Raw genomic sequence first — 72,089 nt, forward strand, 5'->3', positions numbered from 1 at the left:
CGCGGGACTGTGGGTGCCCATACCCGGCAGGCGTCCTGGTTGGGACCTCAAGTCTTAGATGTTAGGTTTGGCTGCGAGGTCCGTTTGGTATTAGGCTCATACTTTCTGCGCCCCTACATCAACTGGATAGGGATAGCGACAGATGTTGCTTAGTTGGTGGCCTTAGTCTTACTGTTGTATGAATCTGTAAGGTCTTGTGTTAATAATTAATAAAATGGCCGTATGCATCGTCCAGATGCAGAGGCCGGGGTCGTCCTCCCTTTCTAAAAAAACACATGGAAAGTACAAAAAAAGAATATCGTTGAAACTTTGAAACCTTCATAAAAGAAGAGAAGTTTGTTCGCATCATTCTTTGGCTTGGGAAGCAGAAGCGAAACGAACCACAAAAAGAATATCGTTGAAACTTTGAAACCTTCACAAAAGAAGGGAAGTTTGTTCGCATCATTCTTTGGCTTGGGAAGCAGAAGCGAAACGAACCACTGTGCCTCCTTGAAAAATTAAGTAGATTTTACCATATCGAAACATGAAAGAGTACCCAACTTTCTAGATTTTCCGCATTTTTTGTGAGATCCAAAAAATATCGTGAACAAATTTAAAACATATCTCGTCCACTGGCGCCGGATGTGGGTTGCTCTCCCATTCGGCGACAGGTGGGGAGGACTTTGGTGCACAGGACGGTGGTATTTTCCATAAGCATGCTCGGCTCTAGTCCCATCTCAACAACACTGATGGCGGCACGCGGAAGATAGGGGTATACCTGGCCATACCTCGGACCGGGCCGGGCTTCGGGCCGGGCCTAGCCAAGCCCGACGCAAAAAAACCAGGCCCAGGCCCGGCCCGGCCCGACCAACGGGCCTGTTTTTTGGGCCCGAGCCCGGCCCGAACACCTAAAAGCCCGCCGGGCTTCGGGCCGGCCCGGCCCGACCTTCAGGAAAGCGCAAAAATGACGGGCCCGGGCCCGGTTCGGCCCGACCTTCGGGCTCAAAATCTAGGCCCGAGCCCGGCCCGGGGGCAGCGTCGGGCCGGGCCGGGTCGGGCTGGGCCGGCCGGGCCGGGCTTCCCATGGCCAGGTATAGATAGGGGGTTGTGTCTCCCGTTGCCCCTTCATGTCGGCAGTCTTAGGATTGTGGGGTGATGCCAGTGAAGCGATAATGACGACATTGCTTGGTTATTTGGTTTCCATCATTGGCTTTGTTGCTATAGCAGGCGCTCCTACACCATCGGCGAGTTTGGGACGAACATTTCCGTCTTCTCCAAAAGTGTCGACGATAGTTGTCGGTGTCAAAACCAGCGGATCTCGGGTAGGGGGTCCCGATCTGTGCGTCTAAGGCCAATGGTAACAGAAGGCAAGGGACACAATGTTTTACCCAGGTTCGGGCCCTTTGATGGAGGTAAAACCCTACTTCCTGCTTGATTGATCTTGATGATATGAGTATTACAAGAGTTGATCTACCACGAGATCGTAGAGGCTAAACCCTAGAAGCTAGCCTACGATGATTATGATTGTTGTGATCGTCCTTATTCGGACCAAACCCTCCGGTTTATATAGACACCAAAGGGGGCTAGGGTTTACACAGAGTCGGTTACAAAGAAGGAAATCTAATATCCGGATCGCCAAGCTTGTCTTCCATCCAAAAGAGAGTCCCATCCGGACACGGGACGAAGTCTTGAGTCTTGTATCTTCACGGTCCATCAGTCCGGCCAAAGTATATAGTCCGGCTGTCCGGATACCCCCTAATCCAAGACTCCCTCAGTAGCCCCTGAACCAGGCTTCAATGACGATGAGTCCGGCACGTAGTTTGTCTTCGGCATTGCAAGGCGGGTTCCATCTCTGAATATTCCAAAGTAACTATCGAACACCTAAATCGTGTCCGGATCCGCAAGATGATCTTCACATACCACCGTAGAGAGAACGATATTCCACAAATGTAATCTGTTGACAACTTCAAACAACGTGATATGACACTATGGTCGAGTCACTATTCAAACCGTTTTCCCACAACCAGCCACAACGTATATTGCGAGGCGGTTTCCTCGGCACGTCTTGTCGAAGTAGAGATCATGTCCCCTTATCATGGGATTCCCATCAATATGGGTACGGGTAACCCAACCGCACCATCAATCGCGGCGCTTGGGAAATGAGCGATCTTCAATGGGCAAGTGGGGAGGCGCACCGTTTTCGTCGCCTCTATAAAGGGATAAGGATTTCCCCATTTTTACCCACGCCTTCTTCCTCCTCTGCTTATCCATTCTCGTACCCTCGAGCTCCAGCGCCCTAGTTCACACCTTCTCCGCACAGACAAACATGTCCGGAGCAGCGGGCAAGTGGGTGGCCTCCACCGTGAAGGAGGAGCATATCACGAAGCTCCGGGCGGCCGGATACTTGGCCGCAGATATTGCGCACCGGCTGCCGGACGCAGGGCAGATCATTCCGACTCCGGGACCCCACGAGAGGGTCGTGTTCCTTGCCCACTTCATCCGTGGACTGGGATTTCCACTTCATCCCTTCGTCCGCGGGCTTATGTTTTACTATGGGCTGGACTTCCATGATCTAGCCCCAAACTTCGTCCTCAACATCTCGGCGTTCATCGTCGTGTGCGAGGCCTTCCTCCGTATCAAGCCTCACTTCGGCTTGTGGCTACGAATCTTCTGCGTGAAGCCGAAGATCGTGAGCGGCCAGCAAGCGGAGTGCGGAGGCGCCATGGTGGGCAAGATGCCCAACGTCACCTGGCTTGACGGCTCCTTCGCGGAGACCGTGAAAGGGTGGCAATCGGGGTGGTTCTACATCACCGAGCCGCGCGACGCCAACTGGGCGGCGGCCCCCGAATTCCGATCCGGAATCCCATGCGGCTCACCTCCTGGGAAAAGAAGGGCCTGGCCTGGGGCGAGCCTGCGGAGCTGACCGGACTTCAGAACTGCATCAAGAATATGATTGACAAGAAAATCAAGCTTGTCAACGTGGTCCAGGTCATGCTCGTCTGCCGAATCCTTCTGTGCCAAAGACGGGCTTTTAATCTGTGGGAGTTCGTCCCGCCGAACACCGGACACTTCAAGAGCTCTACGGCACGACACACAAGGACGCATGGAAGGTGCTGTTCAAGGCCTCCGAAATACCTCCTCCCCACATCCGAGGACCGCGGACTCCACGCCGCGTGGCCCCCCTGTCCGGTGAGTTTTCTAACCATCACCAGATGTAGTTTTCCCAGCATACTCATGGGAGGATTTTAAGTCATCGTGTGTACTTAATCAGGAGTACATGGAGACTGCGGAGCGGATCGACTGTCTGGCTCCACTGCCAGAAGGTCCAACGACCGCTCTCCTGACGGAGATGCTAGTCCCGGTGCCCTACAAGGCGCCGGAAAAGAAGGCCGAAAAGAAGGCCCCGGGGACCAGGAAGGGTCTCCGGCGTAAGGTCGTACCGGACGCCTCGTTCGAAGATGACGAGACACACTCCTCTCACGAAGGGGAGGAGGAGAAGGAAAGGGCCGCCCCATCCGGGGAGGCCGAAGGGCCTAAGAGGGCGGCCCAGGGGACCAGGAAAGGTCCCTAGCGCAAGGCCGTCATAGGCTTGTCGTCCGAGGACGACGAGGCAGATTCCTCCCGCGGAGGCGGGGGGATCACGAAGAAATTCCACCTCCCCGCGCTGGGGAGGAGAAGAAAAGGAAAGCCGCCCCGGAGGGGGAGGCTAGGACGCCCAAGAAGGGAAAGGCGTCCCTCCCGGATTACTCCACCACGGCCGGCTACAGCGAGGAGGAGTGGCTGCCCAGGGGGAAGCCTCTAGTAAGATCGTAAGTATCCGCACTTCCGTTGTACTTTAGTGCGACTTCGCTTCATAGTCTGTTATAACGCCGAACACGCATATGCAGTCCGGCCAGGGCCCATCCCGAGGTATCCTCTTCGGATGGGTCTTTGAGCGATTCGGCGATGAATTCGCTCCCAACGGCCACTTCCCCTCGGCCTGCGGATGACACGGAGGTGTTGTCCCAAAGGCTCCCTGAGCAAGGGGAGGCGACTCTGGAGACGCCCCAAGGCGAAATTCCAGACGCCGGGCACACGGGGCGCAAGATCCCCGCAGATTGTGCCGACGGGAGCCGCAGCAAGTCGGGCTCCCAGCCGGACACTGTACCGGAACCTCCAAAGGTTCCGGATTCGGGCAGGCAGCCCCTCGCTAAGGAGGGCGGGCCGTCCGTGCCGATGACTTCCATTACGCCAGAGGCGTCGGATAGTCTGCTGGAAGCGCTTCGCAGCGCTTCCATGGGTGAAGAGCACCGTACTCTTATGAGTGCGGTGATTCAGAAGGTTCGGTCCGCCAAAAGCGGATTGACCGAAGCCTGCACCAGCCTCCTGACAGGCTTTGAGGTAAGTAATCAAAAGTGTGTGAAATTATCACCCGATAGACAGTAGCCCCTGACACTCTGTTTGGTGTTCGGAAAGAAAAGCCAAACGGAGGGTCAATTTTAATCCGCAGGAGTCTAATATTAGGTGTCTATGTGAATAAGCAGGCGGTGCTGCTTGCCGCTGCTTCCCGCACGGCGGAGGTCTCCGGACTCAAGCGGGACCTGGAGCAGACCCAGGGAGAGCTCAGCCTCACGAAGAGGCAGCTCGAAGAGAACAAAGGTGAGTGATACCCCGTTCACATATCACAAAGAATAAAAATTGGTGACGCTAAAAAAATGTCATGATTTTGCAATAGGGGCCACGACCGAAGTGGCGTCCCTGAAGAAAGCGCTATCCGAGGCCGAAAACAAGGCGGCCATGGAGCGCATTGAGTGTGAAAAGCAAAATGCTAGGGTGGGCGAGGTACAGCAAGAGCTCCAGGAGCTCGGCAAGAAGTTTGAGTCCTTGGAGCGTGACTTCAAGACGAAGGAGTCTGAACTTGCGAAGGCCCTTCTGAGCATGAAAGATGCCAAGGCCGAAGCCGAAAAGGCCCAGCAGGAAATCCAGGCGGCCAAGAAGATAGCGGCGGGTAAGACATTCTTTATGCAAAGAAAGCATGTGGAGGAGGCGTTTCTTTTACTTACCCGAATTCGGAGCTCCCCAGGGGCATACACAAATCTACCACGCAGCATATCGAATGCCGCGGAGTTCTACTGTGCCGAAGAGGGGAGCTCAACGGAGAAGTTGTTCTGGTTCCAGTATGCTGGAGCCGAACACCCGACGCCTCTGAGTGACCAATTAAAGCAACTGGTTGAACTCCACAGGGCGGCCGAAGTGGCTATGAAGGATTTCATAGTCCGGATGTGGCCTGGTGATCCCCTGCCCGCCAGCTACTTCGGCTTGATAAAGCGGATGGTAAATGCCTGTCCGCGGCTGGAAGTGATCAAGCGATCCGTTTGCATTGAGGGTGCCCGCCGAGCCTTTGCCCGTGCGAAGGTGCATTGGGGCAAGCTGGATGCGGAGAAGCTAGTGAAGGATGGACCGTCGGAGGGCAAGGCGCATCGTTATCCCGAGAAATATTATGATGGTGTTATGAAAGGCGCTCGCCTTGTGGCCGATGAATGTACAAAGGACACAATCTTTGAGTGAATGTACTCCTGTCGTTTTTGTAATATAAAGACGAAGTTATTTGCGCTATATAGCGCTTTTTTGATTTAAAATATTACCTTCTGTGCGGCTGTTTATAAAATTCTGAAAGTAGGCCAGTCGTCGGCTTCCGCCCCCACGTAACTAGTACTGGGGTGTTCGTGGAAAACCTAGACACTCTTTATTCAAATATTTGGTCCCTGAAGGAGGTGTTTGGCGCACCGAACAAGGCAATCGGACTATGCGGTTTTATAACTTTCACTTAGCCATAGAAGTCTGTAATTTTAAATTTCGGCGAAGCCCCTAGAATTCGGAAAGCCGAATTGGGGCACTATATACGCCTAAATCGGACGAGGCCGATTCCTCGCCTAAAGCGGAAAAATCTTTAAGCATTTTAAGACCTCTCGAACAACCACCAGCTCTCGCCGCATCATGCCGGTCAGTTTTTAGCTTTCTCTACTGAGGTGCTCGTCCGGAAGAACCGGGACACAATCGCAGTAGTTCTCCCTGCGCTACCTTAGCCGATATAACGGAACGTAAGGTACCAAAACAAGGGAGCTGGGCTAACCCAACTATTGACCCAAGACATGATTCAGAGTTGATGCATATAATGCTATAAGTTCGAGGTGCCGCACTGTCAAAAGTGTTCGGGCTTATCTTGCCGTATTAAGGGGCGTCGTAAGAAGCCCCTGGTAAACTGAACGTACCAGGGTATACGGATGCAATAGTAAATAAACATTTACATGAAAAATGTGCAGATAGGAATAATAAGCTGACGCTATATATAATCTCCCATTGATGAATAATACGTCTAAGCGTTATGTTTACAATTAATGAATGCGTTAAGCAGAGGTAAATAGGACTATTTGACATGTCCTATCCAAGGGCGGGCCGCATGTAGGTACATGAAACAGGTATAACGATTGTGAATAGATTCCACCTGGGTATTCCTTGGATTTCTCTCCTGTGGAAGTCCGATAATCCGGCTCTTCTGAAGAGGCTGCCCGGAAGCAGGGTCCTGAAAGATAAAGGGGGTTATTAAAGTATGTTGCGGCTGAACCGCACTGTCGACTGCGTCACTATTGCGCCTCCGCCTATGCCCATGGTATGTTGAGTGCGTAATTGTGTACGTGCGGCACGAATGCTGCCTTAATGGGGCTGGAGCGGAGGCCGGACTGCTAGTCGCGCTCTTGGCGTGCCTGGCGATCCTGTTGCGGGGTACTTCGGACTCGCTTGACGGTGTTCGGAGTTGTTGTCAGCCGGATTGGTGGTTTGCCGGAGAAAGCTGCTTTGTACTTCTGCCGCGAGGGCTGCAGTATGCTCTTCTGTACGGAAAGAGCGGTCCATGTTTCCGTTGACTGTTATGACCCCGCGAGGTCCTGGCATCTTGAGCTTAAGGTATGCATAGTGTGGTACCGCATTGAATCGAGCGAATGCGGTTCGTCCAAGCAGTGCATGATAGCCGCTACGGAAAGGGACGATGTCGAAGATTAACTCCTCGCTTTGGAAGTTATCCGGAGATCTGAAGACCACCTTCAGTGTTATGGAGCCCGTGCAATGGGCCTCTACCCCTGGAATTACACCTTTAAAGGTAGTTTTGGTGGGCTTGATCCTTGAAGGGTCGATGCCCATTTTGCGCACTGTGTCCTGATAAAGCAGGTTCAGGCTACTGCCGCCATCCATAAGGACTCGTGTGAGGTGAAATCCGTCAATGATTGGGTCTAGGACCAATGCGGCTGAACCGTCGTGACGGATGCTGGTAGGGTGATCCCTATGATCAAAGGTGATCGGACAGGCTGACCATGGGTTGAACTTTGGGGCGACTAGCTCCATCGCATAGACGTCCCTTAGTGCTCGCTTTCGTTCCCGTTTGGGAATGTGGGTGGCGTAGATCATGTTGACCGTTTTCACCTGGGGAGGAAATTTCTTCTGTCCCCCCGTGTTCGGACGCCGGGGCTCTTCGTCATCATCGATATGCAGCCCCTTGTCCTTGTTTTCGGCATTTATCTTACTGGCCTGTTTGAACACCCAGCAGTCTCTATTAGTGTGGTTTGCTGGCTTATCCGGAGTACCGTGAATTTGGCATGAGCAATCAAGTATGCGGTCCAGACTGGACGGTCCCTAATTGTTTCTTTTGAACGGCTTTTTCCGCTGACCGGATTTTGAGCCACTAAATCCGGTGTTGAATGCCGTGTCTTCAGTGGTGTCGTCATTGTTCCGATGCTTATGTCTGTTGCGCCATGGCTTGCCGTTATTGTCGCGGACACCTGAAGTGCCGGAGTTTATTGGCGTGGTGCTACTGCGAGCCAACCAGCTGTCCTCTCCTGCGCAAAAGTGTGTCATGAGTGTCGTGAGGGCCGTCATGGATTTTGGTTTTTCCTGGCCGAGGTGTCGGGCGAGCCACTCGTCGCTGATATTATGCTTAAAGGCCGCCAGGGCTTCGGCGTCCGGACAATCGACAAGTTGGTTCTTTTTAGTTAGGAACTGAGTCCAGAATTTTATGGCTGACTCTTCGGGCTGTTGGGTGATGTGGCTCAAGTCATCAGCATCCAGTGGTCGCACGTATGTGCCCTGGAAGTTGTCGAGGAAAGCGTCCTCCAGGTTTTCCCAACTGCCAATGGAATTTGCGGGAGGCTATTTAGCCAGTGTTGGGCTGGTCCTTTGAGCTTAAGGGGAAGATACTTTATGGCGTGTAGATCGTCACCGCGGGCCATGTGAATGTGGAGAAGGAAATCTTCGATCCATACTGCGGGGTCTGTTGTGCCATCGTATGATTCAATGTTTACGGGTTTAAACCCTTCTGGGAATTCATGACCCATCACTTCGTCAGTGAAGCAGAGGGGGTGTGCGGCGCCTCTATGCCGGGCTATGTGGTTACGCAGTTCGAATGAGTCTGGTTGGCTGTGTTCGGCCTGGCCGGACTTGTTCATAGTGTATCCGGCATGATGATCATTGTCACGTGTTGGGGCGCACCCCCGCGATCCGTAGATCGATCTTGGCTGTCCTGCCTTGTTTTCCAGTATGTCTTGCAGGTCCTGCCTATTGCCCCGGGCCGTAGTGTATTGGCGTAGGGGTGCAGGCTGGTATTCTGGCTGATACGTCGTTTTATCCCGGCCACGAGGTGGCCGGTCAGCCGTGTGGCGCTCGAGTCCATATTCCTCGGCTGCCAGGACTTCCGTCCATCTGTCTGTGAGCAGGTCTTGATCAGCTTGGAGCTGCTGCTGCTTCTTTTTCAGGCTCCTCGCAGTGGCCATAAGCCGGCGCTTGAAGCGCTCCTGCTCTACGGGGTCCTCAGGCACGCCGAACTCGTCATCGTCGAGGCTAATCTCGTCTTCAGAGGGGGGCATGTAGTTGTCCTCCTCCAGGTATCCGTCCGTCACCTGTTCGTCTGGGCTGACCTGCCCGTCTTTCTGTTCGTCCTGCTTGAAGGCAGGCTGATCGGGGTTGTATTCATCTTCGGCACCATCCGGATTGTTTTCGTCTCATGTGCCGGTATTGCTGTGGCGGGGCTTGGAGCGGCGCTGACGACGCCCATGCTTTGCTTTCTTCCTTGAGGGGTTATCCTCCATTGCCTCATCGCTTTTGGTTTCTTTTGGAGTGTCCACCATATATATATATCATATGAGGAGGTGGCTGTCCACCACCCCGTGGGTGGTGGTTCCTGTTCTTCTCCTACATCTCGTCCATGCCGTCGATGTCTTCAGAGTTGAAATCAAGCACGTTGGTCAAATCATCGACCGTGGCTATGAAGTGGGTGGTGGGTGGGCAACGAATTCCTTCGTCGCCCGCTTCCCACTCGAGCCGGACATAGTTCGGCCAAGAGTCTTCTAACAAAGAGAGAGACCTTAACGAGTTTAGCTTATCGCCAAAGGGCGAGTGCTGGAAGATATCCGCAGCGGTGAACTCCATTACCGGAGCCCAACCAGATTCGGCGGGCTCGGGGGCGCGTGGACTGGAGCCTATAGCCGGACACGAGTCCGGGGGTCCGGTATCACCGGCTTCCTTTGGGGTGAAGCTGGTGCTCGGCTCTATCGCCGATGAGTGTGCGGCCTCCGGGGCGGGGTCCATCCACCCGTCCTCGGCCGGTGCGATCTGCCCTGGATTTAGGTCCGGAGTTCCTGCAGGTGCGATACCCCGAGTATTGTCAGACAGCAGGTCTAAGCCGTACTCGTCGTGACTGTTCGACGCTCCTGACGTAGGCCCGAATCCGTCGAAGATCAAGTCTCCATGGATATCGGCCGTGTAGTTCAAGTTTCCAAACCTGACCTGATGGCCGGGGGTGTAGCTGTCGATCTGCTCCAGATGGCCAAGCGAATTGGCCCGCAGTGCGAAGCCGCTGAACATGAAGACCTGTCCTTGGGAAAAAATTCTCACCCTGGACCGCGTTGTTGTTGAGGATTGAAGGGGCCATCGAGCCTTGCAGCGACGACACAGAGGAACTCTCAATGAAAGCATCAATGTCGGTGTCAAAACCGGCGGATCTCGGATAGGGGGTCCCGATCTGTGCGTCTAAGGCTAATGGTAACAGGAGGCAAGGGACACAATGTTTTACCCAGGTTCGGGCCCTCTCGATGGAGGTAAAACCCTACTTCCTGCTTGATTGATCTTGATGATGAGTATTACAAGAGTTGATCTACCACGAGATCGTAGAGGCTAAACCCTAGAAGCTAGCCTATGATGATTATGATTGTTGTGGTCCTCCCTATTCGGACCAAACCCTCCGGTTTATATAGACACCGGAGGGGGCTAGGGTTTACACAGAGTCGGTTACAAAGAAGAAAATCTAATATCCGGATCGCCAAGGTTTTCTTCCACGCAAAGGAGAGTCCCATCCGGACACGGGACAAAGTCTTGAGTCTTGTATCTTCACGGTCCATCAGTCCGGCCAAAGTATATAGTCCGGCTATCCGGATACCCCCTAATTCAGGACTCCCTCAATGGTGCTCGGACGACGGGTGCTTCAGAGCAAGGTATGTTGTTGGAGACTTGGAGGCACGCGAATTCAATCTTCTCCCTCAAATTGTCAGACAGAGTCTCACGCTCCAGCAAGCATGGGGATAGAATCTCATTGACATGCCACAATGGTCTCGTACTCGCCGCTCACAAGGGTCGCTTAATCAGCTCATGTAGGACCACATGAATCAACCAGAGGGTGAATGGAAGATTTTAACAATTTCTTCGAAAACATCAGTTCTTTGAAGAAAATAGTGTAAAAGAACTACGGCAGAACAATAATGAATAAAACTGAAGCTAGACAATAGCCAACTCAGAGGGAAGCGATGAAAAATGGCTAATTTAAATAAAATGAGCAAACTAGATAGATAGATAGATAGATAGATAGATAGATAGATAGATAACTGTGAAGTGCTAAGATGGTTAGGTTCCTTGTTATGGAACCGGCCCACTAGGGTTCAAGTCTAGGACTTGGCAGTGGTGCTTGAATTTTTCTGTTCAGTATTTCCGATGATGTCCGTTCAATGGAAGGAGACGTTCCTGTCTACTACGAGGAGTCTGTGGTGACTTCGACGGGGCACACCCACCAACATGTTGTTGCCAGCTATCATAACGATCGAAAATTTGGACTCTCATTCATCGGGTTCCTCGGAACCTAGGAGAACCTTGACGATAGGTTTTCTAACAACTCCGTAAATAATTCTAACTCAGATATTTCTAAGAATCACCTTCAATACGAGAGCTAGAAATCTTGTCTAAAAGAAGATTTCTAGTCCTTCACTGACAAGTCTAGATAGGTTCGACTGAGCACACATGAAGACTTTCTGTCCTGCTTCACTTTGAGGCCCCTTAATAGTACATTTTGCATATGACTCCAAAAAGAATAAAGGATAGTGACAAAGAATTACACTTCTTCAAATTTCTCTGCAAAGGGAAAATCAGATTCTTGAATGTTACCACAACCTTTTTAGGGGTCATAGCCAAATTCCTAGTGACTTTCACTTGTGTATACTCACAAACACATTTGTCCTTTAACCATTCTGCCATTAATCATTCAAACCCCGTAAGAGGGCACTAGATGCACTTACAACTCATAAAGCAGTTCATGCGATGGTGTTGTGGCAAATCTAGCTAGTCGTGGCAGGTGTTTGTCTTTCGTACTTCCTCGTGTTGCTTCGAAGTTGGCGACAAGGTGAAGTGTACCCATGGTGTCGTGTGTGGGGATTTCTAAGGGTTCTTTTGCAATTTTACATTTTTCAGATCATTTTATACTTTCTTGGAAAAGGCATCTTATATCTGATAAAATCAAAGGAAACAATGGCGAGTGCAAAAGAAAAATAACAAGACACAAAACGACTAGCAAAAAAGGTTGCATCAAAAGATCATATTGGCCATCATCCTTCTTCATTTGTACGCCGTCCTTTATTTTTATTTTTTTGAATCAGCAGTAGGAGAAAGGGGCACATGCAAACTCCCTCAAACCAAGCTTTTGAAGACCGTAGTAGTCATTCATCATTAGAAACAAAATCTAATAACTGCTAAAGGAACATCAGTTGAGGCCTCACTCTATGCAGCTTTCAAGGTTGAAAAAGCCGGATCATGCCACACAACAAAACGAAAGAAGAGCTCGAAGTCGTTGCACCACCAAGAGCCAATCAACTCCTTCCATTAACTGATACACCAATTATCAAGATCCAAAGAGAACCAATAGATCTAGCAACCCCCTCACAGGCCCCTTGTCAACTCTGAATCAGACATCGTCAAAGGTGGAGAGAAGTCATCAAAGAGACTTTACTCCAACACGCCATCATCGCCGCCACCTCACCGATGGCCCCAAAAATTCTAATGGAAACAAAGATCTACAAGAAGTAAGAAAAACAAAAGGGCGTGTTCCACTCCTCTGACCGTCAGACGGAAGAGAGGAGGGGGGCCAAGGCGGTGGTGTGGAGGGTACCATGGGTGGCATGGCAGCTAGGGCTACGAGTCTTGTATACCCTTGCTCTCTAACGCATTAGTGCATCAAAAATGCTACATCAACGTAAAACTCTACGAAGCCTTACATAATCTCTCTATAACTTATCTCTCCGGCCCCCCTATTTCAACTGGGTGGGCCCCCCTCCCTAATCTCCTCCAAACAACAATTGTTATCTCAGCTCCTACGTTAATTACGTAACAGCACTTACGTAGATGTAGCATTGCTGTTAGTGCATTATGATGTTTTTTACATTCCTTGGAAAAGAAAATTACTTTCTCTGTCCATAATGTAAAACATTTTTTGTAGTGTCAAAAAACGTCTTACGTTATGAGACAGAGGAAGTAAAACTTATGTCCCATGACCTAGACAGAAAGCTCTGAATTTGCACCGGACATTGTCGTTCTAAAATCGCATGTCCTGCTGCTCTGAATTTGCACACGACATTATTGCCAATCCGCACAGTAGCCAGAATAGGCTTCAGGCTTGGGAAATCGCCAGCCCCTCGTACGTAACCGCCCTCCTGCCCCAAATTTAGGCTCGGCGAACCCTCTTCCCTCATAAAGCACCGCCCCCTTGCACATGCGACCGTCGTCCGTCCGCACGTCGTCCCTCCCGCGTTCCGACCTCCGTCCGCGCGCCCCCGAGAGGCGTCCTCTTCGCCGAGAAATGCCGGCGAGGAGGGTGGCCATCGACCTGCTCCGGAACGCCTCCCGCGAGGCCTTCCAGGCGGCCGTCTCCACCATGCTGAAGCCGGCCACCAACAAGCCCCTCCACCACGACCACCGGTGAAGAGGCAGGCAACCAGCGCGGCGATCGGGCTCGCTCTCGGAACAACACACCCGCTTCGCCTCGCAGCAAGCAACCCAGCAACCGCGTACGTGCGCACGCACGCACGGGGCGGCATGCAACGCGACGTGTCTCCACCCACTACGTACTTTCCTCCTGCGATCGATCCATGGCTCCGGATTGGACGGGCGCCGTGTCTTCGGTAGACGAAGCTCCTTCGTCGTCATATTCTATGTGTGTGCGTTTGGCTCCACTGTACGTCACTCCCGTGTACTACAATGTAAAACGTGAAGACGTACGTAGTGTACCATACATATACATGGATAATATATCTCCAATGGCAAGGAGGAGCCATACACCTCGTCAGCAATGTGTAGCCTCTGAGCCCGGTCAAGGTCGCCGGCCCTCGCCGGTATCGTCTCGCTGTCACTTCCAAATATACAATGCGCGCCGAGCGAACGACCGCAGTTGGGAACGTGGGAGTGGGATCGATAAGAATCGGCGATGCGCCGCGGGTCAATGGCAGGGCCGAACGAGCCAACGAGCGTAGCGCCATTTGCAGCCGGCTAGCTCTGGACGTACCGGAGGCCGGAAGCCGGTCGCCGGAGCGAGCGATGATGTCGGATCAGAGAGGGGAGTGGGAGGACTACCGGACGCCGCACGGGCTGCTGATGGCGGTGGTGATGGGGGCGGTGGTGGCGGGGCCGCTGTTCGTCCTGGACGGCGGCGAGGCGGTGCGCGAGGCCCTGTCGGAGCTCCTCGGGCCCGTGGGGCTCCCGCTGCTCCCCCTCGGCCTCGTCCTCGTCATCCGCGTCCTCTCCTCCGGCCTCCGGCTCGTCGACGTCTTCGGCTTCGCCCTGGGAGAGTCGCTCGACGCCGCCTACCGCTCCGGGCGGGGATCGCCGGTGGGGGTCGTGCTCGCGCTGATGTTCTTCCTGCTCGCGGTGTACTACAGGTCGTGGTCGCCGTTCGGCGGCGACGACGAGTAGCTGCCGTGGGCTGTGGCCGGTGAGATCGGGCGTACGGTGCGGGTTTGCATGTGTGATGCATGTGCGATCGGCAGCCTGCTGCTTAGTTGTAAATTTGTAATCGGCAAAAATAACATTGAGCCTCTTTGATTCAAAGAATTTTTAGAGGGTTCTAATCCTAGGCATGTTTTCTACCTGAGTTCTTGGATTCATAGGATTGCAAACCACATGAAATTTTTGTTAAGATTTATTTGTAGTTTTGTACTAGGTTTAATACTCCCTTAGTTCCATATTAATTGCCGCTGATTTAGTAGTAGCAAAATTTCCATCCACCTTAACCTCTTGAAAAACAATTCTACGTCCTTCCTGCACGCAATCAAACAGCCATTCATTCTTGTGTTTGGGGATCCTGCAAATCAAAGAGGCCCTTCGTTTGCTGGAACTGGAAGTGTTGAACATGAATTAAGTCTGTGGTACCTGCTCTGATGGTGAGTCTGTGCTGTTCCAGCTAAACATGTATTTCTTGGTTTATTTACCCATGGAATGAAAGCAATGTTCCACAGAATCCCAGCAAAGACCATTTTTCTCTCGCTGAATGTTTGTTAACGCTGCCAACAGATGGAAACGGAAGACAAGCTTCTTTCTGCTGATCCCTTATTAAAGGGGGGCTGCTACGCGCGTAAAAGATCCGTCGGATCTGACACGGATCTAGCGGGGTGAATGTCCTTTCTCTACTTTGCAACAGGAATCTTGTTGCAGAAACATTTGTAACAGAGGTTGTGTTGCGGAATTTTTGTGCAACATAGATTGTATTGCGGAATTTTTTTTGCAACCGAAGTTGTGTTGCGGATTTTTTTACAACAAAGGTCTTGTTGCTGATTTTTTTTGCAACAGCAGTGATGTTGCAAAAGTGGATGGCGCCTTGCCGTCGTCGGTGTCGAGTGAAGGTCGTCTTCTTCATCACTCGGTACCAACAGGAGCGGGCATCGTCGATCGAGAAGGAGGAGAGAGAGTCGGTGGTGGTGGAGGCGGCCGACGACCACGTCGGGGGAGCACATGCTTGCCGGCATCAGCGACGGCACAACGGGGGTGCTCGCGGCGTCCAGCGCCTTGTCTGGATGAAGGAGAGACTAGGGAGGAGGAGAGAGGGTGGATGGTGGTGGAGGCGGCCGATGACCGTGACGGTGGAGCGCGTGCTCGCCGGCATCAGCGGTGGCGCAGCGAGGGTGCTAGATGTCGGCGCGGCTGCCAGCGCTTGGTCTAGATGAAGGTGAGATGCGAGAGAAAGATGAGATTATAGTGGGTAACGAACCGGATTTGGTCGTTGTTTCAGGAAGGTGGAACGTGTGAGACCCACAAGGCACGTGTCATGCGCACAAGACTGCACAAGACTGCGGATGGGAATTGCATGATCGGCTGGCTGGGTGATCTCAATTAGTTCCCCTTATTAACGCATCCCCCAAACTCTTGTATTTCAACTTATGTACGTATTTTGAACTAAACATCGATGGCAATTTAACACAAGAAGGTGGAGTAAGTATCAGCGATGTCAATGGCTTTAGGCCGGAGTTAGCCTCGCCCGACCTCGGAGAAAAGATGGCAGTGAGGGTGCGTGCGTGCGTGTGGGCGCGGGAGGGGGGGTCATAGTGGTGCCGGGGCTAGCCGTGGCAGGAAAACTTCCTTTGTGCTGAGATACAGAGGTAGCAGCCAAGGCCATGGCAGGACTCCACAGCTTCTTGTGGCTCCCCATCAGCCTTATTATCCCCCCATCCCCCCCTCAACCCAAGCGATGGATATTGTGGGAGCCCGGTCAAGGTCGCCGGCCCTCGCCGGTATCTTCTCGCTGTTACTTCCAAATATGGGTCAATAGCTCCTGTGCGACATCTTTGAGGTGCAATGGAAGGAGTGTGACGTAGTTGACGAAAATAGTTGTAGTGCTACGTTTCAGAAGCCCAAATAGCCAAGGCCCACTCGAGCGATTAAACTGGTCATCAACGAGAGTGAGGTTATGTTTAAGACATGTGGGTCCTACTTGGCAGTGCATCTAGTTACGGGCCCCACTTGGCAGTGCATCAGGTGAAACGTGTCCCCGTGCCTGTTTGAACGTGTACCCCTGTCTGAACCCGTTGCTCCCACCCCCCTCCTCTTTGTTCTCGGCGGTGAGCTGGCGATGGCGCCGGAGATTTTGTTCTCGGTGATAGCAGCGCGGAGCTTTCATTCTCGGCGATGGCGGCGGCTGTGGTGAGTGAATCTAGAACCCTGTCCCTTTCCCCTCCGTGTCGAGCTAGATCTCACCGCATCGCCTTTGTTTCCCTCTGTTTTTGGTGTTTTTGGTCGATTTGATCCAGATTTGGGTGGGTGGGAGGGTGCTGACCGTGATGGAGCCGCCAGAGACAACAACATCGACTAGGTAATCCCTTAATGTGCATATCAATTTGTGCCTCGTCTTCTTCCGCTAGCTCACCTCACACGGCCCCGCCATCGACAAACAGGGGGATGGTGCTCGGACGTTTGAATTCTCTGTGGAATTCCATCCTTCTAAGTCAAAGCTAGGTGATGGTAGCATGTGGGACATAGAGAGAGATACAATTGTGAAGTGGGAGACTGATTTTGCAGAGATTGATCCACAAGAACTACAGAGCATGGAAGAGAAGACCGTGAAGAATGTGGTGGAAAAAATTGGGGAGAGCATTTTTTGGGGTCCAGAGCAAGAGGTAGCATTGTTACGGTTTGATAATTGGAAATGAGAGTATGTGAGAGTTGAGGATGGTGAAGAGATGGTTGATGAAATCGATCGACAAGATGGTTGGACAACGAAACAGACTATGTTCCATGCAGAGCTTGTTGATCTGAAATCAGATTCTAAGGTTGGATATGTGCCCTCAAAGTTAGCTTCACAGATGGTAGATGATGATTGGGCTTCAGAGAGGCAGATAATGCCCATTTGTACAGGGGAAGTGACAGTATTACCTGAGGGGGTGATGCAGAAGAGGGCTCTGATGGTGTTGCAAGGGTTGTTTCTGTTGATTGGAATTCAGTATAATTAAATGACCCAACTGATTTAGTTATTGCACCAATGGATGACACTGAGATGGCCAAAAAAAATTGGCATTCTAGTAGCTGATGAAGATAAGGAGGAGAAGAATGGTGAATCTAGTATGCCTACTAATATTGATGCTAACAGAGATAGAACTGAAGATGTGGATGGACAACTGATGGAAGATGCTGCATATGATGTAGATGATGCACATAATGATGAGTTGGTAAATGTGTATGACAAGGAAAACCATGTTATTGCAGTGGGGAAGTTTTTCCCAAACATGGATGAGTTTAGGATGTGTTTCAAGACTTATGCAGTCAAACATGAGTTTGATGCCAAGACTAAGTGGACTGATAGAAAGAAGTTTTATGCAAGATGTAGAGGTTTTGATGGAAGTGTCAAGCCTTGCAAGTGGTACATATCTCCTAGACGCCAACCTGATGGAAGTACCATTAGGGTGAATCAAATCCCACACCAACATACTTGTATTACAAGTTCAGAGAGAGTATCAACCATGACATCACAACTTTGGATTGCAAAAAAGATCACTCATATTTTAGCCAAGAAACCAAACACTACTGCAAAGAAACTTAAAGTAGACTTGGAAAAGCAATACCCCATTAAGGTGAAGTATAACACGGCGTGGAAGGAAAAACAAAGGGCAATGAAACAATTATATGGTGACTGGGCAAATACTTTTAGGATGCTTTATAATTTCAAAGCAGAGGTGGAGAAGAGGTCACCTGGCAGTGTTGTGGAGATAGATACTGAGGTAACAGAGGATGGAAGAGTCCTTTTCTCTAAGTTTTTTTATGGCTTTAAAGCCTTGCATTGGTGGCTTCAAGGCAAGGTGTCATCCATATTTGAGCATGGACTCATCATTTTTGAATGACAAGTGGAATGGTCACTTGGCAGCTTGCAATGCTTCGGATGGACACAATTGGATGTTCCCTGTTGCTATTGGCTTATTCAGTCAGAGACAGAGGTCTCGTGGACATGGTTCATGATGCAGTTGAAAAGATGCACAGGGCCAGTGTCACCTTTGGCAGTCCACATAGATGCATGCAGGGCTAGAAAAGGCAGTGAAGAATGTTTTCCCCCATTGTGAGCAGAGGGAGTGCTTCGGCCATATGTGGATGAATTTGATCAAAAAATCAGAGGGGAAGAATTTGGTCGCATGTGGCCAGCAACAAGATCTTACACTAAACAGACACATTCATATCATCTTGGTAAGATAATGACAGCATGCCCTGAGTTTGGTCCATGGGTGAACACCTACCTTCTCTATTATGGTATAGGTCAGGATTTAACACAGCCATTAAGTGTGATCATATCAGCAACAACTTGGCAGAAAGTTTTAGCAACAAGGTGAAGCAGTTAAAAAATTTGCATGTGCATGACATGGTTGACCAAATCAGGATCATGATCATACGCTTGTGGAAATTGAGAAGAAAGATTGGTGATTTTCTACAAGGGGATAAGCTTCCTGCAGTGGTACAACAGATGGTCAACAGGAGCAGAAATCTTACACATTTATCTATTGAAAAATCTTTTGTGTGGGGTGTTGAAGTTAGAGATACCAAAACTGGTAGAAGGCATATTGTTAGCACTAAAATGCATGATTGCACTTGTTTGGAGTGGCAACACACTGGGAAACCATGTGATCATGTCATACTTTTCTTGGCCTCCCGACCGAAGATAAACATGCACCCATATTTGCACGAATATTACTCAATATCAAGATTCAAGGCTGCATATGCAACTCCAATTCCAGCACTTACATATCAGTCTCAGTGGCCTGAAGTGGAAATTGAATTTTCCATGTGTCCTCCCCTAACAAAAAGAATGCTGGCAGGCCTAAAGAGAGTAGATTCAAGGCATGGTTTGAGAAATGTGGGAGTAGTAAAAAGGGCAAGGAAAAGAAGGATGCAAAGCCAAAAAGGTCCCAAAAAGGTAACAAAAATAGATGCAAGTCGTGCCAGGAACTTGGGCATCGAGTTGGATCTCCCAAATGTTTTTACACTCCTGAAAGGCCAAAGTATGTGGGCATATGTCTGCATTGTTTACTATTTTGTTGCATTTTTCAATTACTAACCAGTTGACATGCTTTATCTTTTTAGGAGGAAGCGTGCAGGTGAGCCCCTTGTTGTTGAAGAGTGATGGCCAAATAAAAAAGGCAAGAGGCAATGGTTGTATAAGAAAGAGAAGTTTTGGTGAAACAATACACATTCAACAAGACTTGGATGGTGTGGTGTAAAATGAGCCAGACTTGGATGTGTTGTTGCAAGATGAGCAAGATTTTGATGTTCTGGTGCCAACTGAAGATATGGGTACCTCTGAAGATATTCTAGCTGATGTTGTGCAAGCTGAGCCTATGTTGGAAGTTGAGTTGCCAACTTAAGATATTCCAGCTGATGTGGTGCCAACTGAGGCTATATTGGAAGTTGTGTTGCTAACTAGTAATATTGGGTCCGATGATACTGCAACTGTTGTGGTGCGAAATGAAGCTGCTATTCCAGGCAGTCCAGTGAGGAAAATCAAGAGATTGAGTTAACTGGGTGTTGTACAATCAAAAACAAGCATTGGTAAAAAGAAGAAGAAGAAATCGAGTGTTAGGAAGAAGCAGAAGTGAAAATTTGTTAAAACTTGTGTATTGCTATTATGTTGTAGTAATAAAACCTTGCCTGAATTTATGTAATGGTGTTTTTACTTTGATATGATGTGTATTTGTGTAATACTATTTAGGTTTGAGCCAAAATTCAAATTTGAAGTTATTTGGTCTGTGGTATTGGTGTTACAATGATTTTTGGACTATTATGCTTGTTAGTTGATTAATGGGAGCACTTTTATTATGTGAAACTCTGGACATGAAAATGTGCTCCACATGAGCTCCAAAACCCCTCCAAAGCTAGGGAAAACAGACCCATTTGTAAGCAAGTTTTTTTTTACCTTCTCTAAATGAGCCAAAAAAGGAAACTTGAGATCTAGTGTGTGTATATAAGGGTTCTTCCTGATATTGGATCGTTTCGATCAAGTAATACATGTTTAACACTAAACCCTAGCTCACTTCTCTTCAAAACCCTACAACCTCGTTCTTGATAGCCATCTTTTGTGAAGGTTTTTTCATGAAAATATCTGTAGTCCAAGTTTCTTATTTTTCCTAAATACTTAGTCACATAGAACGATAGCCCACACAAGTTCTATATTTTTTTGATTTTTTTTGAATTAGTTATGCTCAACCCTAACTGTTAAAAACCTCTCAAAACCCCTCAAAACTGCATCAAAACCCCGCACTCCTCTGGGCCATTGGATCGCTGTGAATGGACGGTCTGGATCGGGCACTAGGGCTACGTTAGCGATCCACGGGCTGCACTCTGATTGGATGATTCGAAGATGCTGAATATTATAACACGCAACATTCTCAACCATTGGATGGATGTGAACATAAGCAACGGTCTAGATCAGGAGCCATGCCACAGATCCGCGGGCTGCGCTTTCGTTGGCTGGTCGTTTTAGCCCATTTTTTACGTTGGGTAAGACTGAGTAGGCCTGCCATGTGTTGTTGGGCTTAATTAAAGCGACCCACCCGTTGGACCGATGGACACCACGCTGCATTTGAATAGGCCTGAAAAGAATGCATGCGCGCGCAGCCCTGCCGCGGACGCCCTCGCAGCGTTCTACGTTGCATGCATGGCATCGAGCACGCCCGTCGACACCCTCATCGCATTATGGCTATTACGCATTCTAGATGGGTCTAGATGCCCGACCATCGCTAGCTGCTGCATGCATGGCATCGAGCTCATCTCTCGACACGTTCTTAATTGCTAGAGTGCTACGCGGGCCGTTGGCATTACTACCACAATGCATGCGCGTGTACACATGGGTTGGCTCGGGTGTGATGCCACATTTGCCCGTTTCCCATGCCATTACGAGGGAGAGGAAAACAAAATGTTAAAACGGTGCACCTCAGCTATTTAAGCACACCCAAGCCTACATCTTCCTCTGACTCTCCTTCATCTCCCATCTTCACCACAAGCTGTCCGAGCCGTCCCAAGATCCACTCGCAGCAAGCAAGATGCAGTTCACCGGGGCTACCTACCGTGTGCCGCCCACCTTCCCCGAGAGGCTCTACCCTGCCGGAGTCCGGGTGGAGAAAACCCTAGGGTGTGGGCGATCTCGAGGTGGAGGGGGGCAAGGGGGCTAACTGAGTTCTTCCTCTCCTCCGGCTACCACCACCTCCCGAGGGGCTCCCCGGTTATGTTCCGAGTCGAAGAGGTCAGTAACAATGGCTATCCTATCGGGCTCATCGTGAGGTTCACCAACCCCTTCGACGCCTACTACCTCCCCGGCCATGTTTTTTAGTGTGGATGCGAGTTCATTGCATTCACCATGTACAACATCTTCACCGACTTCAAGAGCGCCTTCCCCGCCGTCGAGCGCATGCACACCCTCCTGTAGCCCACCGACGACGACGAGTGAAGGAGTCAACCATGGAGGAGAGGAGTTGGCCTTGGAGCAAGCAAGCCGGTGGTGTTTTATCTTATCTAGGGTGTCGTTTTATTATTGTCGTGTTGGGTTGAACTATGAACTATCTATATAAGTTGTAATGGTACTATGTATGTCGTGCTTGGGTTTATCTATATTAGTTGTAATGTGGTACTATCTAGCTCATGAAATACTACTACTTATGCTACTATATTGTGATGTGTTCTATCTGGGTTTTTTCTATCTAGTTGATATTTGTCAGTTGATATATATTATGCTTGATGTTCTATCTAGTTGATCCATGTGTTACTAATAAAAGGTAGATTTCACTATGGACATGCAAGTGTATGGGTATCCAAAAATTTTTGCAAAAAAATTTCATATCTTGATGTACTGCATGCGTGCATGCATGTATCTAGGCCGTGGCTAATAGGGTCACCCTAGCTAGTAGGTGTATGGTGCAAAAAAAATCTGGATCTGCGACCATGGACATGCAACTAGGACATGCAACCATGGACATGCAACTAATTTAGTTCATGCAAATAATTATAAGATTAACTCAAACGCTCAAAATAAATATTTTTGAGCTCCTAAAAATATTGGTTTGAATTTTACCTCTGGGCAATATTTTCAGAGCAAAACATGAACATTTTCTTCGACCTATTTGAAGCGAATTTTAACTTGATCATTTCCAATAATGATTTTTGAGGCTTTCATACATCCCCATTTTTATGCATGAACTTTTCCACTATTGTTTTCTTCAATTCACACTTCACTTCAGCACTGTCCATCATCGGATCGGCTCTCTGTCCACCAAATGTGGGGCGTGTTTCACACAAGCTGCCCCCAAAAATTGAAATTGAGCTCTTGTGTTGAAGCCTGCATTTTCAACCTCTCAACGTACTCATCGAGGCACTCAAAATGTCCACATTTCTTCAGAACCTTAAAAACAGGGTAAAGAGGGGTTGACAGCGGCATGAACCCTAGATCAGATCCACCGCCCAAATTCGACGGAAAAAGAAAGAAATCGGGATAATTTAGATAAGCTGCTTGGTGCGGTACACGGATCTAACCTGCCCCGACTGTGGCTTGCTCAAGCATTTGACGAACTCGCGCCCATGATTGTCATTTTCCTCCTTCACACAAGTCAAACGCTTCAGAGGCTCCATGCGCGGGCAATCGGGGCATCTTGTCAACGGCACTGGACCGTACTGTGGCCATGATTGGTGGGAGGCCGAAGTTGGGCTAGACATCACTCGCCGACGGTGCGCTTCGTTGCCGGAGAGAGGAAGAACAAGGTCGGGGGAAGGGGAAAGGGGAATGGCAGGCAATGGGGGGTGGGCTGGCTCGGGTCGGGGCACGCTGATGAGTACGGGCATGCTTATGTGGATAAGTTGTGGGTCCCGCACGCATGTGAGTAAGTGGTAGGTCCCACATTCATGTGGATAACTGATGGGTCCCGCATGTCATAACTCAAACCACTAACCCCTTGTGTTTTGCATTTCATGGTTAAACAGGGCCATGTCGTATTGGAACTATAGTTGTCTGCAAATACGTCGTCCTAGAGCTATTTTCGTCAACTACGTCGCACTCCATCCAATTCATCTCAAAGGTGTCTCACCGGAACTATTGACCCTCCAAACATACAATGCGCGCCGAACGAACGACCGCAGTTGGGAACGTGGGAGTGGGATCGATAAGAATCGGCGATGTGCCGCGGGTCAATGGCAGGGCCGAACGAGCCAACGAGCGTAGCGCCATTCGCAGCCGGCTAGCGAGCTCGGGACGGACCGGAGACCGGAGCGAGCGATGATGCCGGAGAGGAGAGGGGAGTGGGACGACTACCGGACGCCGCACGGGTTGCTGATGGCGGTGGTGATGGGGGCGGTGGTGGCGGGGCCGCTGTTCGTCCTGGACGGCGGCGAGGCGGTGCGCGAGGCCCTGTCGGAGCTCCTCGGGCCCGTGGGGCTCCCGCTGCTCCCCCTCGGCCTCGTCCTCGTCATCCGCGTCCTCTCCTCCGGCCTCCGGCTCGTCGACGTCTTCGGCTTCGCCGTGGGAGAGTCGCTCGACGCCGCCTACCGCTCCGGGCGGGGGTCGCCGGTGGGGGTCGTGCTCGCCCTGATGTTCTTCCTGCTCGCGGTGTACTACAGGTCGTGGTCGCCGTTCGGCGGCGACGACGAGTAGCTGCCGTTGGCTGTGGCCGGTGAGATCGGGCGTACGGTGCGGGTTTGCATGTGTGATGCATGTGCTCGATCGGCGGCCTGCTGCTTAGTTGTAAACTTGTAATTGGCCAAAATAACTCTTGAGCCTCTTTGATTCGAAGAATTTTTAGAGGGTTCTGATCCGTACGCATGTTCTCTACACGAGTTCTTGGATTCATAGGATTGCAAACCATACAATTTTTTCCGGTTGTTTTATTTGTCGGTTTTATAGCCAAAAAAAATTCGGTTGTTGTAAGTTTTATTTATAGCAAAACTTCCATCCGCCTTAAGCTCTTGAAAACGAATTCTACGTCTTTCATGTACGAAATCAAACAGCCATTCATTTCGGTGTTTGAGTGCACATCAAAGAGGCCATTTATTTGCCGGATGCGTTGAAACATCAATTAATTTTCTGTGGTAGCTGCTCTGATGGTGAGTCTGTTGTTCCAGCTAAACATGTATTTCCTGGTTTATTTACCCTTGGAACGAAAGCAATGTTGGGAAGAATCCAAACAGACACCATTTTTTTCTTTTCTTACTGACTGCTTGTAAACTCTGCCAAACAGATGGAAACGGAAGACGAAGCTTCTTTCAGCTAGCCTCTTAAAGCCGTCCCACAAACTCTTGTATTTTAACTTATGTATACAACTAGCAAAACATGCTCGTGCGTTGCAACGGAAGAAAAAAAAAATGTCCTTGCCCTTCAACACGACGTCCCACTTGTATTGTCGGGCATCCTCCTTCCCGCCGTAGCCTCGACGTGCTCATGATCATAATCTGAAGGGATGATCTCAGCCACCGCACGATACACCTGTCGTTGACTCTAATGGGACTGAACATTTTAAAACCCAATGCTGCTCCATGAATACCTATATTGCATAGAAGTTAGAATAATTCAGAAGGATACTAACGAACCAAATATTTGCTTAGACGCCTTGCAATTTTAACAGGGTGCAATTTTCAGATTAGATGCTATCAACTACGCAACAATTGAAACGACCAATAACAGCGTGCATTTATCCATTATGGAAAATAAGTAAGAACTATCATGCATGTTTATAGTTTCATCTAAACCAGTCTCAAGATATGTAGTGTATTCTAAAAGCTCGTTGTGTTTTTCTTTTCTTTTTTCTTTGCGGAGCAAGCTCATTGAGCTTGGTAAACTGTTTTCGCAAAAGCATAAACCAGAGGCGTATCTGGTCTTACCTCCCCCTCGGCAAATTAGTATTATGTAATATTTGTAGTTAATCCTATTTTTTGCAATTAATCCTAGAATTCTTATAAATCTTTGCTGTGAATTTTTATAGTCAATACTTCATTATCTTTACGGGGAAAAAATGCATAGTACAACTTCCATAAAAACAAAAGAAAACAGGAGATCATGAGCACATCAGACAAACCGAGCAGGTGCTTCAGCTTGAACGACATCTTCTTTGTCGATCTACCTTTGGTCCTGCAAGAATTGAGCTATCATAACAACAAAAGGACATAACTCTTTTACGCAATTGAGCAGGTAATCCTGCAAGAATTTGTCCACGTTCCAAAGAATATTCTGGAATGGAACAAATGCTTTATTGCGGCTATAAAGTTCTGTAACCTGCAAGCCCTGACCAGAATACAGATCCCTTCCCGACGCACGTACAACATGTGCATATGTACATGAACGTATGGGACCCAGGGCAGCCTCGGAGTCCTATGCCCTGTGCTCGTTGGTAGCGTCAACGAGGCCCATGTACAGGTCTGAGTGCCCAGTGTCGTACCTCAGCGCGACGAACCGCCGCCAATTCTCACCGTTGAACATGTTCTGGTTCCTGCGCAGGTACCTGAACGCGCACAGCCCAGCGGGTTCGGCGGTAGCGGCCACCTGCACGAACGCCTGTCCGTCGTACAGCTCTAGCGCATTATCGTCAGCAAGCTCCATGCGCTCCGCTGCGCCGCGGCCCTCAGGCGAACAGCGCCGGCGTGGCCCGAGTGCTGCCTTTTCTTCATTAGCTTGCACGTGAGATTGAGCACGGCGTGGTGCCTTGCCAGCATCCAAGCGATGGGCTGATTTTTGTGATGCTGCTTAGAGCATCGCCAACGGCCGCGCTTCGCGCCGCGCGCAAAAAACCTATTTGCTGCGCGCGTTTCGGCTGGTTTAGCGCGGCCGCCAGCGCTGGCTTCAGCAGCCGCGCTATAATGCAACACGCGCGCCGCTCCAGCAGCGCGTAAAAATACAGCGCGCGCAGCACGCATAAACCACATATACATTTCGAAAAAGAGAAGCAAAAATGATCAAACAAACAAAATAAATCAACAATAAATAGTTCAATTTCGTTATCATTACAACTCAAACAAATAGTTTATCGTTCAGTACAACAAATAATGCAATAAATACAACAAATAGTTCATGAACAATACAATGTCGAATGCAGAAATCATGCTCTTTGTCGTCCATGCCATGCCCACCACTCTTCAATCAGATCATTCTGAAATTCATTGTGCGTTGCGGGACGCCGAATGGCATGATAGGAGGCAATAAAACGGGTTACCCTTTCAGCCCTTCGTCGCACTCGCACGGGATGTCCCAAGAGCTCATACTGTGAGTAGTCTAAATCTTGGCCACGCTCATTCTCGATGATCATGTTGTGCATGATCACACAAGCGTGCATGATGTACCAAAGCATTTTTTTTGATCCCAAAATCTAGCCGGTCCTCTCACAATAGCAAATTGGGCTTGCAAAATCCCAAATGCTCTCTCCACATCTTTTCTAGCCACCGCCTGAGCATTGTGGAAATCAAGATTTTTCTTACCTTCCGGCTTTTTCAACGGCTTCACGAAGGTTTGCCACTTTGGATAGATGCCATCCGCTAGATAATAGCCATAGTTGTACGTACGGCCATTTGCTACAAACTGCACCGGTGGAAACTCACCGTTTGCAATCTTATTCATCAGTGGTGACCGGTTGACAACATTGATGTCATTCAAAGATCCAGGCATTCCAAAGAATGCATGCCAAATCCAAGTCTCCTGATCGGCCACCGCTTCAAGGATTATAGTAGAACCCTTTTTTTGGCCGTGGAATTGCCCATGCCATGCCTTTGGATAATTCTTCCAACTCCAACGCATGCAATCTATTGAGCCAAGCATGCCAGGAAAGCAGCGCGCTTTGTTCATCGCCAATAGCCTTGCGGCGTCTTCAGCAGTGGGAGATCTCAAATACTCCTCGCCAAACACTTACACAATTCCCACTGCAAAGCGCTTGACACACATGATGGCTTGGCTCTCACCCATAGCCAAGTGATCATCAACTAGATCAGCCGGGATACCGTATGCCAACATACGCAAAGCGGCTGTCACCTTCAGAAAGGTGCTATGCCCGAGCTCTCCGGCGGCATTCCTCCTTTGCTGGAAAAATCGGTCATGGCTCGCTAGTTTCTCTGCAATGCGCCTGAACCAGTCGGTGCTCATCCTAAACCGGCGACGAAAATACGACTCCGGGTATGTGGGATTCTCCACAAAATTGTTCTTCATCAATCCTATCTCTCCAAATTTTCTCCCGACCCATAACCGAACCACCGTGCTTCGGTTTTTTATTGATATGCCTAGCTATGATCATTGCAAGATCCTCCTCCTCTTCCATATCAAATTCTTCTTCGGAAGAATCATACGACGAACTCATCTACAATGTTCAATACTATACTATAAAAACTACAATTCAAAACATGCACCAAATTCATGAAGTTTGGGCAATACATACCTTGCAGGCGTTTTGTCGAATACCTTGCGGGCGCGGCGCGGCAGCGAGCGCTCGGGCGCTGTTCCTCGGACGACGGAGGTGCGGGAGGGCCGGCGGGACCAGGAGGGGATGGGGCGGAAGCACGGCAGCGCGGGGATAGGCTGGGGAAGCGCCTGAACGGTCGCCGAGGGGAGGGGGCGAACGGATGGGGGTGAAAGTGGGAGAGGAAGTGGGAGAGCGAGCGCTCGAGTGTGCCGCGCGGGATAGTGCTTCCGACCGCGCGCCCAACTCGTTATAGCGCGCGCGCCGTTTTTGCGCGCCCGCTGGAGCGACCCGCCATGTTGCGCGCGCGCTAAAACGGCCTAATTTGCGGCGCGGCGCTAGTTTAGCGCGGCTGTTGGTGATGCTCTTATTATAGTGCCCCTCCGACCTCCGTAAGCTCGGCGGCGTGGGAGCGGGTCCTACCTCTCTTTGAAAGGGACCAATTGCCGTTTGAGCTTGACCGTTTTTACTCCGCGAACTTGGATGGCATCGATCATAGGCGTCACCTCCATCATCATCTTCAGTCGTCTCCCTAAGCTGGTTGTTTGTTTGATTTTAAGTCTTAGTAAACCATCTCCTCATAAAACTCCTTGGTCCTTGATCTGCATCTTGGAGATCAATCTCTATTGGCCTCCGCCGTCTATCTCACCTCCACCCGTTCGACAAGAATCTCATCGTCCGTTCACCAAAAATCTCATCTCATCCTACAAAGTTGTCCTATTGCCGATCTGCTGCTTGCCTCCTTGAAGACCATGGAGTTCGATTTGGCGTCATCCATCTCATCCTTCTCTAGAGTCATGTTTTCCCTCTTCCTCCTAGGCGTAACCTAGCCCTCGATTAGGTTTATGAGACACAAATACGAAGGAATCATGTATCCAGGGCCGTCGACGGCGAACAGCACCAACCGGCAATAACGGGAACAGCGCCGAAGCTGAGAGGACGCGCCCGTCCAAGAATCGCACCAGCAGGACACATGCCTCCTTTCCGGCCCCTCACCGGCTCGCGTTCGGTGGCAGGAGACGGCTAGGCAGACGATCGCAGAGCTTTCCCTTAAAAACAAGCTAGCGATCAGAGTTAGCGATCAATTTTTTCTTTTTGAGATGGTTAGCGATCAGAACTGGTCGCAGGCTACGGGCTTAAGAGAATATCAACGGATATGAAAGGGTGACTTATGGAGAACTATGAAATCCTCCGTCCTTTAATATTAAGTATAGGTATAGATATAGATATATTTTTTAAACTAAATATCGATGAAGACCGAACCAACACATGCTACATGGCCCTCCTGTCTTCAAAGTTAGATAGCCTGGGGTCGGACCAAAGATGGCGTGGAAGGTGAAGGTGTATGGGCTGCGTTGGAAGTGGTGCCCTGGGGCTAGCGGTGGCAAGGCAACTCTTCCTCGGCGATTGCCTCCTGTGGCCGCAGACTCTGCAACATCTTCTCGCCTTCAGCGGCTCGCCAGACACCATCCATAGCTTGGGGGGGGGGGGGGGGGGGGGGGCTGCTCATCATGCTCGTGTTGTACACGTCATCGTTGTTCTGCAGCGACTCTCCAAAAGCGAAGCTTCTATGCAGCACCAATGGATGTGTTTCTAGTGCCTGTGCTGCTCAGCTGACCATATTTCTTGGCTTATTCATGACAATAACGCGTCAGCATACCACAATCCAATTGGCCAAACACCCACTAAGTTTTTCTTACCGGAATCTTCTTCAGGCTTTACTTTCTTCGTGACTTCTTCATAGTGCCCACGAAGAAAACAACACAGCAACAGTTCTTCCATGCTTGTACGACAGGCCCAACAGATACAGCCTTGCGACATGGCAGTCTTGCTTACCTTGTTTCACGTCGTTTTTAGTGTACACAATTTTGCTGGAGAAACACATCTAGCCAGAAGAAAGGACCGTGGAATCACAATGCAGACCTCCTGTCGAGTAGTTCTCGCTTCCTGTCTCTCAAGGAAAAAGACCTCACCCACAGTGGGCTGAATCAAGCTCATCTTGAGTCAGACAGGTTTATTATTGCTCTGTTTACCTGCAAGCAAGTATAAACAAAATTAAACTAGAAACTAACACCACGCAGACTGATTATGATGTATACAAAAGATACCATGGAGCAGTATATGCATTTCTCATTCTTATAAATATTTTTCCCTATCCAAAGGACCAGAGCAGTCACCACGATATGATAAGATGATGGAAATATGGAAATATTGTTTCTTCATTTGGTGACATGTCAAATTTCCTTCAGTGACAAGGTCAAATATTGTGAGGAAACATTTATGGTATAATAACCACTGCTGCTACTGAAACGATGCATTAGACCTGACTAAACGGTGTGAAGATGTAATCCACGAGATGGGGTAATATGGCAGGTGGCACAAAACAAACTCTATGATCTCATTCATGCCATAAGCATATTACCACCAGAACACAACCAAAGCCTAGCATGCTCATGGGAAAAATCCGGCAGCACCTCCTTTGTACCGTCGGACATCCACGGCAGACAATTGAATAAACAGAGTAAAGCTCGTAATTAACATACAGAGCTCGGTGGTGAAGCCCCAAACCGACATGCTACACCGAAATAGGAAACCAATTGTTCCGAGCACACAAACATATATGGTGGGACCCGTAAATTCCAATCCACCTTGGAGAGCAAGTATAATGGTCATGAGAACAAACTGAAGCAAAGTTAATACACAACAAGTAGATCCTATCTATCAAGAATCATGAAATAAAGTATTAGGGTTATCATGATCAAGCTAGGTAAATGAAATGGGTGTAAATTTGCAGTGAACACCCATGGGAGCTACACCCTTCCAACTACTTGCAAAGCCTCACAGTGATGTACGTGAAACAAAGCTCACAAGAGGTGAGTCTAAAGACTCAGCAAGTACACAACAAAGCATGTAATAAAAATAGATGTAGAAACATAAATACCAGTTTTAAAGATTGTGCCAAAACATGATGAAAAACATATATACCCAAAAACGTGCCTAATTGCATTCCCGAGGGAGCAACCCTTTGCTGCTCTTACACGGAAAATTCACATCTTGAGCTAGGAAGCTCGAAAACAATCAAACAAGATGGCTATGGATTCATAAATATACAAATAACTAACAATTCGAACTCGGCATATGAACTTATGAAGGTCAAAACCAGCAAGTACTTCACTGCTGTTTTCAGATTCAGAAATAGCGAGTAGCCGACTTTGAAAATTCATAGCGACATGAATACTCATGAGAATTAACTGAAACCTTTCGTACTAGCAACTATGCATCACAGACAGCATAGCAGGGAACAAAACATGAATTTATTTGAATGGTAAAAGCTCCTAAAGCCCACGGCAAAACTCTATTCTTCGCTGCCCCTGAAATTCTGAACTGCAAAGAAACAGGCATAACAGGAGCTTCGCAACTCCAATTGATATGTTTAACCACTCAAAACGATCGTGGGAACAATACGTACGAAACATTCCATATATAGGGACTCAAAATTGGTGATTTCCAGATCTGAATACCCAGAAACAGCAATACAGATAGATTCTTCCCCTAAATCCCAAATGAATTTGCTGCTTCCCAACCCTAGGAACCTAGGATTTACCATGTATAGCACCTGTCCAGATCTGAATACCCAGAAACAGCAATATAGATAGATTCTTCCCCTAAATCCCAAATGAATTTGCTGCTTCCCAACCCTAGGAACCTAGGATTTACCATGCATAGCACCTGAGAGGATCATGTAGCGTGGGGGAACTCACCTTCGAGGCTTGAGCAAGGGGAATCGGACAGGGGAGGTGAGGATCTTCTTCTCCTCCTCTTCTTGTTTCCACTTCTTCCTCAAGGTCAGGTCTATGCTGCCCTAGGGGGTTGGGGGGTGGGGGTGGGGGGGCATGGTGCGGCAAGTAGGGACCTGGGGAGGGAAGGGAGGATGGAGTGGTCGGTGGAGAAGAGATAGAACGAACCGTGGAAGGAAGCCTTCTTCTTGGGTAAAAGAAGAAAGAGAGATGTGGAGGATGGAGTGGTCGGCTCATGTGGTGAAGATGAAGATAAGGTCCAACTTCTTTTTTTATATAACATAATTTCAAAATCAATAAATAACCCTCGCCATCGAATCAAACAAACTGTGTAAGATGCATACGAACTCCGGTTTGCCCAAATGAGTAGTCCATTTCGACCGTCTCCACGAGCAGTCCATTCATGCTTTTGGGCTCTCTTTATCCAAAACGAAATGGACTGCTTGTTTGGGCAAACCGGAGTTCAGATGCATCTTACACGGTTTGTTTGATTCGATGGTGAAGATTATTTATTGTACTTTGAAATTAGGTTATATTAAAAAAATGAAGTTTGACCTTATCTTCATCTCCCCCTATCCACATGAGCTGGCCACTCCATCCTCCACGTCTCTATTTCTTCTCTTCCCCAAGAAGAAGGGTCCCTTCCACAGTTCCTTCCATCTCTTGTCCAGTCGGCTACTCCATCATCCCTTCCCTCCCCACTCCTCCCCAGGTCCCTCCTTGCTACACCACACCCTCCCCACCCCCTAGGGCAACCTGGACCTGATATTGAGGAAGTGGAGACAAGAAGAGGAGAAGATAAGGGGAGGAGAAAAAGAAGATCCTCACCTACCCTGTCTGATTCCCCTTGCTCAAGCCTCAAGGGTGAGGTCTCCCACCCTAGATGATCCTCCCAGGTGTTGTACATGGTGAATCCTAGGTTCCTAGGGCTGGGAGCAGCAAGATCATTTGGGAAATAGGGCAATAATTTGTCTATATTGTTGTTTCTGGGTATTTACACATGGAAATCATCAATTTTGAGTCAATCAGTATGTGGAATGTTTTGTATGTATTGTTCCCATGATCATTTTGAGTGGTTAAATGTATCATTTATCAATCGGAATTGTGAAGCTCATGTTATGCCTGTTCTTTTGTAACTGTCAGAAATTTCAGAGGCAACGAAAAATAGAATTCTCCCTGCTATGTTGTGTGTGATGCATAGTTGTTAGTACAGAAGGTTTCGATTAATTCTCATGGCTATTCTTTTTGCTATAAATTTCCAAAGGCGGCTACCCGTTATTTCCATAGTTGTTAGTACTTGCTGGTGTTGACCTTCATAAGTTCATATTCTGAATTTGAATAGTTGGAGTTATTTGTAGATAAGTTCCTTATGAATCCATAGCCATCTTGTTTGCTTGTTTTCGAGCTTCCTGGCTCAAGATGTGATCTTTTCGGTGAAAGGGCAGCAAAGGGTTGCTACCCCGAAAATGCGATAGGCGCACTTTTTGGTATGTTTTTCATATCATGTTATGGTGCAATCTTTAAAACTGATATTTATGTTTCTACAGCAGGTTGCAAGCACCAATCAACCGCTGGTAGCCCCGCAACGGTTGAGGCGAGTACACCGGGCAACAATGGTTAGATTACTCCCTTAATACTATGTTCATGTTCACATTTGTTTTTTACATTCATGCAATGGTGACCATACAATTCCCTAGAGTATATTTAATACACCATACCACTAGTATGTGGTAGGGATTTGTTCTTGATAAAAAATTCCATCATGAGTGGATCTTCCCAATTAAAGGACTGATTCTCGCTTTGCAAGCGTATGGTCCTTTCGGGTCCATCCTCATGTTATTGTCCTCTTGGTGAGGGTTGAAAAGGAGTTTGGATGAGACGTCATCTCTCCTCAGCTTGCCGGCAGTAGCTCAAAGCCAAGTCCTCGGTCTTATTTGGTTGCATTACATTCTTCATGCATTCTCACGCCATTCAAAGCATGGGAGCTTTGAGTATAACATTCACCCGTTCAAGCATGGTTCATCTTCATGATCTTACTATCTATTTTATAACATGCTTTGTTGTGTACTTGCTGAGTCTTTGGACTCACCTCTCGTGGGCTTTGTTTCAGGTATATCACTGTGAGGCTTTGCAAATAGTTGGAAGGGCGTAGCTCCCATGGGTGTTCACTCCCATTACACAACCCTTTTATTCACCTAGCTTGATCATGATAACCCTCATACTTTAGTTCATTGTTCTTGATAGCTAGGATCTACTTGTTGTGTATAAACTTTGCTTCGGTTTGTTCCCACCACTATGTTTACTTTACAAGGTGGGTTGAAGTTTGCTAGTCCCCACCTAGTACCCGTGTGTGCTTGGAACATATGGTTTCTTGTTCCGGTGTAGCATAACCGTTTGTGGCTTCACCACTTTGCTCTATATGGGTTATATGAGCTTGTTGAATGCTTCTGCTTGTGGTATCATTTATATACTCTGTTTGTTCAATTCCCTGTCGTGGATGTCTGACGGTACACGAGAGATGCTGTCGGACTTCTGGTAACATTCCTTCTTACAAGGAGGGGTGTTATAGTTGGCATCCCTTGCAATTGCACAAAAGGTTTGTATCTTGATTACTCAAACCCAACACTATGTTTTTCAACTATGTCAACGCTCGATATTAGAAGGCATTTAACTGGACATAAGATTGCATGAACAACATCACTGCAAATCTTGCTTCTATTTGTCAAATTTACTTCCACAAAACTGACAAAACCAACCTCCCTTGCACATTAGACCATGTTGATCTGATATATAAGTCAAAACTGAATGCAAAATGTACACCAATTCACTAGCTTATCAGCAATGCCCTATCTCTTATGCGAAGAGCCCAAGCTACACGCGGTTTGTATTCACACAAAGCAACTTCATACTACCTCCATTTTATTTACTTCGCATATTAGCTTTGTCTCGAGTCAAACTTTCTAAACTTTGACCAAGTTTATACAAAAAAATTAACATCCACAATACCAAGTCAATACGATTAGAATCATCATTCAATATGTTCATACCATATATATATGAATATATCTTATTGTGAAAGTTTAGAACTTTAGATTGTTTCGATAAACTTGGTCAACTTTATAAAGTTTGAGTTAGGTCAATCCTAATATGCAGAGTACATGAAAACGGAGGGAGTACAAAATCTATGAGTTATGACCGTTACCGACTCACACAAAACAGCTAAACGTCACATCGACCCGAACAACGAACTCCCTGTGTCCATTACCAATACAGTGTCCTTATTCAACATAGTAACCTATGAATTATTGCCAAGTAATTTCTTGACTATTGTGATACCTCTAAGAATATATGCCTACCTCCAGCGAAGCATTCCCCGCAAATGTCAAGTTGTACTGCACACAATACCGAGTTTTTCGAGAGTCTCAGCCAACAATTAATCTGAAACAGCAATGAATCCAAATATAAACAATGTTAGTTGGTAGTTATTCAAACTGTTAAACAACATAAACTGCATGATTGCAGTTGGCGCAAGAAGGCATGTATAACAAATCAACAACTCATATATTTACCTCTTGATGAAACAGGCATGCTCTCCTTGCTTCACATCTGCAGCAACCATGTCATAGATCCAACGAAATGCAATGTGTGATCGCAGAACCCCCCGGCATGTCTGTGAACACAGCAGTATCCCTGGATATTACCTTCCCACTTAACCGCCCCTCTTCAACCCTCGTCACCTCAATGGTAGCCCATTCAATCACCACCATGTCCTTCACTTTGCCTTCTCCCTTACTAGATTTCCCTTTCCACTTCCCTTCCCAGATTAGGTAGAGCAGTCCGCCGACATTGGCAAGAGTGGCACCACAAAGGAACCTCGGCAGCTCCTTCTCCAACCCTTCCACCGTGTTCCAGGTATCAGTGTCTGGATCATAGCCCTTGACCTGTCCCATGTAATCGTAGGAGTAGAGGATTCCACCGACCACAGCAGCACGGCCCTTCCACCCCATGTCCAGGACCGGAGAGACTGGCGCCCACGCCTCACCAGGTGGCGCCGCCGGGTCGTAGACCAAGCCGCCGCGGTCGGCCACCGCAAGGACCTTCCCGGCGAGCGACACGCAGCCGTGCATCCACTTCTCCCGGAGGTGGTCTGGGCTGGGGACGGGGGACCACCTGGCGTGTGGGGAGGCAAGGTCGAGAGCCTCGGCCCAGAAGGGAGACGACGGAACACAGCCTCCGGCGACGAATAGCAGACCGGGAAGGACCGCGGCGGCAGCGAACTCCCGCGGGGAGGAGAGGCGCGGGCCGATGGACCAGGATCTGGTGCGGGTGTCCAGGATTTGCACCGACGAAGCGGGGATCCCGGCCACGGATCCGCCGACGAGGTAGAGCCGGTGCCCGTTGACGGCGACCGCCGAGGAGGAGGAGACGGGGATCGGAGGGGAGGGGAGGGGCAGAGGGGGCCACCCGGGATGCGGCAGCAGCAGGAAGAAGCGAGGGGACGCGGAGTAGGGCGGCCGGACCGAGATGACGATGTGGGGGTCGGAGCGGCCGAGGCGGCGCCGGGCGGCGAGGAGGGGCTCCGGGTGGAGGCAGAGGAGGCCGTGCAGAGCGCGGGAGACGAGGGCGAGGGTTGGATGCGCGGCGCGCGGGAGGAGCGCGATGCACTGGACGGCCAGGTCGTCGGGCAGAACGGGGATGAGGGTTCCGCGGATGGCCTCCGGCGGCTGGGGCGAAGAGGCGGATGCGGCGGACATGGCTCGCCGTCGTCGTTGGGGATGAGAGGGGGAGAAGGATGATGCGTCTGTGCACGACTTTTTTTTTTCTGGGAAGAGTCTGTGCACGACTCGAGCACGGCTGGTTCGACGACGGAGGCACGTCACTCTCTTCTTCCGGGCTCCCGGCCCAAGAGAAGCATACAAGTTTTGGGCTGACATGGGCTAACGTTTTGGGAACATAAACATGGGCTAGTCAACAGTGGACTTGCAGCCCTAAAAAAAAAAAAGAGTGGACTTACAGGTCATAACGGGTGTGATTCTAAAAAAAAGGTTATAACGGGTGTTCTTCCCAAAAGGCTTGTGCTACGTGTCGGCCGGTTGATCTGTGCCAAAGATCGGCTGGGTCAAAAGCCATCCAATGATGTGATTTCTACCGTGTGATTGCCCCATTTCCCATTGCAACACACCTCATATTACAAAAGCTCATTGCAAGAGGATTCATCTTTCAAACCTTGTTGCAACACACTTCATTTTGCAAAAGTATCTCCGGTAAGTCCTCAGTATGACCCCTATTGCAAAGCACCTCCGGTGAGCCCCCTTTCAGCACGACCCTATTGCAAGCACCCTAAGTGAGTCCCGGTTGTAGCACGACTCCCATTCCAAAGCATCTCTGGTGAGACCCCAACACCCCTCCCCCCCCCATTACATCATCCGTGTTGTCATCTCTGCCATCCTCCACAACACTACCTCCAACACTCGGCAGGTGCCATACCTCGGTGAGCTCGCAACCATGCCGACTTGGAGCATCGGTGACGGCGTGGCAGCGGTTCCCCTCCTTTGCAATAGCTCAAGGGAGGGCGTCTTCATCACTGATTTGTCTCCCCTTGCATTGCTGGTGATGAGTGATGGTAGGCCAAGCCTTGCGACAATGGCCCCCCCAACTGGCAGAAGTGAGCAGGAGGTAGACGTTGCAATAAACGGGTGATCCCTGAGGATGCGTGCCAAAGGGAAGAGGAAGGTTGCTACGGTAGTGTGGTCGACTTGACGACGTTGGCCCCAATTTGGAGGGAGGGTAAAGTGGTGAGGCGAGGGAAGAGCAAGGATATGCACGGGAAAAGCTAGCGACGAATACGGACCAGATGCGTGATTCCAGAAAAAAAAGATAAGGTGGAGGCATGCTGAAGACACGTGGCTGTCGCGTGAGGCAACCGGCGCGGTGCATACGGTCTGTCGGTTGAATCTAAACGTTTCCCCAAAAAAATGCACCACCATACAAACAAAAACTCAAAACACATGCATTGACTAAATACACATTTATTATCGCCAAAAAAAATAGTGTTGTAACACACATTTAGCTTTGTTGCTGATAACACAACCCTCTTCTTCGCTTGTATTATTCAGTTTCTCTTATTTTCAGGCAGCCTCACCAAGAGGCAGCAATATATAAGTGTGTTTCATTGCTAGTGTGTAGTTCTAATTTGTACTAAATTTATTTTGTGTGTTTTTGGTGGCAATGATCTTGATGGCGAAGATGAGATCGCTTGGAATAAAAGTCTCATGAGATGTTTTTTTTATGTTTTAGAGTTTTCATGGTCAAAGTCGCCAAATTGGAGAACATGTGATGTTTTGGTTCCATGGACCATCGGCTTCCAACCCCGCAAATTGTCATCCGGATCTCCTTAAGGCAGTTGTGGTGGCAATGATATGGTGTGAAGTGATTTTTTTTTCTGGCAGCTCAATGGTCGTTAGACAACTTGCCATTCAAGACACGCCCCTTTTTGGCATGAAAAACTATCGATATGATCATCAAACATCATGGCAGTACAAAAACACGAGAAGTAAAAAAAAACATTCATGTTCGTAGACCATCTAGCGGCGACTACAATCATTGGAATGAGCTAAAGGCACGCCGCGTCATTGCCCCATATCACCGAAGCTGGGCAAACCTTATTGTAGTAGACAGTAGGAAAGTCGTCATAGTCGTGGCGTGAATTTCAACAATAAGAGAGGGGGAGGAACGAGGGTTGATGATGCGAGGCACATGTAAGTATGCAAGTTCAGGACCCTCACGATGGAGGAAACAACCCTATGTCATGTTCCCTAGATAGACTGATTTCTTGCATATAGTGTCTGATTACAAATGTTCTTAACTCTATCCAAGTGTTGAGGTGCGGCTTATATAGTGTGTGCTTTACCCCTCATCTTCTACGTTATAGAAGAATTAAGGTAGGTAATATTCATGCCTATTATAGAGTAACGGACGCCTTAAAGTACTTAAAACGCCAACCTCCTATGATGGTGATAACGTTCTAATTAATGCATCTGGCCACTGGTCTTCTCCCATCCAAGTGAGGATCCACCCGAGTGATTCACGCCTTTTCATGTGAGTGAATCTCCAAAAAATGAGATCCATGGGCACTAGCACCCAGGACTTAGTTTTATAGAAGAAGCCCGCCCGGATAAGGAACCAGAAATTCGACCCTGACAAGATCCGAACCCTGGCCGCAGGGTGCGCCACCGCCCACCCTTGCCACTAGGCTACAGCCTAGTTCTCATGTGAGTGAATCTCCATTAGAATGGCCGCCGAGTGAACAACCCTCCTTGATGTTGGTTAGTGTTTTGTTCTATTAAAGATGAGGCTTGGGCCCCTGGGCCTTCACGAGGTTTGGATCATCGTGGGCCTATCTAGTGGGGGATGACCTGGTCAATCGTGCTAAGGCCCCAAAGAACTAGCGCACCCGTACAACAACCACCGCTGATGAAGATAAGCGTAGATTAAAAGGATCCAACCAGTACACATAGAACGCACGCGAACGAAGACTAGATCCACTCAAATCCACAGAAGACAAACATCGATCAAATCTCACGATATCCGTCGGAGACACACACCCACACGCCCTCCAACGACGCGAGACACGCCACAAGGACACGGGGAGAACCTCATTCCATATTTAGGGAGCCGTCACCTCCCCGCCTTCCTCAACATTACACAATCCCTAAACAAATTAAAAAAACACTTAAAATGAAGTATGAGCCCTCCCACCGGTAAGGGCCGGGCTCCACTGTGCCTCGATGGTCCCATGTCCACATGAGAGGAGGCATATGAATGGCGGCACCGCGAGAGGCGGGGAAATCCTAAACACATGGGAGCTTTTTTTTTCGGGAAGGAAAAAAACACCAATAGACGTGTCCCTGACTATAATGGTTTCGAAAATCTTATGTTCTCACTCTATTTGGGTTGTTCAACCAATCTTTCAAAACCCTCAAGGTTAGTCTAGCTTACGTAGATGGTCTCTTGCAAATTCTACACGCAAAGACACAATCTTTTTATGTATAGACATCAGATCACTTGACTTCTTTTTAGTGTCTTATGTGTTTTTTTAATTAATAGGGCCATATAGTCCGCTTAAAAAAAATCAAATGCACACTTGCAAAGTACTGAAAGCTGAAAGTTTGGATTTGTTGGACTCTGTATGAACCCAGAACAACAAACTTATACTCCATAACAGTGTGTGATTGATGGAGGGTCGGTCTTCAATGTAAACACGCCAATTTTGTGAGATTTTTGCGCACCTTGTGTGTAGTGTAGTTAAACCCACACGGTGGCGGCTGCACCCACGTATTTTCAAAGGAGAAAATCAACTGCAAATTTGCATAGCACTCTTGCACTGTATGCACTGAATCCAACTCAAACGTGTATGAACGAAGTGAAAAAAGTATTATCCTCTCGCTCTGCTCCAAATGCCGCGTCACATCACCGGTACATACATACGTTTTCACGTATCACCCGGCCCTGAAAAAATAACACGGAGAAGGGGGACCCCGGCCAATCAGATCCGAACCGGAAATCGCAAGCTGGAACGCCACAGCCACATGCCACCTCCGGGGATAACGTTATCCCTCCACGGCGCGACCAGAGCTCCCCACGTCGGACTCCCGCGCCGACCTGGCACGCCGCGATCCCGCCTCCGCCTCCACACGCCCTACTAAAACCTTCTCCGCGCCAACCATCCCGTCCCCCACACACCTCACGCCAGCCCAAGAAGAAGAGACGCCGCTACGCACCCACGCAGTACGCACGCCATGGCCGCCACCGCGTCCCTGTCTGCCGTCGCGGCGCCCCTGTCCGTCGCCGGGCTCAAGAAGGCCACGTCGTTCCGGCCCCTGCCGGTGGTCAGGGCCGGCAGGCCCGCGGCGAGGATGACGGTCGTCCGGGCGTCCTCCGCGTCCGTGCAGGAGAAGCTCACGGCCGGGCTGACCGCGGCGGCCGTGGCGGCGGCGCTGGTGCTGCCCGAGGTCGCGGAGGCCGCGTCCCCGGGGCTGTCCCCGTCGCTCAAGAACTTCCTGCTCAGCATCGTGTCCGGCGGGGTCGTCTTCGCCGGCATCGCCGGGGCAGTCGTCGCCGTCTCCAACTTCGACCCCGTCAAGAGGACCTGATCGCCTCGCCGGATTCTCAGGGCACGTCGCCTCGCTTTGTATCTCCATAAATCTCTTTTCTGTGTTTTATTCGGAGACTCTGTACGTAGAAGAGATCCATGACAATGGAGTTCTGATTAATGGCTGTGTATACTCTGGTTCGTCTGCTTAAACTCATGCTTGCGGGCTGTATCCAGTAATTGGATGTTTGTTTACTTCTGAAGCTACTTCCCCCTTTCCAAATTACTTACAGCGTGCTCGGCAGTATGAGGGAAAGGGAATGGAAGGTTACAAGAGGGAGTATGTCTAGATATTAGACTTGAGAATTACTAGAATTTTAGTCTCAATCTCCATTTTGATGTGTGGTCGGAATTATCGGTGAGTTGAATTAACAGGGGGCTTGGGAAGAGAGACCATGAAATTGACCTCTTTTATTTCCTTTCCCCTTCTCTCCTCAATTCCCTTGCCCCTAGCCAAACAATGAATAATATGTCTTGTATCCTTAAACTCTTGTTCCCTATCACAAATTGCCTCCAACCAAACATGCTTTTAGTTTTAGGTTGATCCTAAATCGAACTTCTTTAAATTTGACCAAATCTATAGAAAATATATCAACATTGACACCATTCAATTACTTTCATTAGATCCATCATAGGATATACTTTTATTCATATACGCGCTCCGTCCCGAATTACTTGTCGCGGAAATGGATATAAATTAATGTATCTAAAACTATAAATTCATCTAGATACATTCACTTCTGTGACAAGTAATTCAAACGAAAAAAGTATATTTCTGATGTTGTAGATATTGGACTTTTTTATATGGTCAAACTTGAAGAAGTTTGACTTAGACAAAACCATAACTTCAACGAATTTGGAAGGGAGGTAGTACCAACCAGTGCAACTTCTTTTCACCTTTTATCAAAAAAAAATTGAATCCAATGTTTGATTCTTGCCTTACGGAACGAACGTCTGTTGCCATCCGATGTGGGAGGATAAACAATGAGACGAGGAAGAATCGGCGGGCGGAGGTGGCCGACTGCCGTTCATGGACAAAAGTGGGCGCCGCTACCTCCAATTATCACACATTGGCGTCACGATATGGGTATAGGTGCAGGGTGTGGTGGTGACTTGGTGTTCGCACAAACAATACTAGTGCTCCGGATCCGCGACGCGCTCATCAACCTGATTGGCACCATTGTTATATGTCTCGACGCAACAGGCCAGTGATGGGGCCCTAGTGGTGGTGGTGGTGGTGGTGGTGGTGGTGGTGGTGGTGGAGGTAAACAAGATACAGAGAGAATGAGGATATATATTTTGACAAAACACTAAAAGCATTATCAGGGTTGAACTGCCTCATCAACGAGACAACATGGGAAAAACCATCTTTTGATGGGCTATTTAACACAATTATTAGCCAAAATTGATGGAAGTGTCGTATTAGTAACAAATTTAGACCAGTGTCTAACATGGATTTTTTTCCATAACCAAATAGGGAAACACATTACTATTTAGGGTTAACTAAGGAAACATTTGTTGTCTGGGTGCAAATAGTTTTGTGAACAACAACAATTCCATCAAATTGCTAGGAGTTTCATATTTGATCCTTCATTCCCATATATTTCTTCAATAAAAAAAATTGTGTTTGCGTTATAGGTATCATGTCTAATTAGTTGTGCAATATATTTATTTAAATTTTCTACATTGTTTAGATTCTGCATTCAGCTAACTATTGTGATATTTCTTTTTAAAAAGATTTTTGCGTACCTCCCTCATAACAATAAACATACGCTCCACCCATAGGGAAGGGAAAGAGAATTCACTAGCAAGTGTCAGCAACCCCCTTTCTTATACCCTCTGCTCTAAAGATTTCAGATTCAAAGAATATGGTTCAAGAAGGTCACATTTTGGGGGGGGGGGGCTTCTTGGTCTGGCCTTTCTAACATCCCTGTATTTTTCGTATGATGATTTATAGTCGCCTCTAGACTTGCGTCGTCTCAGTGTTCCACTGCATATAAACATTCAACTTTAGCATTAAAAGAATTTACATTGGTGCCTATATTGCTTCAAACATTCAATAATGATATATGGAATCATTGGTAACCTTTGGGGTAACATTTTTGCTTTGCTCATACGCAATAGATATTACTGATTCGTCATGTTAGGGAAGCAGAAACATGCAGGACAAGATCCATCCTAGGTGTGTCATTTGGGGGGGGGGGGGGGCTTTGGGATACAAATTCTTCTACAACATATTTGATTTGAAGGTATTTTTACATGGAAAATCATGTTTATTGCTTAGCTAACACATTTACTTGATCTATTAAACAAGATTTGTTTTATATCTTCTAAAACTCTACAATGCCTCTATGGTGATTCATATATCTATATTGAGGTGCATACTCTACTTACAAGGTGTAAGAACCATGTGATTACAATAGGCCACATGCTGGTGCTGATTGTTGTACTAGTTGTAGCGACTCACCTTTCCATTTCTATCCCTATTCTCTAATTTGTTTGTTTTCTAATTCAGGTCATGACACTGGTAACTTCAATAGTGTTTAGTGGAAATTGAAGCAAATGCGTCCCTATGTGAAGTGTGTATGATCGTTTGACAATAATGGTTTGTTCCATGATTATCGATTGGGTTATAGTACTTCGGAGATCGGTGATGGTTCAATCTTTTTTTATTGTTGGAACGTGTATGATGCATCTATGACTATAATGCACCATGTTTTATGTTCTCATATTTCTTTTTTTTTTCGAATGGCCACCCATGGTAGCACTCGTCAGGTGTTACATTCAGATAGCATAATGGGCCTTAATTGAGCAGGAGCATCTGCAATTAGCGTCAGGTCATCTTCCCTTCTAGCTTTACCGCCAACTCATGCGCCAATATGTTCCATATACCTAGGGAGAGGAACTGATGTTGTAAACCTCAAATATAGACAAAGCAGCGTTTGACTCTGATGAGGACATGACTACCTTGGATACGACCAAAAATATTGCATACATGCATATTTGTCAGGTGATTTCTAGTGCAAACTATTCAATAATCTATTTATGTTATCCAGAACAAAAATACTTCACACACTTTTGTGTTTTGTCTAATTGCAGGTGTATGGGATATTTGTACAATTCACATATGAAGATAAGGGAGAAAGATATGTTTAAGTGCTGTTCAAAAAGTTCTCTCACATCACTTTTGGGCCAAGAGAAGATAGAGTCCAAATCTCTCACGTTCTAGATTCAGATTCGGACTGCACAGAGATACCTGACTCAAAACGCCAACAACTTTTTCATACGGACTCCGAATTGGGTGATTTTTTTTGTTGGATTCTAGATTTTGTGCTCTTTCCAGCTCAATTGGATTCACCTTCAAATTCGTCCGGAGCGTTGAGATATCGACGAAACAATCAGACGCTGCAGCAGAATCCGAGTCAAACAACAAGTCCAAAGGTGCTGCATCACCTCCACTTGGGCCCATTGACCTTGTACGACCTAGGGTTAGTTTTAGGCTGCCTTGAGACGTCCTCCCACCTCCTAGGCCGCCACCCCTTGCTCCTATATAAGTAGATCCATCTAGTAGCTTTTCCCTTGGGATTTGTTTAGTTAAAAGTTAGCCATTGCAACTTCGTGTACTTCGTTTGTGTCCAACGACCAGACCAAGACCGCGTACGGATCCCCGCCTTTATCAATACTTCATATATTCTCGCAATATTCAGATTGCTTTTATCATATTCTTGCTAGTTCTTCGATTGCTTGCAGGAATAGACCTTCGTGGTCAGGCTGACCGTGCTTCCGGCATCGTCAGTAACCTCAGGAGATTGGTTTAGCGATTGCTAAGGCGCAACGTCGTGCACGTTTGTAGTCGGATCATCAAAGTCATCTTCACCAAATCGATAGTTATCATCTCATCGAATGATCGGGACACCCCGCCTCTATCAAGTGGTATCAGTTTTCAGGTTGCTCGGTGAGAATTTCCTGTTTTTTCTAGATTAGATTTATTTTCTTACCTATTGTCCAAGAAAAAGCCACAAAAAAGTTAGATCTATTCATCCTTTGTCCAAGTCAGTCTGAGCCTTTGCAATTTTCTTTTCATTATTTGCATTATTGAATTATCGGTTTCATCGTCGTGTCGAGTTGCTGGTCTTAGTGTCTAGTTCGTTTAGAGTTTTGAGTTCTGTTCACATTAGTCACGCCGCCGCTGCATCGTCATCCCTTCCACTGTCCACCACCCATCCATCAAATTCCACCATGTGCTACCAACCGTTCATTGTCATAATCATAGTTGAGATCGTTCACATCTTCGCTTGATCCAATCTGCATCTTATCTAGTTTGTTTTGGAAAGAGAGAGACAAAAAAAGACGGAAAAAAGAGAGAGAAAAAAGTAAAAAAAGTCAGAAAAAAAGAGAAAGAAAAAGAAAAAAAAGTGTGAGAAAAAAAAGGAAGAGAAAAAAAACAAAATTCGGATCTATCTAGACTCAATCTCGTAGTTGAATTCGGATTGAAATCTGTTTTGTGCACTGTTCAGTAAAACAGGCATAACTTCCTCATACGAAGTCCGTTTTGGCTCCACAATTACTCAAATTAAAGCTAGCGACTAGACGCATCTGAATAGTTGCAAAAGCTATATTTGGCGTCTCAAAATCAGCTTCTAAATAGGTCATTTTGCCCTCTGAAGTTCGCGCATACAGTTTGTTCCAGTTTTTCAGGCCAGTTTTAGAATTCTTTGACTCCTCATATCAATTCGGAATTGAGTGATTCTTTTTGTATTGGAAAGCTTGAGTTAGTAGCAAACTTTTCAAGGGGAAAGTTGGAGAGAGAGTTCTTATATATCCTGCTTGGCAGTTGTTATTCATCATTATCTTTACTATCGTTGTGATCTTCACTTATATCTGGCTGTCCAGAGCTACTTATCCTTCATTGATGCTAGTTGTGCTATGTCGTGACCTCATTAGTGTTCTAGGCTCGCGTCTCTAGTCCGGTCTAGCCTAGGACCAGCACAGTATCGTTGTTGAGCGTTTATTCAACATTGCATCTTTGAATTTATTATTGCTAATCTTTTGCTACCATATATAGCCAACCCAGCTCCACATATTTCTACACCGTGTATATGTACGTTCCCCTGGCAATCGCTTTACACAATCTCCAGAGTTATTTGACACCGCTGGTTGCCTGTCACCACCTATCGCATGGTAAGAACTTGTAAGATATTGATATTTGCTTTACTGTGAGCACGTTACAACCACATCCTAGTTGTTCATAGGAACATTATTCTCGAATTTTGTTTCTTGTTTCTACTAATCATGACAGGTTCCGGAGAAAGAAGTTCTTGGACGACGAACACATCTTCACCATCACGAGAGTTGGGACAACACACACAAGCACATGGTCAGGTTATCTCTTTACCATCATTTGAGGATAGATTTAATCCTGCTATTTATCTAGATTGGGAGCTTGAAGTAGAACAAGTTTTTAGTTACCATGACTTTTCTGAACTTGAGCGAGTACGAGCTGCCACTAGAGCATTTACTAGTTTTGCTTCTGTTTGGTGGAGTGTGCATTATAAGAAAAACATTGATAACCAACCCACAACTTGGAAAGATTTGAAACATGTAGTGAGACAACAATTTTTCCCTCCTTACTATCGTCGGGAATTGCTTCGCAAATTTGAACAATTTAAACAAGGCAATAACACTATTCATGCTTACTATCAAGAGTTCAAATCTTATATGCATCATTGTGACATAGAAGAATCTAAGGATGATACAATGAATAGATTTTTTGGTGGTTTGAACCATGATATTCAGGCAAGATTTAGGTATATTCCTCGTTGCATTACTGGTATGTATGTTCGTGCTTGTACCTTTGAGAGACAGTTACAGGAGGATGTATTGGGTGACTACAACAACTACTATTCCAATTCATGCTCACTACCATCGGTTGATTCCTCCACCGTTGCACCTACTAGATCAGCCACACCTCAGATTGTGAGTGCGACATCATCTCAAGTGTATGGTACATTGTCATTGTCCATACCGACATTAGCTACGTCTTTGCGACAAGGTAACAGTAAAGATATTGATGATATAACTTCACATGAGAATGATGCATCCCTAATTAACTTAAATACATCATGTGTTTAGTTACCTATTGATTTGAGCACGCCACCTATTTTAGAGAATCATGTTATTATCATGAATGCATCATGTGATCAAACAACTGAAATACCAACAATTTTGAGTGCACCCATTGAATTAACTATTGATGCAAAAGAACCAATGTTTAATCATTTTGATATGACCTCTAATCTTAGTGATGATTCTGTGTCCAATGACTTATTGCATGTTTGCTTATTTAAGCATGTTGTAGCATGTAAATTTGATGCAAGTAAGGTTTATTCACCAATGTTGGGATGGTTTAATGATGAATATTGTCAATCTTTTGATAGGAATAAGAGCTTCACTTATATGTGCAAACTGAGTTGCAATATTTTAATGCCTTCTACTTATGATAATATTTTGGCTTTATATTTTATGATCTATGAAAGTTACTCATGTATACATGTGTCATATGTGCAAAAATCAATGGAACTAAAAATGGATGACATATACATATACAACATGTATACCTTGTCTTTTTTGTTAGCCACATTTCAGATTAAGCAACGCCGAGGACAACTTTGTTTTCAAAAAGGGGAGGATGATGAGGACATGACTACCTTGGATACGACCAAAAATATTGCATACATGCATATTTGTCAGGTGATTTCTAGTGCAAACTATTCAATAATCTATTTATGTTATCCAGAACAAAAATACTTCACACACTTTTGTGTTTTGTCTAATTGCAGGTGTATGGGATATTTGTACAATTCACATATGAAGATAAGGGAGAAAGATATGTTTAAATGCTGTTCAAAAAGTTCGCTCACATCACTTTTAGGCCAAGAGAAGATAGAGTCCAAATCTCTCACGTTCTAGATTCAGATTCGGACTGCATAGAGATACCTGACTCAAAACGCCAACAACTTTTTCATACGGACTCCGAATTGGGTGATTTTTTTGTTGGATTCTAGATTTTGTGCTCTTTCCAGCCCAATTGGATTCACCTTCAAATTCGTCCGGAGCGTTGAGATATCGACGAAACAATCAGACGCTGCAGCAGAATCCGAGTCAAACAACAAGTCCAAAGGTGTTGCATCACCTTCACTTGGGCCCATTGGCCTTGTACGACCTAGGGTTAGTTTTAGGCTGCCTTGGGACGTCCTCCCACCTCCTAGGCCGCCACCCCTTGCTCCTATATAAGTAGATCCATCTAGTAGATTTTCCCTTGGGATTTGTTTAGTTAAAAGTTAGCCATTGCAACTTCGTGTACTTCGTTTGTGTCCAACGACCAGACCAAGACCGCTTATGGATCCCCGCCTTTATCAATACTTCCTATATACTCGCAATATTCAGATTGATTTTATCATATTCTTGCTAGTTCTTCGATTGCTTGCAGGAATAGACCTTCGTGGTCAGGCTGACCGTGCTTCCGGCATCGTCAGTAACCTCAGGAGATTGGTTTAGCGATTGCTAAGGCGCAACGTCGTGCACGTTTGTAGTCGGATCATCAAAGTCATCTTCACCAAATCGATAATTATCATCTCATCGAAAGATCGGGACACCCCGCCTCTATCAGACTCAAATATCATCGGAAAGCATGCTGATGGATTTGACCTTCCAATGTGCAGCTCTTTTGCAATGAGTGCACAGTCCAATTCAAGAATTATGGGGCCTCTGTACATTCTCGGCAGGGATTTTAAGTCAACCACAGCAGCGCATCCCTCGACCTCCACAACTGACTCGCACCGAACCATGGGCCTGCTAACTGAGACCAACAGAAAACCCCTATGATCTCTGGCAACAACACCGACACAACTCTCGCTCGATTCAGTCAAAAACACTGCGTCCGAGTTTATTTTGACAGTTCCGACCAGGGGGCTATCCTAGCGAATCAATAGTTCCTCTGGGGGTCTGGGAAAGCTGTTCGACAAGGACCACATGGTTTTGCCCTGACCATCTTCAATCGACATAGTCAGGATTCTGATTTCCTCCTCGAATATGGTCAAGAACTGCACTAATCTCGAGATTAGTTCCTTGCCATAATTATGAACAACAATATCATGTACTCCTTCCGTTTCATAGTATAAAAGCGTTTTTGACACGATACCAAGTCGTCCATAACAGCAACAAAACTTTACTCTAGTTTCAGTATTACACTTATCTATAAAAAATTGCAGCCAACCCTTGCCAGTGTACCAAAATTCTTTTTCTTCAGGCAACACCCTGCCAGCTGCGAACCAGGTGGATCTGGCTCGAGGCTAGTGGCGGAGACAGGGGAGACCAGCAGGGGCCCTGGCCCCCCCTATGACTGCTGATTTGCTGCTAGTTTATACATGAACAGTGTAAAATTTAGACAAAAATGCATACATTAATATTGGTTGGCCCCTCTTATCAAAAGATTGAGTCATTTGGCCCCCCTAATCTTTAATTCCTGGCTCCGCCGCTGCTCGAGGCAACCAACCCGTCTCGGCCCTAGGAGCCGGTGGTGCAACAAATCTTCCGTGCATCGACGTCCTGGATCCTGGGCGATGGCAAGCAGCGTCGTTTCTGGACTGGCCCATGGCTTGATGGGCGCTCCATCTCTGAGCTGGCGCCCCCTCTCATGACGCTGGTTCCACAGCGACGAAGGCACTAAGCTCGTTTGCAAGGCCATCCTCGACCGCGCCTGGTCGCCCTGGGAGTGGTGACCACGTTGCAATATGTTGACATCATGCGCATGCTCCAATGGGTTTTTCTCTCCAATACCCTCAACAAAATCCTCTGGCGATGGACAACGAACAACATCTACTCGGCTGCATCCTGCTACCAGGCCCTCTTCACCGGTTCAACTGTGGCCCCTTTCTGGCAGCTAATTTGGAAAACTTGGACGCCTCAAAGTGCCAAGTTCTTCCTCTCCTCTGGCTTGCGGCACTTGACAGGTGCTGGACGGCCGAGCGTCGGGCACGGCATGACCTCATGCGCGACCTGTTGTGCGTCCTCTGAGACCGAAATCATCCATCACACCCTGGCTGGATGTGTATTCTCGCGCATCACTTGGCACGAGATCCTATCTTGGTGCCGCCTAACTACAACGCCACCCGGGTCCTCAGCTTCCGGGTTGATTAACTGATTAATCCATCTCAAATGGACAGGGCGTTTTGGCTCTCAGGCTCATATGAGCCCCGGAGTGAACAGTAAAATCGCAAAAAATACTATTGTTCTGAAAAATCACAAAAAGAATTGTGGTGAAAGATGTGTGAGTTCATGATACCCGTGCAAAAAAATCAGCACATTTGAACATCTGACGGGCTTTCAGCAAAAAAAAGACAAAATTGGGATACGTGGAAAAGTTTACTGTTTTGCACTATTCGGAGATGATTTTTTGCTGAGAGCTATTCAGATGTCCGAATGAGCTGAAATTTGCCACGAACTTCACGTACTCGAGCAACTTTCGCCATACAAAAGTTTGGTTTTTTTAATTTTCTAGTATTTTATTTGAATTTACTGTTCACAGGGCGTAGATGAGCTTCGGAGCCGAATTGAATATTCGATCTCAAACATGATATTTTAACGAGTTTTGTTGTTCTCAATCTTTCTTTCCTCAGTATCCATTGGTCCATCTGAATTATGCTCTTTCTATTTCGCACATGCTAAATAATTCACTTCTTGAGCAGCTCGTGTCCACATTCAATTCCTCTCCATGCCGGCGAGGCATCCATAGAAAACACAGTGCTCAGAAGATCTCCTTTTGGGTAATACTTAGATCTAAGGACCCTTGCACACAGTCTGTTTGGATTTTGGATGAGCCTCCACCCTGTCCTGTCAACAACGTTTGATTAAAAAAAGGCACATTTGCATTTTTGTCCCTAACTCGAACCGCCTACTCAGATTTACCCCTAATTTCGAAGCATGCTCAAATTTACCCCTCTGCCGTTAGGTGCCCTTATAGAAATGCTCTTTCATGTCGTTTCCGTCACGTCAAAGGGCTTTGACCATTTTATTCACGTTTGCTGGACATTTTTGCCCCTCTGTGCATGTCCCACTTATAGGTGGGACCTACCTAGGGAAAGAAAAAAAAACTCCCTCTTTCTCTCTGACTTACACGTGGAGCCCACCAATAAAAAAAGGTCTCCCTCTCTCATAACCTCCCCCTCTCCCTGACATGTGGGCCATTGAACCCAATGTCAGGGTCAACTCCTGTTCGCACGTGGTCACGGCGAGGCTTGGCGGCTCGGCCGGTGGACGTTGCCGGTGAGGGACATGCGCCTGCGTGTGAGGACCGCGGTGGGAGGCTCGGGATCGTCTGACGGAGGGGGTGGAGCCGCCGCCCACATCTTTCGTTGGAGCTATCATGGGAGCAATCGTCTGAGAGCGCCTGAGAGCTTCGGTCGACGACGTCGTTAGCCACCGCGGCCGGAGTCCAAATCCAACCATACGAGCATGTCCATGAGCTTCGTCGGGTGCCTCTCCTCTGCCCTGCGCAGTGAATCGGGCCTAGGGCCGCCATAGACGACACCTGGGACATCGAACTCCGCCAAGGCCGTCGCTCTTCCTGCCCTAAATTCGGCCGCCATGAGCCATTCTTCACCAACCCGACCTCTCTCAAGTCATCTAGGAAAGCTCACACCCCTACTCTCATCATCCCCTACCCGATTCCGTGCCCGGAGCCCCCTGCTCAAAGCCGGACGCGATGACTGACCTCGGTTGTGTGTTGGCCATGTGTGCGCGCATCTACACCCTGCTACGCCCGGTGAGCTTGAGTCTCGCGTAGCTCGCATGGTTGGCGCCCTCCCCGCGCGGTCAACCACCCCCCTACGGTGAGCAACCGGCGAGCGCATCCGCTGACGGCCGGGAAAGAGAAGGGATGAGGGAGAGTGTTTTTTTACTTTGTCCTTGGTAGGTCCCATGTGTAAGTGGGTGACCCATGGTAGATCTGAGCTGGCATAGTTTTCCTTTTATTTAATTCAAATGGGTCCCGCATGTAAGTGTCACATGGAGTCAGAGGCAAAATGCCCGACTAACATCTAGAAAATGGTCAAAGCCCTTTAACCTAATAGAAAAGGCACATAAGGGGATTTCTGTAAGGGCACATAATGGAGGAGGGGCAAATTTGAGCAAGCTTCCAAATTAGGGGCAAATATGAGTAGTAGGTTCGAGTTAGGGATAGAGATGTAAAAGACCCTAAAAAATGCAGGCCTCCAGCTCTTTTCGGTTTGGCCATTCGGTTCCCAGACATCTAGTGCAACTTCCCACGGCCCTCCTCATCTCCCCACCAGAAATCGTGAATGATCTTTTCATATGTTTCGCAAAAACCCTTGGACAGCAAGAACATCCCATGGTCAAAGTGGGTAGGGCTTGAACCACCAATTTGATATGAACCTCTTTTGCAACATAAGACATTAATCTCTCGTTCCAAATATTGCATTTGTTCCCGACTCTATCCATGATCAGTTGGAAGTTCTCATATTTCATTCTCCTTTCTCGTTACGGTAGACCAAGATATTTGCTATCGAAGGTCGATGGTTCCATTTCCAACACCGGTTTAATATCCTCTCTGGTTTGACTCGAACACTATTCACTAAAGATGATCGAGCACTTGCTCGAACTGAGAAGTTGACCGGTGCACCCGTGGAACACTTGGGAGGACATTTTTAACCGTAACAACTTGGTCCACCGAGGCTTTAAAAAATAGCATGTTGGCATCTGCAAAGAGGAGGTTTGAGACACCCGGGCTATTGCGAGCCACCTTGACCAGTGTGATCCTTCCACCAGCCACCTCCTTGTTAAGAAAATTAACCAGACCATCTGCCACAAAGAGAAATAGGTATGAGGTGAGTAGATCACCTTGACAAAAGAACCCTCGTTGGCTTGAAATTATCCAGTTGTTCTCCATTATGCTTAACGAATAATCTAACAGATGCCACACATTGCATGACCCACTGTGTCCATCTCCGGCTGAATCCAATCTTTTCTAAAGCCTACTTCAGAAATCTCCAATCAACCATGTCATACGCTTTGGTGAGGTCAAGTCTGTAGGCACAATGAGTATCTCACGGGGTTGTACTATGCTGAATTTTATGGAAACACTCAAACACGATGATGGCGTTATCGGTTATCCTTCTTCCAAGAACAAATGCACTATGTGTTTCTACAATGATCTCATCCAGGAAGGACCTAAGTCTATTGACCGAACGCTTGGAGACAACATTGTAAATCACAACACATAAGCTTATGGGGCTGAAGTATGAGGAGTATCACCATGCCGTTTATTCCTTCAAGCATTCACTACTAGAAAAAGGGTTATAGCTAATATGAACATTAATGGCGCACCACATGTGTGGTGCATCACTGCTATATAGCAGTGGCGCACCATGTATAGGTACATCATTAGTGTCCATATCACTAATGGCGCACCACACCCACGGTGCGCCACTACTAACATTTTTTTTCAAAACTAGTAATGGCGCACCAGGGGATAGTGCGCCATTACTAGTTTTAACTAGTAATGGCGCAACACACACTCTGTGCGCCACTACTAACAAATTTTTTACTTATTTTTTCAAAACTAGTAATGGCGCACCAGGGGATAGTGCGCCATTACTAGTTCAAACTAGTAATGGCGCACCTCAACCACGGTGCGCCACTACTAACAATTTTTTTTAAACTAGTAATGGCGCACCACATACTAGGTGCACCATTAGTAATCAGGGTTACTAATGGCGCATTATTAGGTGGTGCGCCATTGGTAACCTGAGAGCAGCTAGATATTTTGGACAGCCACCTACCACACTCACTTTCCCCACTTCATTCTCTCCACCTCGTCCTCCAAGCTTGTCTCGGCTGCCTCCTCCTCCTCACCTCATTTGCAACATAGATTCACCCAAATTAAGTGGTTAAATTTCCTTTTTTTGATAGGTAAGTAAGGGGAAAGCTTTTTTTATGTTGTAGATCAACTTTTTTCTCCCTCCAACAACGTGCACATGCACTTTTTATGGTCTAGATCTACGTATGTTTGTGGTATTGCATATGTTTGTGTTTGCAGGTACCGGTATTTGAAATGCGAAAGTTGCCAATATTTTGCTGGAATGTTGATTCATTTCCGTTTCGGCGAGAATTTGGCACCATGCATTCTTTTTGGTCCTATTTTTAGGCAAAGTCATGCCAAATTTTTTTTTGGTTCTAAAATATCATTTTGCTCTACCCCACAGGCGACCATGGTCCGCACGATGACCGAAGGCATTGTGAATAGGTTTTTGAGCTCCGCGAAGGCCATGATGCTTCAAAAGAACGAGATGGAGATAAGATGTCCGTGTCGAAGATGCAAGCTGAAGAGCCTTATGGACCCGGATTCCGTACAGGTGCGGGACCACCTGCTCTTGCGTGGTTTCATGGATGGCTATCGGTGGCAAGGTGATGAAGATGATTATGAAGTCGTCCATGGGGGCCGGGCAAGAAATGAGGAAGGGCAGCAAGACAACCGCGGCGAGGGCGGGCGAGAAGACGAAGAATCTCCAGGACATGATCACGTAGTAGATGCAGTACACAGTCATCATGTAGAAGATGCCGGACATGATGATGAGGAAGATGCCGGAGCAGACGAAGGGCATGATCATGAAGATGAAGATGCCGGAGCAGATGACGATGGACCATCAATGGGCTGGATGCAGGACCCTCATATTCAAGAGCTGCTTCTCAAGCAGACGGATAACGCAAGAGCTGCCACCCGAGAGAAAGCCAAGCTAGATCAACTGGAGATAGATGCGGTTACTCCATTGTATGAAGGATGCATGCCCGAGGATACCCACCTGAAAGTAACGCTCATGGCCTTGGAGATGAAGGTAAAACACAAAATGACCGACGCATGCTTCGACGAGAACATGTCCTTCTGGCACGAACGTCTTCCCAAGGGGAACAAGTGCCCGACCAGTTTTGAGGAGGCGAAGAAAATCGTGTGTCCTCTGGATTTACGACACGTGAAATACCATGTGTGCATGAACAATTGCATCATTTATCGAGACGAGCACGCGGAGTCTACCATATGTCTGGTGTGCGGCGTCACTCGATACAAGAAGAGGAAGAAAGCTCCTCAAAAAGTGGTGTGGTACTTTTCGATCACTCCTCGTCTGCAGCGGTATTTCGCGGACCCTAAGGTAGCAAAGCTCCTGCATTGGCACGCAGATAGGGAGGAGAAGAAGCGAGAAGATGATGGAAATGATCCAGAGATAAATAAAAAAGACAAGATGCTGAGTCACCCTAAGGATGCGAGCCAGTGGCAAGCGTTGAACTTCGAACACCCAGAATTTGGGGACGATCCAAAGAACATCATGCTAGGCGCGAGCACCGATGGAGTCAATCCGTTTGGCAGCCAGAGAAGCACACATAGCACCTGGCCCGTGTTTGTGTGGATGTACAACCTTCCTCCCTGGTTGTGCATGAAGAGGAGGTACATTCACATGAGTATGCTAATTGAAGGGCCGAAACAACCAGGGAACGACATCAATCTATATCTGGGGCTGCTGAAAGAGGAGCTAGACATGCTGTGGAAAACGCCAGCCAATACGTGGGACACAGCAGAGAAAGCATATTTCCCTATGAGAGCCGCACTGCTCACGACGGTGCACGACTATCTCGGTTACGGATATGTCGCGGGGCAGGTGGTCCACGGATTTTCTGGATGTGTCAGGTGCATGGATGACACAACGTATTGCCAGCTAGATAGAGATCTTGGGTCTTCAAAAACTGTGTTCATGGGACATCGAAGGTGGCTTCGCGATGATGACTCATGGAGAAAATGCAAGGATCTGTTCGATGGTGAAACCGAACCGCGAAGACGCCCGCATACGAGGAGCAGCGAAGAAATAGACGAGCTGTTGAAAAATTGGAAAGAGTGCCCGGAGCCGGGAGCCGCTGCTGAAGGTATGGAAAATGAGGCCTGTTTTCTGGGACTTGCCATACTGGAAGATCCTCCGTGTGCCTCACTGCCTTGATGTCATGCATATCACAAAGAATGTGTGCGAGAGTCTGCTTGGTACCCTGCTCAACATGCCAGAGAGGACCAAAGATGGGCCGAAAACAAGGGCAGACTTGAAATCAATGGGCATCAGGGAGGAGCTTCACGCTAATGATGATGATGATGATGAGGCGAAGGGCACGGAAAGTCGTCGCAAAGGCAAAAAGACCAAGAAGATCAAAAATGACTGCCCTCCCGCGTGCTTCACTCTAAGTCAGGAGGAGATCGAGCAGTTTTTCACCTGCCTCGTAGGAGTAAAAATTCCTTACGGTTATGCGGGGAAGATAACCAGATACCTAGACTCAGCGAAGCAGAAGTTTAGCGGGATGAAGTCTCACGACTGTCACATGCTGATGACGCAGATACTTCTAGTTGCAATCTGTGGGATCATGGACGCGCACTTTCATGAACCGCTATTTGGCCTATGCAACTTTTTCGACGTCATCTCTCGGAAGTTAGTTGGCGTGAGGCAACTCAGAAGGCTACAGGAAGAGATCGTGGTGATACTATGCGAACTTGAGATGTACTTCCCGCCCGCATTCTTCGACGTTATGGTGCACCTGCTGGTCCATATCGTGGAGGATATCATCCAACTCGGGCCGATGTTCCTGCACAGCATGATGCCGTTCGAAAGGATGAATGGTGTCATTAAAGGATACGTTCGCAACATGTCACGTCCAGAGGGAAGCATAGCCAAGGGCTTTTTGACCGAAGAGTGCATCTCCTACTGCATGAATTATCTAGGCATCGAGAACTGATACGTCTCCAACGTATCTATAATTTTTGATTGCTCCATGCTACTTTATCTACTGTTTTAGGAAATATTGGGCTTTATCATCCACTTTTATATTATTTTTGGGACTAACCTATTAACCGAAGGCCCAGCCCAGATTTGTTGTTTTATGCCTATTTTAGTGTTTTAGGGAAAAGGAATATCAGACGAAGTCAAAACGGAACGAAATCAACTGGAGAAGTTATTTTGGGAAGGAAACCCACCTGATGGACTTGGAGTGCACGTTAGGGGAGTCCCGGGCTACCCACGAGGGTGGGGGGCACGCCCCCCTGGAGGTCCACCGACGTACCCCTTGCACCCATATATACCTACGTACCCTAAAACTTCCAGAAGAGAAGATAGATTGGGAGTTCTGCCGCCGCAAGCCTCTGTAGCCACCAAAAACCTCTCGGGAGCCTGTTCCGGCACCCTGCCGGAGGGGGAACCCATCACCGGTGGCCATCTTCATCATCCCGGCGCTATCCATGAAGAGGAGGGAGTAGTTCACCCTCGGGGCTGAGGGTATGTACCAGCAGCTATGTGTTTGATCTCTCTCTCTCTCTCTCTCTCGTGTTCTCTCTCGTGTTACCTGTATGGCACGATCTTGATGTATCCCGAGCTTTGCTATTGTAGTTGGATCTTATGATGTTTCTCCCCCTCTACTCTCTTGTGATGAATTGAGTTTCCCCTTTGAAGTTATCTTATCGGATTGAGTCTTTTATGAGAACACTTGATGTATGTCTTGCGATCTACTTGATGTATGTTTTGGTGATCAACTTGCGGGTTTCGTGACATTGGGAACCTATGCATAGGGGTTGGCACACGTTCTTGACTCTCCGGTAGTAGCTTTGGGGCACTCTTTGAAGTACTTTTATGTTGGTTGGATGAATCTGAGATTGTGTGACGCATATCGTATAATCATGCCCACGGATACTTGAGGTGACAATGGAGTATCTAGGTGACATTAGGGTTTTGGTTGATTTGTGTCTTAAGGTGTTATTCTAGTACGAGCTCTTTTATAGATTGATCCAAAAGAATAACTTTGAGGTGGTTTCGTACCCTACCATAATCTCTACGTTTGTTCTCCGCTATCAGTGGCTTTGGAGTGACTTTTTGTTTCATGTTGAGGGCTTGTTATATGATCTATCTATGTTATTATTGTTGAGAGAACTTGCACTAGTGAAAGTATGAACCCTAGGCCTTGTTTCCTATCATTGCGATACCGTTTACGCTCACTTTTACCGCTTGCTACCTTGCTGTTTTTATTATTTCAGATTACAAAAACCTATATCTACTATCTATTTTGCACTTGTATGACCATCTCTTCGCCGAACTAGTGCACCTATACAATTTACCATTGTATTGGGTGTGTTGGGGACACAAGAGACTCTTTGTTATTTGGTTGCAGGGTTGTTTGAGAGAGACCATCTTCATCCTACGCCTCCTACGGATTGATAAACCTTAGGTCATCCACTTGAGGGAAATTTGCTACTGTCCTACAAACCTGTGCACTTGCAGGCCCAACAACGTCTACAAGAAGAAGGTTGTGTAGTAGACATCAAGCACTTTTCTGACGCAGTTGCCGGGGAGGTTAGCGCTTGAAGGTATATCTTTAGATCTTGCAATCGAATCTTTTTGTTTCTTGTTTTAGCACTAGTTTAGTTTATAAAAGAAAATTACAAAAAAATGGAGTTAAGTTTGTCACATACGCTTCACCTTTTTAATATCTTTCGTGAGTATGATGGAAAGGATAATTGTGCTCAAGTGCTAGAAGAAGAAATCTCTAAATTGTTTGGCACTAAATATTTGAATGATGATCATGATTGCAATGTTGTTAGTATGAATTCTTTGAATATCCATGATACTAATGATATGCAAAGCAACAAGCTTGGGGAAGCTATGTTTGACGAAGATGATATTTTTTGTCCCCGAAGCTTTGATGAGCAAAATTACTATGATGAAAGCATGCCTCCTATCTATGATGATTATTGTGATGACACGTATGCTTTAAAGAATAATGATAACCATGAAACTTGTCATCTTGATCTTAATTTTCAATCATATGATAGTTATTTTGTTGAGTTTGCTCCCACTATTATTCACGAGAAGAATCTTGCTTATGTGGAGAGTAGTAAATTTTCTATGCTAGTAGATCATGAAAAGAATGCTTTAGGTGCTGGTTATATTGTTGAATTCATTCATGATGCTACTGAAAATTATTATGATGGAGGAACATATGCTTGTAGGAGTTGCAGTAATGTCAAGTTTCCTCTCTATGTGCTTAAAATTTTGAAGTTATGCTTGTTTTACCTCCCTATGCTAGTTGATTATTGTTCCCATAAGTTGTTTGCTCACAAAATCCCTATGCATAGGAAGTGGGTTAGGCTTAAATGTGCTAGTCATATGCTTCATGATGCTCCCATTATGTTTCAATTCGTATCTTTTATGTGAGCATCATTGTCATCATCATGCCTAGCTAGAAAGGCATTAAAGAAAAGCGCTTGTTGGGAGACAACCCAATATTTATCCTTACTGTGTTTGTGTGTCCACATGATTATGCTACTGTAGTAATCATGTTTTATAGCTTTTGTTTCAATAAAGTGCCAAGTAGAACCTTTGGGAAGACTTGGGTGAAGTTTATGTGATCTTGCTGTGAAAAACAGAAACTTTAGCGCTCACGAGATTAGCTGCCATTTTTTATTGGAGAGTGATTTTAGGCTGATTCTTTTTTGAAGATGATTAATAGACAAATTTCTCAGGTCCAGAAATTTATTTCATAATTTTTGGGGTTCCAGAAGTATACGTTTGATACAGATTACTACAGACTGTTCTGTTTTTGACAGATTCTGTTTTCATTGTGTTGTTTGCTTATTTTGATGCATCTATGGCTAGTATTAAGTGGTATGAACCATAGAGAAGTTGGAATACAGTAGGTTTTACACCAATATGAATCTTGAATGAGTTCATTACAGTACCTAAGTGGTGGTTTTATTTTCTTATACTAACGGAGCTTACGAGTTTTGTGTTGAGTTTTGTGTGGTTGAAGTTTTCAAGTTTTGGGTAAGGATTCGATGGACTATGGAATAAGGAGTGGAAAGAGCCTAAGCTTGGGGATGCCCAAGGCACCCCAAGGTAATATTCAAGGACAACCAAGAGCCTAAGCTTGGGGATGCCCCGGAAGGCATCCCCTCTTTCGTCTTCGTTCATCGGTAACTTTACTTGGAGCTATATTTTTATTCACCACATGATATGTGTTTTGCTTGGAGTGTCATTTTATTTTGTTAGTTTTTGCTTGATGTTAGTTAGATTAATGTTTTGCATCTTTAGTTTCAATAAAAAAAGTCAAGGATAGCATTTGCCATGCTTATTTTGCTAGTATACATGTTTCTGTTTGAAAACAGAAAGTTTACCGCTGTTGCAAAATTTCTCTAGAAAAGTCAGAGAACGGTATAACGTTGAATATTTTTGAATATTACGCTCTGATAAATTTACTACAGTGGGAATTTTAGTTCATAATTTTTGGAGTCAGGGAAGTATTGTTACTCTTGCATTCTTTACAGACTGTACTGTTTTGGCAGATTGCTGTTATGTTTGCATTGTTTGCATCTATTTGCTTGTTTAATGATTCTATTTGAGGATAGGAGTATTAAATATACAGAGGAATTTAGTATTCAATGTTGAATAATAATGTTAGTAATTTGTTACAGTGGAAGATGATAAGGTTTTGCATTGGTTTATACTAACCTATCTCAGAAGTTCTTGTTGAGTTTGTTGTGAATGAAGCTTTTGATAAAAAGAGAAACCGTGACATGAAAGGAATTAAGGAGACACAAAAGCTCAAGCTTGGGGATGTCCAAGGCACCCCAAGATAATATTTCAATAAGTCTGAAGCATCTAAGCTTGGGGATGCCCCGGTAGGCATCCCACCTTTCTTCTTCAACAATCATCGGTTAGTATCGGTTGAGCCTAAGTTTTTGCTTCTTCACATGAGTTGTGCTATCCTTGCAATGTCATTTATTTTGCTTTGCTTGCTGTTTGAATAAGATATGAAGATCTGAAATTCTTTATTGAGAGAGAGTCTTCGCATAGTTGCATAATTATTTAGCTACTCATTGATCTTCACTTATATCTTTCGGAGTAGTTTTTGTTATTGCTCATAGTGCTTCACTTATATCTTTTGAGCGTGATAATTTTTGCTCTAGTACTCCACTTAGATCTTTTAGAGCACAGTGGTGGATTTGTTTTAAAGAAACTATTGATCTCTCATGCTTCACTTAGATTATTTTGAGAGCCGTTAATAGCACGATAATTTGCTTAAAGTTAATATACTTGGTATTCAAGATATGTGAAACTTTCTTTTGAGTGAATTGAATACTAAGATAAGTTTGATGCTTGATAATTGTTTTGAGATATGGAGGTGATAGTATCAAAGTCGTGCTAGTTGGGTGATTATGAATTTGAGAAATGCTTGTGTTGAAGTTTGCAAGTCCCGTAGCATGCACGTATGGTTAAAGTTGTGTAACAAATTTGAAACATGAAGTGTACCTGGCTTGTGCATCCTTATGAGTGGCGGTCGGGGACGAGCGATGGTCTTTTCCTACCAATCTATCCCCCTAGGAGCATGCGCGTAATACTTGATTTTTGATGACTTCTAAATTTTTACAATAAGTATATGAGTTCTTTTGACTAATGTTGAGTCCATGGATTATACGCACTCTCACCTTTCCGCCTTTGCTAGCCTCTCTAATACCGCGCACTTTTCGCCGGTATCATACACCCACCATATACCTTCCTAAAAACAGCCACCATACCTACCTATTATAGCATTTCCATAGCCATTCCGAGATATATTGCCATGCAACTTTCCACCATTCCGTTTATTATGACACGCTCCATCATTGTCATATTGCTTTTTTGCATGAACATGTAGTTGACATTGTATTTGTGGCAAGGCCACCTTCATAATTTTCATACATGTCGCTCTTGATTCATTGCATATCCCGGTACACCGCCGGAGGCATTCATATAGAGTCATATTTGTTCTAAGTATCGAGTTGTAATTGTTGAGTTATAAGAAAAATAAAAGTGTGATGATCATCACTACTAGAGCATTGTCCCAGTGAGGAAAGGATGATGGAGACTATGATTCCCCCATAAGTCGGGATGAGACTCCGGACGAAAAAAAAGAGTGGCCATAAAGAAAAGAAGAGAAAAGGCCCAAATAAAAAAATGATGAGAGAAAAAGAGAGAAGGGACAATGCTACTATCCTTTTACCACACTTGTGCTTCAAAGTAGCACCATGATCTTCATAATGGAGAGTCTCATATGTTGTCACTTTCATATACTAGTGGGAATTTTTCATTATAGAACTTGGCTTGTATATTACAATGATGGGCTTCCTCAAAAGTGCCAGAGGTCTTCGTGAGCAAGCAAGTTGGATGCACACCCACTTAGTTTCTTTTGCTGAGCTTTCATATACTTATAGCTCTAGTGCATCCGTTGCATGGCAATCCCTACTCACTCACATTGATATCTATTGATGGGCATCTCCATAGCCTGTTGATACGCCTAGTTGATGTGAGACTATCTTCTTCTTTTTGTCTTCTCCACACAATCCCCATCATCATATTCTATTCCACCCATAGTGCTATATCCATGGCTCACGCTCATGTATTGCGTGAAGGTTGAAAAAGTTTGAGATTATTTAAGTATGAAACAATTGCTTGGCTTGTCATCGGGGGTATAGAAGTTGGGAACAACTTTGTGTGATGAAGATGGAGCATAGTCAGACTATATGATTTTGTAGGGACAACTTTCTTTGGCCATGTTATTTTGAGAAGACATAATTGCTTAGTTAGTATGCTTGAAGTATTATTATTTTTATGTCAATATGAACTTTTGTCTTGAATCTTTCGGATCTGAATATTCATGCTACAATTAAGAAGATTTACATTGAAATTATGCCAAAGTATCACTCCACATCAAAAATTCTCTTTTTATCATCTACCTACTCGAGGACGAGCAGGAATTAAGCTTGGGGATGCTTGATACATCTCCAATGTATCTATAATTTTTGATTGCTCCATGCTACTTTATCTACTGTTTTAGGCAATATTGGGCTTTATCATCCACTTTTATATTATTTTTGGGACTAACCTATTAACCGGAGGCCCAGCCCAGATTTGCTGTTTTATGCCTATTTCAGTGTTACAAGGAAAAGGAATATCAGACGAAGTCAAAACGGAACAAAATCAACTAGAGAAGTTATTTTTGGAAGGAAACCCACCTGATGGACTTGGAGTGCACGTCAGGGGAGTCTCGGGCTGCCCACGAGGGTGGGGGGTGCGCCACCCCCTGGGCGCGCCCCCTGCCTCATGAGCACCCCGGAGGTCCACCGACGTACCCCTTGCACCCATATATACCCACGTACCCTAAAACTTCCAGAAGACAAGATAGATCGGGAGTTCCGCTTCCGCAAGCCTCTGTAGCCACCAAAAACCACTCGGGAGCCTGTTCTGGCACCCTGCCAGAGGGGGAACCCATCACCGGTGGCCATCTTCATCATCCCGGCGCTATCCATGACGAGGAGGGAGTAGTTCACCCTCGGGGCTGAGGGTATGTACCAGTAGCTATGTGTTTGATCTCTCTCTCTCTCTCGTGTTCTCTCTCGTGTTCCCTCTATGGCACGATCTTGATGTATCCCGAGCTTTGCTATTGTAGTTGGATCTTATGATGTTTCTGTTTGAAATATGCCCTAGAGGCAATAATAAATTAATTATTATTATATTTCCTTGTTCATGATAATCGTTTATTATCCATGCTATAATTGTATTAACAGGAAACTCAGATACATGTGTGGGTACATAGACAACACCATGTCCCTAGTAAGCCTCTAGTTGACTAGCTCGTTGATCAATAGATGGTTACGGTTTCCTGACCATGGACATTGGATGTCGTTGATAACGGGATCACATCATTAGGAGAATGATGTGATGGACAAGACCCAATCCTAAGCCTAGCACAGAGATCGTGTAGTTCGTATGCTAAAGCTTTTCTAATGTCAAGTATCTTTTCCTTAGACCATGAGATTGTGAAACTCCCGGATACCGTAGGAATGCTTTGGGTGTACCAAACGTCACAACGTAACTGGGTGGCTATAAAGGTGCACTACAGGTATCTCTGAAAGTGTCTGTTGGGTTGGCACGAATCGAGACTGGGATTTGTCACTCCGTGTGACGGAGAGGTATCTCTGGGCCCACTCGGTAGGACATCATCATAATGTGCACAATGTGATCAAAGTGTTGATCGCGGGATGATGTGTTACGAAACGAGTAAAGAGACTTGCCGGTAACGAGATTGAACAAGGTATCGGTATACCGACGATCGAATCTCAGGCAAGTACAATACCGTTAGACAAAGGGAATTGTATACGGGATCGATTGAGTCCTTGACATCGTGGTTCATCCGATGAGATCATCGTGGAACATGTGGGAGCCAACATGGGTATCCAGATCCCGCTGTTGGTTATTGACCGGAGAACGTCTCGGTCATGTCTGCATGGTTCCCGAACCCGTAGGGTCTACACACTTAAGGTTCGATCACGCTAGGGTTATAAAGGAAGTTTGTATGTGGTTACCAAATGTTGTTCGGATTCCCGGATGATATCCCGGACGTCACGAGGAGTTCCGAAATGGTCCGGAGGTAAAGATTTATATATGGGAAGTCCTGTTTTGGTCACTGGAAAAGTTTTGGGTTTTATCGGTAATGTACCGGGACCACCGGGAGGGTCCCGGGGGTCCACCAAGTGGGGACACCAACCCCGGAGGGCTGCTCGTTCCGTAATACATCATCTCACAACTAACATATTAGTTGCAGTGCTTGCAAGGCTTATGTGATGTGCATTACCGAGAGGGCCCAGAGATACCTCTCCGACAATCGGAGTGACAAATCCTAATCTTGAAATACGCCAACCCAACATCGACCATTGGAGACACCTGTAGTACTCCTTTATAATCACCCATTTACGTTGTGACGTTTGGTAATACCCAAAGTGTTCCTCCGGTAAACGGGAGTTGCATAATCTCATAGTCATAGGAACATGTATAAGTCATGAAGAAAGCAATAGCAACATACTAAACGATCAGGTGCTAAGCTAATGGAATGGGTCATGTCAATCAGATCATTCTACTAATGATGTGACCTCGTTAATCAAATAACAACTCATTGTTCATGGTTAGGAAACATAACCATCTTTGATTAACGAGCTAGTCAAGTAGAGGCATACTAGTGACACTCTGTTTGTCTATGTATTCACACATGTATTATGTTTCCGGTTAATACAATTCTAGCATGAATAATAAACATTTATCATGATATAAGGAAATAAATAATAACTTTATTATTGCCTCTAGGGCATATTTCCTTCAGTCTCCCACTTGCACTAGAGTCAATAATCTAGTTCACATCGCCATGTGATTTAACAGCAATAGTTCATATCACCATGTGATTAACACCCATAGTTCACATCGCTATGTAACCAACACCCAAAGGGTTTACTAGATTCAGTAATCTAGTTTACATCGCTATGTGATTAACACCCAAAGAGTACTAAGGTGTGATCATGTTTTGCTCGTGAGAGAAGCTTAGTCAACGGGTCTGTCATATTCAGAGCCGTATGTATTTTGCAAATATCCTATGTCTACAATGCTCTGTGCGGAGCTACTCTAGCTAATTGCTCCCACTTTCAATATGTATCCAGATTGAGACTTAGAGTCATCTGGATCAGTGTAAAAGTTTGCACTGATGTAACTTTTACAACAAACTCTTTTATCACCTCCATAATCGAGAAACATCTCCTTAGTCCTTACTAAGGATATTCTTGACCAATGTCCAGTGATCTACTCCTAGATCACTATTGTACTCCCTTGCCAAATACAGAGCAAGGTATACAATAGGTCTGGTACATAGCATAGCATACTTTATAGAACCTATGACTGAGGCATAGGGAATGACTTTTCATTCTCTTTCTATTTTCTGCTGTGATCGGGATTTGAGTCTTACTCAATTTCATACCTTTGCAACACAGGCAAGAACTCTTTCTTTAACTGTTCCATTTTGAACTATTTCAAAATCTTGCCAAGGTATGTAGTCATTGAAAATCTTATCAAGTGTCTTGATCTATCTCAATAGATCTTGATTCTCAATATATAAGTAGCTTTTACTGAGGTCTTTTCTTGAAAAACTTTTATTCAAGTATCCCTTTATGCTATCCAGAAATTCTATATCATTTCCAATCAATAATATGTCATCCACATATAATATCAGAAATGCTACAGAGCTCCCACTCACTTTCTTGTAAATACAGGCTTCTCCAAAAGTCTGTATAAAACCAAATGCTTTGATCACACTATCAAAACGTTTATTCCAACTCTGAGAGGCTTACACCAGTCCATAAATGGATCGCTGGAGCTTGCACACTTTGTTAGCTCCCTTTGGATTGACAAAACCTTCTGGTTGCATCATATACAACTCTTCTTTAATAAATCCATTAAGGAATGCAATTTTGTTTATCCATTTGCCAGATTTCATAAAATGCGGCAATTGCTAACATGATTCGGACAGACTTTTAAGCATCGATACGAGCAAGAAAATCTCATCGTATTCAACACCTTGAACTTTGTCAAAAACCTTTTTCGACAAGTCTAGCTTTGTAGATAGTAACACTTCTATCAACGTCTGTCTTCCTCTTGAAGATCCATTTATTCTTAATGACTCACCGATCATCGGGCAAGTCAATCAAAGTCTACACTTTGTTCTCATACATGGATCATATCTCAGATTTCATGGCTTCTAGCCACTTTGCGGAATCTGGGCTCACCATCGCTTCTTCATAGTTCGTAGGTTCATCATGATCTAGTAGCATGACCTCCAGAATAGGATTACCGTACCACTCTGGTGCGGATCTTACTCTGGTTGATCTACGAAGTTCAGTAGTATCTTGATCTGAAGTTTCATGATCATTATCATTGGCTTCCTCACTGACTGGTGTAGATGTCACTGAAACAGTTTTCTGTGATGAACTACTTTCTAGTAAGGGAGCAGGTACAGTTACCTCGTCAAGTTCTACTTTCCTCCCACTCACTTCTTTCGAGAGAAACTCCTTCTCCAGAAAGTTTCCGAATTTAGCAACAAAAGTCTTGCCTTTCGGATCTGTGATAGAAGGTGTATCCAATAGTTTCCTTTGGATATCCTATGAAGACGCACTTCTCCGATTTGAGTTTGAGCTTATCAGGATGAAACTTTTTCATATAAGCATCGCAACCCCAAATTTAAGAAACGACAACTTTGGTTTCTTGCTAAACCACAGTTCATAAGGCGTCGTCTCAACGGATTTTGATGGTGCCCTATTTTAAAACGTGAATGCAGCTGTCTCTAATGCATAACCCCAAAACGATAGTGGTAAAGAGATATCATAGATCGCACCATATCAAATAAAGTGCGGTTACGACGTTCGGACACACCATAACGATGTGGTGTTCCAGGTGGCGTGAGCTGTGAAACTATTCCACATTGTTTTAATTGAAGACCAAACTCGTAACTCAAATATTTGTCTCCGCGATCAGATCGCAGAAACTTTATTTTCTTGTTACGATGATTTTTCCACTTCACTCTGAAATTCTTTGAACCTTTCAACTATTTCAGACTTATGTTTCATCAAGTAGATATACCCATATCTGCTCAAATCATCTTGTGAAGGTCAGAAAACAACGATGCTTGCCACGAGCAACAGCACTCATTGGATCGCATACATCGGTATGTATTATTTCCAACAAGTCAGTAACTCGTTCCATTGTTCCGAAGAACGGAGTTTTAGTCATCTTGCCCAAAAGGCACGGTTCGCAAGCATCAAATGATTCATAACCAAGTGATTCCGAAAATCCATCTTTATGGAGTTTCTTCATGCGCTTTACACCGATATGACCCAAACAGCAGTGCCACAAATAAGTTGCACTATCATTATTAACTTTGCATCTTTTGGCATCAATATTATGAATATGTGTATCACTACGATCGAGATCCAATGAACCATTTTCATTGGGTGTGTAACCATATAAGGTTTTATTCATGTAAATAGAACAACAGTTTATTCTCTTACTTAAATGAATAACCGTATTGCAATAAACATGATCAAATCATATTCATGCTCAACGCAAACACCAAATAACATTTATTTAGGTTCAACACTAATCCCGAAAGAATAGGGAGTGTGCGATGATGATCATATCAATCTTGAAACTACTTTCAACACACATCATCACTTCACCCTTAACTAGTTTCTGTTTATTCTGCAACTCCCGTTTCGAGTTACTACTCTTAGCAACTGAACCAGTACCAAATACCGAGGGGTTGCTATAAACACTAGTAAAGCACACATCAAACACTTGTATATCAAATATACCCTTTTTCACTTTGCCATCCTTCTTATCCACCAAATATTTAGGGTAGTTCTGCTTCCAGTGACCATTTCCTTTGCAGTGTAAGCACTCAGTTTCAGGCTTTGGTTCAGCTTTGGGCTTCTTCGTGGGAGTGACAACTTGCTTGTCAATCTACTTGAAGTTCCCCTTTCTTTCCCTTTGCCCTTTTCTTGAAACTAGTGATCTTGTCAACCATCAACACTTGATGCTCTTTCTTGATTTCTACCTTCGTTGATTTCAACATCACGAAGAGCTCGGGAATCATTTTCATCATCCCTTGCATACTATAGTTCATCACGAAGTTCTACTAACTTGGTGATGGTGACTAGAGAATTCTGTCAATCACTATCTTATCTGGAAGATTAACTCCCACTGAATTCAAGCGATTGAAGTACCCAGACAATCTGAGCACATGCTCACTAGTTGAGCGATTCTCGTCCATCTTTTAGCTATAGAACTTGTTGGAGACTTCATATCTCTCAACTCGGGTATTTGCTTGAAATATTAACTTCAATTCCTGGAACATCTCATATGGTCCATGACGTTCAAAACGTCTTTGAAGTCCCGATTCTAAGCCGTTAAGCATGGTGCACTAAACTATCAAGTAGTCATCATATTGAGCTAGCCAGACGTTCATAACTTCTGCATCTGCTCCTGCAATAGGTCTGTCACCTAGCGGTGCATTAAGGACATAATTCTTCTGTGCAGCAATGAGGATTTAACCTCAGATCACGGATCAAATCCGCAACATTGCTACTAACATTTTTCAACACAATTTTCTCTAGGAACATATCAAAATAAACACAGGGAAGCAACAACGCGAGCTATTGATCTACAACATGATTTGCAAAATACTACCAGGACTAAGTTCATGATAAATTTAAGTTCAATTTAATCATATTACTTAAGAACTCCCACTTAGATAGACATCCCTCTAATCCTCTAAGTGATCACGTGATCCAAATCAACTAAACCATGTCCGATCATCACGTGAGATGGAGTAGTTTCATCGGTGAACATCATTATGTTGATCATATCTACTATATGATTCACGCTCGACCTTTCGGTCTCCGTGTTCCGAGGCCATATCTGCATATGCTAGGCTCGTCAAGTTTAACCTGAGTATTCTGCGTGCGCAACTGTTTTGCACCCGTTGTATTTGAACGTAGAGCCTATCACACCCGATCATCACGTGGTGTCTCAGCACGAAGAACTTTTGCAACGGTGCATACTCAGGGAGAACACTTCTTGATAATTTAGTGAGAGATCATCTTATAATGCTACCGTCAATCAAAGCAAGATAAGATGCATAAAAAGATAAACATCACATGCAATCAATATAAGTGATATGATATGGCCATCATCATCTTGTGCTTGTGATCTCCATCTCCGAAGCACCGTCATGATCACCATCGTCACCGGCGCGACACCTTGATCTCCATCGTAGCATCGTTGTCGTCTCGCCAATCTTATGCTTCCACGACTATCACTACCGTTTAGTAATAAAGTAAAGCATTACATCGCGATTGCATTGCATACAATAAAGCGACAACCATATGGCTCCTGCCAGTTGCCGATAACTTGGTTACAAAACATGATCATCTCATACAATAAAATTCAGCATCATGCCTTGACCATATCACATCACAACATGCCCTGCAAAAACAAGTTAGACGTCCTCTACTTTGTTGTTGCATGTTTTACGTGGCTGCTACGGGCTTAAGTAAGAACCAATCTCACCTACGCATCAAAAACCACAACGATAGTTTGTCAAATAGACTCCGTTTTAACCTTCGCAAGGACCGGGCGTAGCCATACTTGGTTCAACTAAAGTTGGAGAGGCAGTCGCCCGCAAGCCATCTCTGTGCAAAGCACGTCGAGGGAACCGGTCTCGCGTAAGCGTACGCGTAAGGTTGGTCCGGGTCGTCTCGTCCAACAATGCCGCTGAACCAAAATATGACATGCTGGTAGGCAGTATGACTTGTATCGTCCACAACTCACTTGTGTTCTACTCGTGCATATAACATCAACATCATTAACCTAGGCTCGGATGCCACTGTTGGGTTTCGTAGTAATTTCAAAAATTTTCCTACGCGCACACAGGATCATGTGATGCATAGCAACGAGGGGAGAGTGTTGTCTACGTACCCAACGCAGACCGACTGCGGAAGCGATGACATGACGTAGAGGAAGTAGTCGTACGTCTTCACGATCCAACCGATCAAGCACCGAAACTACGGCACCTCCGAGTTCGAGCACACGTTCAGCCCGATGACGATCCCCGGACTCCGATCCAGCAAAGTGTCGGGGAAGAGTTTCGTCAGCACGACGGCGTGGTGACGATCTTGATGAACTACAGCAGCAGGGCTTCGCCTAAACTCCGCTACAGTATTATCGAGGAATATGGTGGCAGGGGGCACCGCACACGGCTAAGGAATCGATCACGTGGATCAACTTGTGTCAACTTGTGTGTTTAGAGGTGCCCCTGCCTCCGTATATAAAGGATGGAGGAGGAGGAGGCCGGCCAAGGCAAAGGTGCGGCCAGGATAGGGAGTCCTACTAGGACTCCAAGTCCTAGTAGGAGTCCACCAAGAGGGGAGGAAGGGAGAAGGAATAGGAGGAGAAGGAGAGGTGGCCGGCCCCTTTTTCCCTAGTCCAATTCGGACCAAAGGGGAGGGGGGGCGCAGCAGCCTTTTTCCTCTTCCCACTAAAGCCCATCAAGGCCCATTACTTCTCCCGTAACTACCCGGTACTCCGAAAAATACCCGAATCACTCGGAACCTTTCCGATGTCCGAATATAGTCGTCCAATATATCGATCTTTACGTCTCGACCATTTCGAGACTCCTCGTCATGTCCCCGATCTCATCCGGGACTCCGAACTCCTTCGGTACATCAAAATGCATAAACTCATAATATAACTGTCATCGTAACCTTAAGCGTGCGGACCCTACGGGTTCGAGAACAATGTAGACATGACCGAGACATGTCTCCGGTCAATAACCAATAGCGGGACCTGGATGCCCATATTGGCTCCTACATATTCTACGAAGATCTTTATCGGTCAGACCGCATAACAACATACGTTGTTCCCTTTGTCATCGGTATGTTACTTGCCCGAGATTTGATCGTCGGTATCCAATACCTAGTTCAATCTCGTTACCGGCAAGTCTCTTTACTCGTTCCGTAATACATCATCTCACAACTAACATATTAGTTGCAGTGCTTGCAAGGCTTATGTGATGTGCATTACCGAGAGGGCCCAGAGATACCTCTCCGACAATCGGAGTGACAAATCCTAATCTCGAAATACGCCAACCCAACATCGACCATTGGAGACACCTGTAGTACTCCTTTATAATCACCCATTTACGTTGTGACGTTTGGTAGTACCCAAAGTGTTCCTCCGGTAAACGGGAGTTGCATAATCTCATAGTCATAGGAACATGTATAAGTCATGAAGAAAGCAATAGCAACATACTAAACGATCAGGTGCTAAGCTAATGGAATGGGTCATGTCAATCAGATCATTCTACTAATGATGTGACCTCGTTAATCAAATAACAACTCATTGTTCATGGTTAGGAAACATAACCATCTTTGATTAACGAGCTAGTCAAGTAGAGGCATACTAGTGACACTCTGTTTGTCTATGTATTCACACATGTATTATGTTTCCGGTTAATACAATTCTAGCATGAATAATAAACATTTATCATGATATAAGGAAATAAATAATAACTTTATTATTGCCTCTAGGGAATATTTCCTTCAAGATCTTGGTGACACGTAGGAAAATTTTGAATTTCTGCTACGTTCCCCAACAGTGGTATCAGAGCCAGGTCTATTGCGTAGATTCTTTGCACGAGTAGAACACAAAGTAGTTGTGGGCGTTGATTTTGTTCAATATGCTTATCGTTACTAGTCCAATCTTGTTTCGACGATATTGTGGGATGAAGCGGCCCGGACCGACCTTACACGTACTCTTACGTGAGATAGGTTCCACCGACTGACATGCACTTGGTGCATAAGGTGGCTAGCGGGTGCCAGTCTCTCCCACTTTAGTTGGAACGGATTGATGAAAAGGGTCCTTATGAAGGGTAAATAGCAATTGGCATATC

The 72,089-nt window shown here is 46.2% G+C and overlaps 4 protein-coding genes across 6 annotated transcripts; 3 read left to right on the forward strand and 1 right to left on the reverse strand.

Annotated features, from left to right (window-relative positions):
* Positions 1-13,766: 13,766 nt before the first annotated feature.
* On the forward strand, positions 13,767-14,506 carry LOC123040664 (uncharacterized). The gene has a single exon (XM_044463441.1). It carries the CDS (start codon positions 13,852-13,854, stop codon positions 14,224-14,226), a length of 375 nt encoding a protein of 124 aa, XP_044319376.1. The 5' UTR covers positions 13,767-13,851; the 3' UTR covers positions 14,227-14,506.
* Positions 14,507-23,380: 8,874 nt separating this feature from the next.
* On the forward strand, positions 23,381-23,914 carry LOC123040665 (uncharacterized). The gene has a single exon (XM_044463442.1). The coding sequence runs from the start codon at positions 23,540-23,542 to the stop codon at positions 23,912-23,914; it is 375 nt and encodes a 124-aa protein (XP_044319377.1). The 5' UTR covers positions 23,381-23,539.
* Positions 23,915-28,845: 4,931 nt separating this feature from the next.
* On the reverse strand, positions 28,846-36,328 carry LOC123043731 (F-box/kelch-repeat protein SKIP6). Of its 3 annotated transcripts, XM_044466271.1 has the most exons (4): positions 35,059-36,328; positions 34,846-34,927; positions 29,393-29,725; positions 28,846-29,322 (listed from the first exon to the last, which is right to left on the reverse strand). In XM_044466271.1, the coding sequence occupies exon 1, from the start codon at positions 36,241-36,243 to the stop codon at positions 35,110-35,112; it is 1,134 nt and encodes a 377-aa protein (XP_044322206.1). In that variant the 5' UTR covers positions 36,244-36,328; the 3' UTR covers positions 28,846-29,322; positions 29,393-29,725; positions 34,846-34,927; positions 35,059-35,109. The 3 variants fall into 3 exon arrangements, with proteins under 3 accessions (XP_044322206.1, XP_044322205.1, XP_044322207.1); XM_044466270.1 differs by having other exon boundaries at positions 28,846-29,725; XM_044466272.1 differs by having other exon boundaries at positions 28,846-29,725; positions 34,826-34,927.
* Positions 36,329-40,199: 3,871 nt separating this feature from the next.
* LOC123043732 (uncharacterized) lies at positions 40,200-40,843 on the forward strand. Its single transcript, XM_044466273.1, has one exon. The coding sequence runs from the start codon at positions 40,288-40,290 to the stop codon at positions 40,639-40,641; it is 354 nt and encodes a 117-aa protein (XP_044322208.1). The 5' UTR covers positions 40,200-40,287; the 3' UTR covers positions 40,642-40,843.
* Positions 40,844-72,089: the final 31,246 nt, after the last annotated feature.

The sequence above is a fragment of the Triticum aestivum genome, chromosome 2B (genome assembly GCF_018294505.1).
Source record: "Triticum aestivum cultivar Chinese Spring chromosome 2B, IWGSC CS RefSeq v2.1, whole genome shotgun sequence".
Classification (NCBI taxonomy): Eukaryota; Viridiplantae; Streptophyta; class Magnoliopsida; order Poales; family Poaceae; genus Triticum; species Triticum aestivum.

Bases quoted from the DNA above. Each gene is read 5' to 3' on its own strand.
- LOC123043732 (XM_044466273.1), top strand. From the start codon at position 40,288: ATGGCCGCCACCGCGTCCCTGTCTGCCGTCGCGGCGCCCCTGTCCGTC.
- LOC123040665 (XM_044463442.1), top strand. From the start codon at position 23,540: ATGATGCCGGAGAGGAGAGGGGAGTGGGACGACTACCGGACGCCGCAC.
- LOC123043731 (XM_044466271.1), bottom strand. From the start codon at position 36,243: ATGTCCGCCGCATCCGCCTCTTCGCCCCAGCCGCCGGAGGCCATCCGC.
- LOC123040664 (XM_044463441.1), top strand. From the start codon at position 13,852: ATGATGTCGGATCAGAGAGGGGAGTGGGAGGACTACCGGACGCCGCAC.